Here is a 70,522-nt window from a genome sequence, read left to right on the forward strand (position 1 = left end):
TATTTTTTCTTAACTTTTATTTTCTTAATAAATTTCGTTGACACACAACGTCTCATTGTTAGAACGACATATCAGTCGCTCTAACAATATTTTAAAACATACTATCTTCAGTACAATTCACAACCGATGAGCTTCTCCATTACTTGCATTAGCAAGTAATTGCCACTAGATGGAGCTGCTATCCAGGTTTGGTCAAAATAAAAAGAGGTTTTTGTTTTGTTTTGCTTTTTGGTAATACAACCCTGATTTTATAAAGATGTGAGATAATAAAACTACTTCCCACATTGGTTGAAATGGTAAAACCACAACAAATCTATGAAATTTATCATATGTCTATGCGGTGGTTTAGCATTTGTGAACTTGTATAGATTTCAAAGGCACCTAATATCATCATGCAAATGTTTTAAAAACTTAACTTTTCTACAAACAGAGCGATTAGTAGAGCCGTTGATTTGGAGGTACTTTCTACTACATTTCCCATAAGGCATTGCTGCGCAGCCGCTTCTTGTCACTGCTGTCGCCCTCAGCCTGTGCGTGTGTGCCCACCGTGAATTGCTCCAGCATCCCTGCGCAGGCAGCAGGGAAAATATTGATGTGTCGGGGGGAAATATATAAATATATAATCAAAAAAGATGTAACCGTGGCGTCCGATTTCGCGGTCGGCTGTTTGCAATGACGGACGGAGGATATGGGAGAGAGGATTTTGTGCTGCGCCTCTTTGGAGGACGGACCGACGCGCTGAGAGAAATAATGCGGAATATTTCCTCACATAGGTGTTAACGCAGAAAATACAAGATGAAGAAGCAGTTCAATCGAATGCGACAGCTCGCCAACCAAACGGTGGGAAGGTAAGCAAAGCCTCTCAGTGCGCTATTGTCGCCGGGCCAAGTGAAATTGAAAAGAGACCCTCCTCTTTATGGCCCCGTTAGGATTTTTAATAAAATCCAGGCAAATAGGATGTAATTATTTTATGCGTGCACTTATGCAGCCTGCTTGTGGATAATTAATAACTAATTGTGAGGTGCAAAAGTAAACCCCGTGTTCAAAACAACACCAGTGTTGCTATGCGTAATGTCCAACGGTATATGCTACTGCATAGGCAGCGTGTAGGCGCATTGCCCCAGTAGCTCCAACCTGCCCACGGAAAGACATTAAAAATAGACAATCGCAGGAGCGCAGTCAGCCTCACCGACACATACCCGTTCTTAAAGCAAGGTATCAACTCTGAACCGTTGCGAAAATCATATTGAGAGGATTATGCTGCGCTTAAAGATTCTGCCTGTCACCGAACCTGTCAATAAGTGAACGTGATACCGATGGATGGGATGAGGGCTGCGACGTGATGGATGAGGGGAAAATGGAGAAAAGGCGCAATGTTGTCTTTACGCAGCAAAATCAGCTGTGAGGATGGAAACACCTAAGCATGGATCATCTGCTCTGGTAGCCGTGGGCAACACCTTTCCTAATGCTCCTTTAGAAGATCCACGTTCCATGTTATTAATTTAGCACATTAAGATCTAAAGACTGTCCATGAGAACATGTAGGTGTCTCTGAAACTCCCTCCTGTCTTCATGAATGGATGTGTTGTGACCTTTTGCACAGGTCCACTGAGCTTATCGCCTCCCTCCCCTTTCCCCTGCGCACAGGGAGAGCAGCTTGTCAAGCAGCACTAGGCCAGAAGGTGTTTTCTGCTCAGCACAAGGGGATTAGGACCAGAAGGTTGGGTCATTATTACTACAAGGTTGTTTGAGTGAAAGGCTCTCAGGAGGAGGGGTACACCTTGCAAGGCTGTTTGTGCTATCTTTATTAATCAGCCTTTGGTTTGATATTGCTTGCTGCAGTCTAATGGTTTATGTGCCACTCAGTGTGTGTTTGGTCTTAGATATAGGTGGGCAGGCTGGTTTTAGGATCTTCACATCACCAAAAAGGATATTTTTCTTCAAGAAAAACACAAATTCATTCTCTATATTTGTTTGAAAATAGTAAAGTTATATTCAACTCAAAAGGATTAACACTCCTTGAATATTAATTTTTTTTTTTACATTTTACATTTTATTGGGACTTTTTACTTTATTTTTATGCCAGTTTGGAATGCAATATTGATATTTATCCTTTAAAAAGATTCTCACACTTAAGCTTTGGATCACTGCAGTTCCTCCAGAGTTACCATCAGCCTGTTGGCTTCTTCTCTGATTGATTCCCCTCACCCAGCCTGTCACATTAGGTACACAACCTTGTCCTGGCAGGTCTGTAGCTGTTCCAAAGGCTCAAATGTTCAAACCTTCAGATATTGTCTTCCCATCTAGCCCTGTTTAAAACTTCTCCACAACTTTACACCTACACTGTCCAGTCTGATTCTTAGTTTCTAGGAGACTGTTTTCTCTCTAATGTTCTCTGTAAAGTTTTGGGGCCTTGAAACAGCAGCTGTGTTTTTACCAAGATGAAAATAAATTAATTATCTTAATTACATAAAATATGGACGCAATGGATATGTATTTATTTGCATTGTTCATATTTTAATAAGTCAAATGAAATCTAGAAAATATGTATCCTTTTTCTCCCACTTCACATTTGTTTACATTAGCTTTGGTCTATAATATAAAATCCACAAAAACTATATTTGTGACAGAATGGGGAAAAGTTCAGGGGTATTAAAGCTTTTAATACCCCTGAACTTTTAAACCAGCATAGTGAGATGTATCAATTTTCCCAGAATGTTAACATGTTGGTGTGAAGTAAGCATTTGACATAACTTTTTTTTTCTTTGGCTCAGAGATAAAAGTATCAAGGTTAATCCAAGGTATGACAAGAAACACTAGATCAATTTAAAGTCTGAGACATGTCTATTTGAAAATGAAAGCATGAGCGTACTTGAGAAAGCCCCCCAGGATGTAATAATAAACCTGTAAATGAACATGAAATGGACATTTTAATGTAGCAGTAAAGCACAAGAACCTCCTGTTCTCTTTAACATTGACAAGAACAGTAATTTATGATGAAAGCTTTGATATCTAATGCATTGAAAATTAAGTGCATCTAGAAGACAGTGTATTGAAGTCAATTTATTATTTCTGTGTATGTTTGCAGTACGTAAGTTTAACCATTATGTGTAATTTTTTTCACCATAAAGGCTGAAAGGTATGTTAGTATGTTATCCAAAAGGTTTGTGTGCATGGATGGAGTTTCCTGTTGAAGCAGGTTTAATGTTGCATATGCATGCACGGGTAATGTGCCCCTGCTCCCACGTGTGGTAGGCTGTAAGTGTGGATTCAGTGGGTGGGCAAAAATGAGCATTTGCAGATTAATCAGGCATTTTAATGTAAGCTTTCACACCTCAAATAGCCACATGATGCTAGAGCTCTGCTGTCCTTCTGCTCATTTTCTAGAAGTTTTTTGCTCTCCAGAAATGACTGGATGCTTTATATTTTAGCTTTTCTGTCATGAAGTCCAAGAGCGAAACGAGATGAACATGAATTAGCAAATCATTAGAGCAATTTAATGATTTTTATCTTCCCCTCCTCTGCTGACTCAGACTTCAGCCTTCTCCAAGCTGTGTCACGATTGCTCTGCTGGTTTGAGCTTCTGACCCTCCTGAACTCCAGCAGTCTCTGCAGAGCTGCTAGCATAGATGCACCGTTCTCACTGTCTTTCCATCCAACTCAGGGGGAAATTGTATGCTTTCTAGACAAGAATGTTAATCTCAAAATAGCTTTCAAACATTAATATTCATGGATATGTTAAGTATGTGTTTATATCAACTATTTGCTTCTAATTATTAGATCATAACACGAACAGTCTCCCCTGTCGTGGCACGTCTTTCTGCCTTTACTGTCTTCTGTCTCAGATATCACAGACAGAAAAGGTCTCCATCTAGTGGAGTGGGTTGGTGTTCAGGTGTGCTGTGTCAGCAGGCCTCTGACTCTCTAAACCTGCTGCTGCTGCTGCTTCTGCTGCAGTGGGTAAGATGCGTGTTATCATCAGTTGGACCAATTACCCCTGCAAAACACAACTTTACAGTGAAGGATGATCTGTTAGGCACGCCACACGGTTTAAATGAACATTATATTGTACTGTGAAAGAGACCAGATAGTGTCAAAGTGAAAGAAAATAACTCTTTTCATTTTGGCCTTTTTCAGTTGCTTATAAAACTGTCTATGGAAGACATTGAATTCATTATGTCCTCATGCATACAGTCAGACAGCTTTCACCCTCCATTTGTCTTGACCTATTTTGCTGCTCCCCTCTCACAGTCCTATTTAGGTCCACAACAGCATGATTTTTTTTCAACTTAGTCAAAACTAAATATTGACGCAAAATATATAAAGAGACAGTTTTTTTTCTGACATTAAAATAGACATATATTTTCATGTTTTCAGTCAAGTGGGATTACTGAGAAGAAGTATATTTTTCTGTAAAATTCCCACCGACTGTTCTTTTCAGTTCTCAATTTTAAACATTTGAAGGAAGATAGTTGTTGGATTGTGACCCTGTGTTCATGGAAACAATAAAGATAAATGTCTGCTCTATTTAAAAATACAGGGAATATGACAAGCTATTAGAAAATGTGGTTGTTTCATAAGATCAGACGCCTCTTCAGGCAGCAAACAGGCACTTTTTGGTTACTTGGTCGACTTTGTAGTCCGTCTAAGACTCTGTAGTTTAGACAAGTGTAGCAACAACATTCTTTATTGCATTATTGCTCACTAATAATTATATTTAGTCAACAAATCTACTTTCTAGACTTAGATTGGTATTAGTCCCATGGACAAAGTTAACAACCAGTCTGGTTGCTGTTTGTTTCGGGAGAGAGAGTGGAGTGGATTTGGTGTTATGTTTGGGAATGTGGTAGTGATAGTGAAGCAGCACAGGATTGTGGGATGTTTCAGTGAAGCAGAGAAGCAATGTCAGCTGTGTGGTCAAGTGGTGCAAATGTGTGGTTCATATGGTGTCTGAGAGCTGGGGATCATATTACATATGCTACAGTATCAGGCAGGTTGAAAAGCCTTAAAAGTTACACATGGCGTAGGAGAAGGCTGAAGTCTGTCAATCATAAGTATTCACATATTTACGACATTAAATGATTTTTTTTTTTTTTTTGGTTAACACAATTTTTGTGGTTTGTCACCCTGCTTATCTTTACCCTGCACCTGTATGACGTTCACCATAACACTGTGGTAATGCATTCTTTCTACTTGTGCCTTTAGGGGTAGGACTGAATAGCTCAGCACTCCACAATCCAATTATCAGAAAATGGCAGCTCTTTGTGGGCTGTAGATGTTCTTTCTCTGCCGCGTTGTCTCACTCTAGGTTTCCTTTTCTGGTCTGACACATTATGGGAATGCATTACAGAACAGCTTGTACGCTGGCTCTGAAAGATGGAAGAGTGGCATGCAGAAAATCTGAAATAGAGGCTCACAGGCAGAGAAAGAATAGCTTGAACAAATGGTACCTAAAATATGGCTCAGATTTTTTTTTCATCTGTAAACAACAGCTTGTTGGCATCTTTCTCTACAAATTGAAATAGATTCATACTGGATACCAAGACAAATATGTTAATTTACAGGTGATTTGCAGAAGGTTTCTTGTTGAGTTCTCATGGAGCAATTGTTTTTACTTTGTGTCCAGAATTGACTTCTCTAGATTTTCCAGCTGAAACCATGACTAAATGTTGGGCGTCTTGTTGTTTTATAAGACTGCAACTTTAACAAAAAATAAGAAGAAGATATTCTGTCTTACTGGCAAAGTTGTTGCTGCTAATGCATTGAGTAATTAGGTGATAACATATACAGTAAGATCCATGTTGCTAACTCTCTGTGCCTTTTAGGGACAGCATAATGGTGATGATAAAGAGCCTTTGTGAATGGGCCAGGCATTTTGGCCAACAAAAGCAAGATGATGTAATATCAGACAGAAGCCCAGTTTCTCCATTTGAATGCTGCCATTTCTCTCTAAAAAAAACAAACAAACAAACAAAAAACCTGGTCTCTGAAGCAGCCGCTGTAACAGTGGTCAACCTCTATCCTTTTTGGTGGGTTTTAGAAACCAATGGAAGCAAAACTGCATAGCATTAAAAGAATGTCCCTGTACTGTGAAGAATATGCACTAAATACTTGACCAGGTCTCTTTTGCAGAAATTACTGTGTCAAGAAGGCATGGTGTGATCTGCCACTGAAGATGTATTAAGAAAATCCAGGTTGTTTAACTGCAGCCTTGAGACTATCCACATTGTTCGCACAAGTAATGCTCATTTTCCACTTAAAAATACTCCACAGATTCTCTATGGTGGGGTTTTATTTGGCAAGAGTATCTGAAGGATGCCATGGTCATTAAGGTGTTGGTAGCACACTTTTTCCTTCCACTCAATTTTGTATTTATTATAGATGAATACAAGAGTCTGTGAACAGCCAGCTCTTTACCAATGACCTTTTTTGACTCATTGTCCTTGCTGAAGTTGTCAACGACTATAAAGACTACAGTATTCCCTATGGCTGCATGGGTCATAACATACCATTTCAGTCTTAAAAGTCTTTTTTAAATGGTCTTATGTAATGTTTAAAATTTCTGTAAGCCTTGTTTATAAAAATTAAGAGATTTAAACAACTGAAATACGTCACTTTCTGTATTGAAGCTGTATGATATTGAAGTTTCACGGTTGGAACTGAACTACTGAGATGGCCAAACTTTAGGATGTTGACATGAAGATGCACAAATTGCCAATTTGGGGCATCAGGCTAAATTTTTGACGTTCTCTCAGAGTTACATCCGGAGCCGGTTATTTTTTAAACACCACAATTATTCATAAACTGTCTTATAACATGACAGTCTGTCTTATAACTAAAAATAATATATGTGGACGAAAGTGACATTCTAGTAAGAAAGAAACTCCTAAACAGACGAGTGACTCCCTGTCAAGCATGCCCACTTCCTTCCATTCAGCAGTGCCAGTCTCCTGAAAACAGGAAGCTTTAATCCACCAATAAAATTCCTGTTTTGTTTACCTCTTTACTTCCATGCCGGGTGTTATTGTTTGTCATTTTTTTGATTTTATTTATTCTAAGAAAAAAATAGGATCGAAAAGATTTCCTCTCCTTTGTCAACACAGTGATTGCAACTTTTTTTTGGACTGGTTGCCTAGAAACCCTCATTTGGAGTTATGTGTTTTACCACATTTGCCTGCCAGCTCTCATGTTAAAATTTCAAAGCTGTGAAGACATTTGTAGAAATACAACAAGAAAATCAACAGCAACTTTTCTTTATGGTGTGTATTTTGATTTTATTCCCATTTTTGCTGTGTTTTGCTCGTTTCCTTTGGCCTCTCTAATGCATATTTGACATCATTTGCATGGGAGGTGTGTGATTTTGGAAGACACATAAATACAATGAGGTCTCAGTGCAGAGAACATTTTGAAATTATTTACCATAAGTAAAGATATTAGGGATAAGTCACTGATTGTGTTTCCAGTGAAACGTGACAAAAAGCTGCAGGCTCTCTTGCTCTTTCGCTTTCTCTCCGGACATATGTGCTTTTTCTGTATGCACTGCTTGCCTATATGCGTGTGTGGGTGCGTGTGCGTGTGTGTGTTTGTGTGTTGCCTTCTCCCACATTTATTCTTGCATACTTGACAGAACTGTGACCTAGTTTACTGGGCAACTACAGTAAGTGCGTTTCTCTGTTTTAGTAACCTTATATCACATTGGGCCCCCCTCTGCTTTCCTCATATGAGAGAAACCCAGGCGAGCCTCTAGATGCACAACAGTGCACTGATGAAAACAAATAGCATTGAATGGAGAAATATTTCGAGAGCATTTCGAAGCACAAAACATGCTGTGAGTTTGCCTGTGTAAATGCACGACTGCATGTGGATCTCTTGCCAGCGCTCCAGGCTGTGTGGTGCCCTGCTGAGGCCCAGGGCCACCATTCTGCCGCTCTACCCTCCCCAAGCAGCACGGGGCCGCGCAGCTATAGCTCCCCCATCACACTGAGCAGCTTTTTTAGCTGTAGTAGCAAGCTAATGCACACCCGCTTCACTTTTTGTTCAGAGGACACTTGGATCTCCAACAGCAGACAGTTGGCTTTCTTCTGATGCAATATGTTTGTTAGCACAGAAGTTATTTTGTTCACATTTTGTCCATGTTCCACATGGATTATGCATGCTTTCGTAACCGTGGACTGTGCTGAGGGGCAGGAGATGCAGCTGTCCAACATTAACTTGTCTCAAGATAGAAATATTTATTATATAAGTTATGTTTTATGGGGAATGTGCAACTGAAATGGTCAGCTGTGTATTTGACAGACTCTTTGTCCCAGATGCAGAGTGAGCTGCATTTCTCCCCAAAAAAAACTACTTTAGCCCAAATTTCCTTAAACCATTCAGATATTTCTTCTTAGCAACTCTGTTAATTTTGTCGCCCAAGATTGCAAGAAGTATATGGAAGTAAGTTAGAGCTCAGGAGAATGACTTAAGTCTGAATGTGAATATCTTTCCTCTAAAGTGCACGTCTTTATATTCAAAGTTGTCCGTGCACATCTTTGTGTTCCTGCTCGTTCTGAATCATCAGAAGCTTTAGGTAAAGGAATGCCTGCGCTGTGGCAGATGGTTGGCATAAACCTGGCAGCATCTTCCTCTCTCTCCATGAGTACACCACCCACATGGCTGCCAACTCTCCCACGTGTTTACTTTTCCTCCCAGGGCTCAATCTGCACACTGTTTGCAGAGAGGAAAATCAGTCCTCACCTCAGCCTTCTCCCCCAGGCTTTAGCTTGATATCAGGATCTTTAGTACCAAGCAGGCATGTCCAGTTGTCAAGTGAGGGCTGGTCCTGCTTTTCCTCTGTGTCTTCAAGGGCTGATAAAAAGAACTGTTTTGTCTTCTGAAGAGGAAATGCCATTGCCTGACAACAAACACAAAATGAGACAATTTTCTCTTTGAAGAAAGGCTCCTATCTTTTTTATTTACACTTTGATGTCAGAGATATCTACTCTTTAAATGTCACTTACTTGGTTTTCAGTGTAAAATCTTCTTGTTAGTTTCCTTAGTCCTTCAATTTGCACAGTATTTGGTTTTCCAAGAAAAGATTTTGCAGACCTTAACAAGTTAAGCTCCATTTACACCAGATATAACATAGATTCTAAGACTGAACAAGAAAAAAGACTTTTCAGTGTGTAGGCAAGCAGTTCTCTACCAACCACCAAAGTGTTTCCCTTTTTGACAATTGTATGAGGATAATACTTAAGTGGGAATTACATCCGAACCTTCATGTTCTTCACAGTCATAATAATTTTGCTATAAATAATAATACGTTTTTTGACTTCTTCATGATCAATTTCAGTCTTACAGTGGAGGGGGAAACAATGTGAGAACTGTATTTATTTCATCTTTTCAGCAGCCCAAGAGGATGCAGGTGAGGGGTTTCTATACAGACGCAGAATGCTGTTGTGTGTTTTTATCTTGGCAGATGGAGTCTGAAGAATTGATTTAGAAGGAAATACAAAGTGCTTCTTTACCTTTGAGCTGATCTCACTGAGCCTCTGTTTCCCACACTCATTTTGGTTATTATTATTCTTTTTGGTAATGAATAGCTTTTCTATTATTTCTACCATAAACCACATGAATTACTGCCGATTCATGTGGTTTATGTGGTTCACTGCCGATTCATGTGTAATGTATTTCCTCCTTTCTCACCTCTTTGCTAAATGGGATGTCATTACTTCTCATTGACATCATGACAAACAATTTGTATTTCTACTACCAACTTCTCTTAGTGTCTATAAAATTCAAATAACTTCTCTCAATATTCCAACATCCAGCCAATATACAATTTGGAGGTGTGTGTGCTTCTACTCACCTGAAAACCTTACTTGATAAACAGCACCGCATACTGATTGATATAAACAAGGGGTCTAAGCCTGAGTTTTCTGTTTTTGCCTTTGGAGACTGGGTTTTTAATTTTGGTTTCTTGGTCAGACTTATTCTGTTGCAGTCCGAGGAGTGGAAGAAGAGTCAAATGCACACAGCAGTGCTAAAAGTTGCACAGGAAATAAGCAGCATAGAATCGCACTAGCCCAGTGTGGGCATGATGATACATCACGATGTGTCTGATGCAACCATTAGAGGATAGCGCCAAAACTCTGCTGATTCCTCCAATTTTCTAGCTGATCTTTAACATCACGTTGCTGTCTTCGTCTATGTGAAAGGTGCCTAAGTAGTTCCTAGTAACTTTCACAGGCTGTCTTAGTCTAACAATGTGGCATGGAAGCAGAACTGTCTTCTTTTGTCATGACGGCAGTGATATCCAATCAATCTACAGATTTCCTAGGCATTCATGAAAGCATTTCCTGTATTTTTCACTTGTAGTTCAGAGAGTAGAGTAGTCAGCTGAGAGAAGAAGGACTAGCACTTGGTGTGACCCAGTTCTCATGGCTCCATATTCACATCTTGGTACAGAGAGTATATTAATAACTGTCATCACTGAGGCGCAGTTCTGACTAGTCATCAGGATTGTTTAAATTTACTACAATGAAAATATGTCAGCAATGAACAGCAGCTTTTCAAGTGCCGTGATGTGCATGTAGCAAACTTAATTGCTAAATGAAGAGTATTTCAGCTCCAAGTTGCTGATTTTATGTTGATGAACATTAGACGAACAAACTAATGAGGTCTTGCCCATTCTTTTGCTAAAGATAAATTCTCATTCATTATTTGCTGCTGAGATTTGCTTGGTTCAGGCACAATTGCAGGAAGGGGCTGTGGAGACAGGAAGTTGAAGGGCAGAAAGAGTATTCTTACTGGGTTCTGGGGTACACAGGTGTGGTTCAGTCAGACGCTCTGCAAGCTCTTATAAGCCTGAAGCCGTCTTTTCTCTTCTAACCAGTAATTTCTCAACAGAGTTCTCTCTCATTGGGTAGGGTAGACATCTAATTTGCTATAAAAACGTATTCTGGAACAGACTTCAACTTATTTTCCTCATTTCTCAAAATGAAATAAAAGGTTTCCATTGAAAACACCTTAACTGCTAAAGGATTGAAGTTATCAAACACAAGCTGCCTGAAAAGAGCAGAGAGCATTTATTTCTGACTTCCACTGGTTTGCTTATTCTTAAGCTAATGACCTCGCTCACTTCTCTGACTGAGTGGCTTTATCAGCCTCATCAACATTGCAGCTCTGCCCTCACTTACAGGCTTGAGTCGAGCCCCCGCCTGCTGGAGTCACAGTGGGACGCAATACACCTCAGTAGGAAGTGGCATATTGAATCAGTGGCTTTAATAAGCTGTTGTTAAGCGTTGTTGAGTCGGAGAGGCAGCCACATAAACACACGCTCTTGTACAGGTGTGGGAAAGTGGGTGACCCATTTTGCAGCACTCCCACACGGATGATGTTCAGAAGGTTAATGAGTTAATCCGTGTTGGGACATGTGAAGTCATAATGACAAAGTAGAGCCAGAAATGCTGCTCTAGAAATAAATATAATGGAATATTAAAGTCTTCGTCATGTCTGTGTACATGTAACAGTTCAGCTTTAAGTTAAAATGTGCTAAAATCAGCCTGAATGAACTAATATTCAAACTTTGTTTCAAACTTTTGTCCATACAGGGCAGAAAAAACAGAGGTGCTGAGTGACGATCTTCTACAGGTGAGCTGCAGTAAAGATGTGTTTGTGTTAGAAAAGCGTGGCTAAAAGCATAAACTGCACTGAAATCAGTAACCTCATATTAAGGACTTACTGTTCAAGCTGCTTTCATTTAATGTGAATGAGGCATAGGACAGATGCCAGTATCAAGATAGAACAACCCTGTAAAAATTACAGTTTCCAAATTGGTAAAATATTCCCTCATAGATTTTGAATGTTTTAAGGCCTTTTTAACAAACTTCAGGGAAAGCGTTGGATTAACTGGAGTTTGTGATATTTTTTACAGAGCACCAAATAATACAGCACTTTCCAACATTTTGTGCACTGCCAGTTAGCTGGCTGAAAAAAGGGAGGTACTACACTTTAACCTTAATAACATGAAAGGTTACTGCAGCTGTAAGGAAATATATGTTGAAAATAAAGGAGCTCCACCTTTAGCACTGTTTTAGTTGGAAAGTTATGAGCAGCAAGTCTGCAAAAGCTCCTATATTCAAGCCGATAACTTGACTGAACATCAAAGTAAAGTCATCTAGTTATGTAATAATCACTTGAAAACTACTAACTTTATTTCATTCTATATAATTGCTTGTGTTGTGGAGAAGAGTGGTTTGCTTTTGAGTGTTTGCACCTTTATTATTTGTTGTGAGATTTATCTCAACAGAGTGAGGAAGTGAGAAATATAAGAAAAGCTCAACTCTCACTCCAGGAGAGTGAGAGTTGAGTTTTGCTTTTTATAAAGCAAGTGGGAGTAAAGCAAACCAATGTTAGCTACTTTATTAGTCTATCTGCTGAGAGTGGAGACAGAAATCCACTGATGCTTAAGCCTGTCATAATAAGCAATTAATCAATTAATTGGATAACAATTTCAGCATTAATTACAGCATTATTCATAATGGACGTGCTGCACTACTACATGTAGCAAGAGAAATTTCTGGCACACCTCATTTAAATTTTAAACTGTAGAAGTGGCATGACATAAACATTTAGTGATTGCATCTTAGAAAGTTTTAATACCCTGATGCAGTTTTCATGATGCTGATCTGAAATGTAAACTCATGATGGATTGTTAAGCTTGCAGAGAGGTGACAGATGTGCAGCTGTGAGAACAGCGTTGGTCTTTTGCAGACATTAGCACTCAGCTGCTTAGTGCGTGTGGCCGCCTGTGTGCAGGTGGAGAAGCGTCTGGATCTGGTCAAGCAGGTGACACATAGCACTCACAAGAAACTGACCGCCTGCCTGCAGGGTCAGCAGGGCACTGACACCGAGAAGAGATCTGTTAAGTCACCTTCTGTGAGTGCCTTCCTCTGTGACGGTGATGGAAAGCTGCACGGTGACTGACGATGATGTCTTCGTAACGTTATCTCTCTCTCTGCTGTCAGAAAAAGCTTCCGCTCACAATCTTGGCACAGTGCATGGAGGAGGGAGCAGCGGTGTTGGGGGATGACTCTCTCTTGGGGTAATGCACACAGTCATCTACCAATTTAATTTCTTTCCCTCTTTCTTGATGAACATTTTCTATGTCATTGATCGTATTCTCTTGGTTGCCATGTAACAGAAAGATGCTGAAGTTGTGTGGGGACACAGAAGACAAGCTGGCCCAAGAGCTGCTGCAGTTTGAGCTCGAAATAGAAAGAGATGTGGTGGAGCCTCTTTATGTGCTTGCAGAGGTGAAAGTAATACAAATGTTCAGCCTTATCCACTTTATTTCTCGTCCCTTGCATCACAACTACTGATATTTTCATCTGTAGGTGGATATTCCCAACATCCAGAAACAGAGAAAGCACTTAGCTAAACTTGTTTTGGACATGGACTCAGCGCGAACAAGGTGAAAGGCATTTATGTTTAAATCCCAGGCTGCAATCCGCTCCTGTTAATTTAACACTCACGATAAAAAATGTGCCAGAGAAACGACATATCCAGAGCAGTAGTTCTGTTTTTTTTTTTGTTTTTTTTTTTGCCCCACCGCAGATATCAGCAGTCATCTAAGTCATCCAGCCATCCAAGCACAATGCAGCCCGGCGCCAAGTCCGAGTCCCTCAGAGAGGAGATGGAGGAAACAGCCAATAGGATGGAGATTTGTAGAGTGAGTCACCAGACAGAGCCAATCATTAATCATGTCCTCCTTGGTGTCTTTCCCTCTCTGATTTATAAATGTTGTGAACACATTAGACATAAATGGACCATGCTGCCAGGATCTTTAATTCTCTACTTTAATTTTTAGGATCAGCTGTCGGCAGATATGTACAATTTTGTGGCCAAAGAAATAGACTATGCAAACTACTTCCAGACAGTAAGTAATTCACATTTTTGAGCTCCTGATTTTTTTCCTTTTACTCAAAGTCACACACAGAAGCAAGTATGTCTTTTATTCAGATTATTAGAAAATATTTATCCACCATGATCTATTACACAATTTATCTCATTATAGCCATAATGTATTCTGCTGGGATTTTATAGGGACTAAAAAAATAGTGCATAATTATGAAGTTAAAGAAAAAAGAAATTCCTCATTGATATGTATTAACCCCTGCAAGCTAATAATATATATTTTTGCTGCAATTACAGCAGCAGGTCTTGTGAAATAGATCTCTATTATCTTCACACATATATATGGACAGACATGTTTGCCCATCCATTTTTTGCAAAATAGCTCAAGCAGATTGGATGGAGATCATCTTAGAATAAAAAATATTCAAGTCTTGGCATAGAGTCACGCAAAATCAGCATGCATTTACCTTCATCCATCTCAAATTAATTCTGATCAGATTAAGAAAAGTTTTCCCACAGCAAGATGCTGCCACCACCCTGTCATTATAGGGATGTCCAGTGTGTTCAGTGTGCTGTGAGGTGTTAACTCCTAGATAGTTTTGCATGCAGGCCAAAAAAGTTTAATTTAAATCTGATCTACTTTCTTTTGGTCTATCACGTAAAATCCCAGTAAAATTCTACAAAAATATGAAAAGTTGTTTTACATGAGAAAATATGAAAAAACAGAAAAAGAAAAAGAAAACCGTGAGAATATCTTTTTCGGAACTGTATATGCATTTTTGCGTGTTGTGATTGCCTTTTCTCTTTCGCCCCTCTCTAGCTAATAGAAACACAGGCAGAGTATCACAGGAAGTCATTAGAAATTCTTCACAGTGTCCTGCCCCAGATTAAAGCTCACCAAGGTGAGTCATCCACAGAGCGTGGAGGTGCCTCAGTAGAGCTCCGTTCTGTTTCTGCACCTAAAGCTACATAACAGCAGCATGTAAAAGAGAGCTTAATTTCTCTGAGTTGTCAAATGACTCCATAATTTAGCAATAATTATATACTGTAGTAATTAAAAGCATACTGGCTTAAACACAACGCAAGACTGAATAAATTTGCATACATTGTTCATATTTTTAGAGTTTATCTTCTGGAAAATTTTCTTTGTGAACATGGGATAGTTGCAACTTATGTTGTCTCACATCTGTGTTTTGCTTTGTGTTGCAGAGGCGTGGGTGGAGAAGCCATCATTTGGCAAGTCTCTGGAGGAGCACCTGAATATTAGTGGGAGGGAGATTGCATTTCCCATTGAGGCCTGTGTCACCATGTTGTTAGAATGTGGCATGCAAGAGGAGGTACAGCACAAACACTCCCACTCTCTCATACAAAACGTACACCTTGTGGGTGTGAATTTAGTTGTGCATGTCATGCGAATGTAATTTCCCCGTGCGTCGTCTGCAGGGCCTCTTCAGAGTGGCGCCATCTGCCTCCAAGCTGAAGAAGCTGAAAGCTTCGCTGGACTGTGGAGTTCTTGACGTCCAGGAGTATTCCTCTGATCCGCACGCCATCGCAGGTGACCATCACTCACACACATATTCAAAGTCCTTCGGGAATTTGTTGTGGATGGTTAGGAATAAAATACACATGAAAATAAGTTTTTTATGTGGAAAAAGATTTGTTCTTCAGTTTATTTCCTCATGGATTTTAGACATAAAGTGCTGAGAAAGGTAATTCTTTGCTGCCAAATTTTGTCACATAACAACCACAAATCTAAAGGTACTTTTTTGAAGCTTTCTAAATTTGACAAGAAAGTGCATGTTCAACCCCCTTTACTCTGATTCCCACTAAATAAATAAAGTCAACTGCCTTCAGGAATCTTTCCATGTTCTGTGAAGGCCTCAGAAATTTATTTGGGGAACATTAGCAAGCACAACACAGTAAATACCAACAAACACACGAGGCAGATCAGGGAAGAGTTGTAGAGAACTTAAACACATCAGCCAAAACTTTGACCATCTTACAGAGCACTGCTCAATTCAACTACTAAACATAACAGCATGACTCAACTGCAGACCTACCTACTCATGGTCATTCACAGAGATCAGTAACTTCTTCACTGCTTTGCTCTACTCTGCGCTGAAATAATCATTAAACCTCAATAAAATATACTGACATGGTTGTGGAGTGAGAAAAAAGGGAATATGAAAGCAGTCTTCAAACTTTTTAACAGCATTATAACAGGGTTGAAAGGAGCTATTTAAAGTCTCACCATAATCCTGGCCAGACAACGTTGTCTTTTAAACATATAAACATGAAAGCTGAATCTGGCAGCTGTACTAACTACAAGGCCCTGCTGGAGTAGAGGGAATATGGGGCATGGCCTCACAAGCTCTTGAAAGAGAGAAAAAAAAGAGAAGAAAACATCCCTCCACCCTCTGTGAGAGCTGACCAATTTTTTCCCTCCTTTTTCCCATTTTTTACGTCCGCAGGGGCCCTGAAATCATACCTCCGTGAACTCCCTGAGCCACTAATGACCACTGAACTTTATGATGAATGGATTCAGGCCTCCAAGTGAGTTGATTTTTTTCTCGTTAAAAAACATTTCTTGGATTATGCCGTTGGCTATGATGACTAGAAAGTAGTTCAAAGTCTTTATAAAGAATGAGGACATTTAATAAAATGTGGAACAAAAAAAAATGTTCAGAATTTTATTTTTGTCATTAATATTTCCACAGCATTCAAGATATGGACAAGAGACTGCAAGCCTTAATGGCAGTATGTGAAAAACTCCCCACAGACAACCTAAACAATTTCAGGTGAACTGTTTGTCTTTTTTTTAGCATATTGAATGGTTTTGTAAGCCAATCACAATGTCACTCATAGATTATCCTGTTCATAATATAATTGAGTATGTTTAAATCTACCCTAAAATTCTTTCTGACTTTCTAAATTTATTCCCTCCTTAAAAGTTAAAGCAGGTTTAAAAGCAGGCAGTAATATCAGTCTGTTTAAGTATTGACCACCTGAAGACAAGGACTGTCGTATTTTTTTCCTGCATGTAATAATAAAGATTGTAATGTATCTTATCAATAACATAACTGCAAACTGCTATGACTTTATTTTACAAATGAGGAAAAAAATGGTTACGAATTGGAGAAAGTATGTCACTTTGACTTTGGACTTTTTTGTCCAATCGTGCAGATATCTTATAAAATTTTTAGCCAAGCTGAGTGAATACCAGGACTCGAACAAAATGACTCCTGGTAACATGGCCATTGTCCTCGGACCCAACTTGCTGTGGACTCAAACAGAACCGTATGTATTCCTGCTGCACCATCGATTTACCAAATGTTGGGCCTGATTTGCACGTAAACAAGACGCTATCTTTCTCTTTCTAGGAACATGACGGAGATGATGACCACTGTTTCTCTGCAGATTGTTGGCATCATTGAGCCGATTATTCAGCATGCTGATTGGTTCTTCCCTGGAGGTCAGAATTACATTAATACATACAGGAGGCACCATTAAAATGAGTCTAGGAAACCCAGTTGTAGCTATGCAACTATAGTGGGTTATCAAATCACCTTGGTGAAGATTCTTCTTTATTTTATTGCCCTCTTTGCTTCTGTGTATTAGATGAGAAAACTATCAGTATTTCTAGATCAGAAACAACACATCTGAAGAAACTCTTATTTAGACAATTCACAGTGCAAACCCATTTTTTCTTTATGTTTGCAACATATTACAATCATTTCAGTACTGTATTTATAATACAAAAAGTAATCTATATCTTATGTAGCTTGGATAAATAAAAGCCTATGTATGGGTGTACTGAACTCATCTAGCACATAGATATGAAAGAGAAATGATACATGACGTGAATGAAAAAGTTGTGTAAATGTATTCATCCTTTACTGATAACTCCAAGTACAATCAGGTATAGCCAATTGCTTTCAGAAGTCAACAAATTAGTAAATAGCGCCACTGTGTAATTTAATCTGAGTATAAATACATCTGTTATGTGAAGGCCTAAAAGTTTCTTGCAGAACACTGCTGACCAATGTTCAACATTTTGAAGACCAAGGAACAAATGGAAACCATAACATGGCTACTTATCTAAACTAACAAGCCTTGCAAGGAGAAAATTATGGAGAAACAGCCAAGAGACTGATGTGGTAGAATGTGTTAACCCGACATCTATTAGTCACACAGTCTATAAATGGGGCTTTTTTTGGAAGAGTCGCTTGAAAAAATCCATTGATGACTGAGATACTGACTGAAACAACCTCCAAAAGAACAACACGCCTAAACATACCGGTACAGATGTGTTATAGTGGCCCAGTCAAAGGCCACATCAAAATCCAAAATCTTGTTTTGCAGGAATAAGGTGTGTTCACATGTACAAAGCTGGTAGAGACATAACTAAAAAGACTTGCAGCTGTAACTGCAAGAAGTGGATTTTGAGTATCAACTCAGCCGCGCCTGAATACATCCAGCTTTTTAGATCTCTTTTGGTTAAAACAATTTGAACATCACAGATCCCTTTTCCTTCTGCTTTACAATCATGTACTATTTAGTGTTAGCCTACGACAGAAAATCTCAAGAGAATGTGTTTGGATTGAAATCCTTTTAGATGGCCCTGTGTTACAGTTTGCTGATGTGTGTGCCTCTGCCGCAGAGATCGAGTTCAATCTGACAGGCTGCTATGGGAGCCCGATTCACACCAACCACAACTCCAACTACAGCTCCATGCCCTCACCGGACATGGAGCAGTCGGAACGCAAGCAGCAGCAGCACGACCAGAGCCGACGCCCACTGAGTGTTGCCACTGACAACATGATGCTGGAGTTTTACAAGAAAGACGGGTATGAGGGCAAGTGCTGCTTTTCTCCTGCCTGCCTTGCTCACTCTCTGTTTCTCTCTTTCTCCCTTTTTTTCTTATCCTCATCTCATCCATCTGAGATTAAATAGATGTGCTTAAGTGGAGAAAGACTCAGAAAACATTAAGAAAATCTACATTTTGTGCCTCATGTGTCCGAAACCTTCACATGTGACAGAGATATGAGCATCCTCGTATCTACCCACTTATCATTCTCCTACATAGAAATACGCCCCCATGTTCTCAGGATTCATCAACAATGGGGGTCTGAATTGCCTTATTATTATTGTCTCTATAGCAACAAGCTGCTGATGGAGGGCTGCTAGTTATTTCTTTTTTTTTTTTTCAGGGAAATATTTTTCTTGACTTATCTTCATGTCCTCCCACACTAAGCTCCTCCCTCACAGTCTGGATAGTGCGTCACCTGGTCTGACTCATTCACTCTGCCAGTGCATAGACAAAAATGATGAGAAATAAGAAACCAAGTTAGTAAAGCAGTAATAGATACAGAATACTGGAAGAGAGCTAGGATTAGTTTTAGCTCATTTCAAGTCATGATTATGTATGAAAATGAAATGGATTCATTTTCATACATGTTGTCGTAAACCTCTCACCTCCCGAACATCCCTTCTCCCTGACCACCGCCAAAGTGTCTCATCATCCGTCTTCTGCTCTTGTGTTGTAAACCATATCTGCATCACTTATGACCTCATATCCCTTATGCCTCTTATCTCCCCTACTAACGCAGCATTAGGAAGATACAAAGGTACTGTATCATTCCGTTGTTCCTACTTCTTTCCCTCCCTCCCTGTCCCAGCTAAATTCATTTTAATGTTGCCACCGACGTATGTGACTCTCGTGTTTCTCGCCAGTATGGGCGTCAGAGTGATGGATACCTCCTGGGTGTCTCGCAAGGGTTCTTCCACGCTGACGCGCAAGACTTCTTCCACCCCTCCTGGCATGCAAGGACCCGGCTCCCCCGCTGACACGCTCATCCCCGAGCAACCCGGCGAGCTCGCCACCTCTCCCTCTGCCACGCCGCCGCTTGGAGAAAGGGTTTGGTAAGTTGCCATAGGGACGCTGTCCCCTTGTTGCTCACGCATTCACAGCAGGTCATTCTTACTTTCACCACCATCATCACCACCATCAGCATTCTCAGATGAGAGGATGCGTCACTCATTTTTTCATTGATTTGCAACGTCTCCACGATGTTTCAGTCTAATTCTGTTCTGTTTCTCTCTCTGCATTAAGTGCTCACTTCACTTCTTTGTCATGTATTTGTGACTGTGTAACTTTTTTTTTTGTCCAAATTCTGTGGTGAATTTGGATCTGTGTAAATGGCGCTAAGCTTCAATTTTTTTGGTCCTTGCAAGCATGCTAAAATATCCTGTCTGTCAGTAATGCTTTGGCTTTTTAGCTTGTAGTTCATTAATTTTTTTCTGTTTTGACACACTGATTTCTGGGCTTTCATTATCACCTTCAAGCACACGAATAATCAACCCTGTCATTTTTTCGGCCCATGTGGCAGACGAGATAATTTGGCTTCTGGTTTGGCTTGCTTTATCCTCATTTCCCGCGGCTCTTTCAGCCATTGAAAGGGTTTTGTGTCTGTTTCACACTGCCCTGCGCTGACTGCAGGACCTGGGATGCAAACAAGTCATATATTGCGAATTCCGGTTTCCATTTCCAGCAGTGAGGAGATCCGCTTGATAATATTGTGAGCTGCGGATGAACGCTTTGGCTCACAGAGAAAGATCCTCAGAGCTCTCTGCAGTGTGCAGACACAAGGTGGTCACAGAGGAAGTGTTACACGCTGTATTATTTTCCTTTGCCAATAAAACATTCCTTTTCTGTTTTTTCTTTGCGCTTGTCTTTGTATTTGCACTTTGAACTGGGCTGGCTGTGTCCGAAGGCGGGTGCCATAACCTTTGCCTAAAATGCTTTTTTTTTTACATTTTTTTTTTTTTTACACCGTGTTTGAGCAACAGAGCAGCTAACACCAAATCATGGCAGCAGCTTTATTATTCTTTATTTCTCCACTGCGATTCCCTGTTCAACCACTAGAGCTGTTTTATTTGTGCTGTCTATTCTCTTAATGTCTACAGCTCAGAGAACGTGTCGCTCAATCGGCCAGACACCTCTTTTGCCCACCCAACCCCTGGGGAGGACCGGCCACCCCCTCCTTACCCTTCCTCCTCGTGCCACTCCATCCCCCACCACTTTTATCCCAAACCCCCACCTTGCGCTCGTCCTGTGGCACCAGGTCCCGAGTCCCAGCCCCCTGGCTCACCACCACCCCCAGTGCGCTGGTCTGGCTTCACTCCTCCCGCCCCGCCCCCTTCCTCCTCTTCTTCTTCCTCCTCCTCATCACTCGACATCAATTCAAACCCCAAACCTAGCTGTCTGCACTTCCCCAAGCACAGTCCGCCAGGTGACTTGTCACAAGCCCCTCCGCTCGACACTAACGCTTCTCCACTCTATGTCAAAACTCCCTTGCTACTAACCCGCCATGACCAGGGTCACAGCAACCCCCCTAGCCTCCCTTCGTCCGCTCCCCCACCCCCGCCGTGGGCTGCCTGTCCATGTGCCCGAGAGAGAGGACCCCCCAGGCTGACTAGGTAAATACAACACTCCTGTGGCCACTGTGGGTGCATCACAGAGCGCCAGCTGTTTTTCTCTTGTAGCTCGCTGGCTCAGATTTTGCTTTTTGCTTTTTCACCCCTCCCCTTTCAGTTGACCTCTGGTTCTTTGACGTTCAGTTTGTCTGGAAAAGTGTTTGAAGTGGGGTGTCTCTCTAACCAGAACAGTTCAAATGATATTTGATTGTTTTAAGTTTGAAGTCTACAGTGTTTTGTTTTTTTTAACCACCTCATTCAAAGCATTTTTAAACCCTTTTACTGAGCATTTGATATATATTTCAGCAAAGCTCATAGTTTGAAGCTCAACGTTGACTTTGGCCCTTTTCCTAACTTGTTTTGTTGGTTTTATTTACTTACTCAAGGAAAGGAGAATATGAGTCAACCTGACAAAACTCTGTCATCCCAATCAAACCCCTGCTTGTGACACACAACTTCTCGGTAAAACTTGAATAAAAATCTCACCAATGTCTGAGCTCGGTGGAGATCTGCTGTGGTTAGAAATTTAGCTGAAACACAAACTCAACACACAGAAAAAAGCCTAATTTCATTTATGTCAGGGGGGTTCATGTTTTAGTTCTCTCACTTGGATCAAACGCAGGCTCGTTATCAGGGCTCTGCAGAACAATGAGTAAGTAGCAACTAGCACCAGGGAGAGAACTGAAACATAAAGGATAACAGCCCTTGCGGTCTGACCTTGGACAACCGTGATTTATGACATACAAAAATATAAAAGCATAAAATGGAATTTCTTCATTGTTCTAGCATAATTTCTCCTGGAAAATTGAAAATTTCAATGATTTTATATTTATTTATTTGTTTATTTTTACCGGTGACACTGATCCAATTTGTTTAAGGCGACATTAAAATCAATGCTCTGCAGGCCAACTATCAAAAAACTGAAGCTTTAAAGTTATTTGAAATACATTTGTGAAGTAATTTTTTAAGCATTAAATTACTTAAACTAGTTTTGATATTTATTGTAATATGCCAATCTGAAAACTGATGTTTTAAATGCTACAATACGTCTTGAGAGCAACTGATATTTCAATGGTTTTATTAGGACTTTTTTATGAATATGAGACTCCACATATTTTCATCTTCTGTAAGTGCATGTCTTGTTCCTGCTAAAATTATTCACATGTCGAAGTTTGCTGTAGTGAGAACATAACATATTTATTCTTTATGTTGATATGACTTGTTGACATTTTGCTTCATAACATAATGTTCTTCAATTTAATTGTCTGATTAATAAACATTGAGAAACGTCATTTTTCAGCTTTATAAATGTAGTGGTTTGCTTTAAACATAAAATTTGATGACTATCATTTTAGCTTTTCTCTGCACAGCTCATTGTTTTTGTACGGACATCTGTCTGAAGAGCACAGCACACAGAACAGGTGAAATCATGAGGGTGGCATAAAATAAACCTACTACAGGTATAGACTGCAGTCTATACCTGTATAGACTACATCTGCATCCGCTAGATGCAGATGTTACGGACTTAAAATATTTCACAACTTCCCTGGTCAACTTTATTCCATTTGTTAGTGTGTATCCTAATCTGTGTGTTAAATCCGCAACACTCTGCAGAAAAAACTGAAACATTAATGAGACAAAACATTGAGATGCCATTGATTTCTATCTTGAAATAAAACTACAATCAAGCCAAATAAAAATAAAAAAAAATCTTTGAACTTGACTGCAATTTTAACAAACAATATGAAATGAAATGAAATGAAATGAAATGAAATGAAATGAAATGAAATGAAATTTATTCGAACATGATACAAATATAAAAATAAAATAGTGCACAGTAACAAGAAGTGCATAAGAAAGAAGAGAAAATACAGATTTTTTGTTTCAGTTAACATATCAAATGAAGACTACAAATCTGTATTTAACCTCCAATCACTGAGGGAGTTAACAATAAGACATTTTTTCTAACCACTAATTGTTTTCATAATTTGAGCTTTATGTAGGCCATTCTTGGCCCTCTGAATGTCTCTGTGTTGTAGGTTCAACACAAAGTATATGTTTCCTATTGTCCGCTTTTGTTTTTTGCTTTTATTTTTAAGTTCTTAGTCAATATGACCTCAAATCTCCACTTACTTACAGTTAGCACACTTTTGAAAAAATAAATAAATTAAATCTAAATGTAGCAATTTTTTAAAAGAAAGAGTAGTAACAATACATCTAACCAAGAAAATAAATAAAATCTTTCAATCTCAAAAAGTCAAGAAATTTGTATTTATGTCATTTTTAATAAGTCACACATGAACCTGTTTGGATCTAGAATGATTTACAGGTCTACAAAAATTTGACTACTCTGTTTATTTTAATAAAGTATTGCATGTCAATGTATTTAGTAGGTAAAAGTGAAAAGAAAAATCAGTTTCTCCTGCTTTTTCATGTCATACATAGTGTAAATATTTGGAAAATGTTGCAGCTCTGCACGATTATGACAACTATTTTTGAGGCTTTTTTGAACTTCTAAAATGATTTACTTTAAACATCCCCATAGTCTTATGACTGTCATCAAGTTTTAACTGTTTGTTGTGTTTTTGTTCCTCATATATTGTTATTTTCAGAACCCATTTTTAATTCTGGTATGAGTCTAATTTATCTGTTCCAAGTGATGGTGGTGATGGTGGTTATGGGTGTTTTGGTGTTGAAGTGATATAAAGCAGACAGTCCAGTTTCTTTCTATTCTTTTTTACTGATTTGCTGTTTTCATTCTGGTTCACATAATAATATCTGCCTACTTTTCAGTTCGCTAAAGAGTAAAGAGCTTTCCCCTGTGATTGGGCACAAAGGCATCCAGGTGGCAAGTCCAACAGTGCCCCCCAGCTGCAGCCCTCAGAGCAGCAGCCAGTCCCCCCACTCAACTGAGCACAGCCCTCACGCCCTGCGCAAAGGTTAGTACTTCTCTTGCTGTGAGCTCTCACTGGCTCTCAAAACCTTCAAAATGTTTTGCATTGATATATTCAAAGTAGTAATAAAATGCTCTCTGTGATTTTAGGTTCCAAGAAGTTGGCCCCTGTGCCTCCCAAGGTCCCTTACGCCCAGACTGGAGGGATGTCTGACCAGTCCACAGGTCAGCCATCACCTGTAAGCCTGTCCCCTACACCTCCCAGCACCCCTTCCCCGTACGGACTGACCTGTCCTCCAGGGCAAGTACCGCCGTCCTCCCCTGGGCAGACTCCACTCGGGCCAACCCACTCGCTATCATCTCCGCCCTCCCTCTCTGGGACACTCACCAAGTCGCGGCCTGCCCCTAAACCTAGGCAGAGACCGAGCCTGCCCCCTCCTCAGCCACCCCCAGCGCCCCCGCCCCTGGCTCCAGTCCCTCAGCCTCTGGAGCAGGGCCTCCTGGATGGACTGTCTCCTGGAGAGAGCATGTCTACAGGTAAATACCAGCTCCTGGAAACAACCCCCCCACCGCCACCACAGGTGGGGCTGCAGCGGCCCACTCTCAGACTCGCTGTGGCTCTGTCCAATGGAGACGGTGGACGAGTGTAGGACCCTTTAGGACTGTAGACACAGAAGACCCCTTGTCCCTTTAAATGACTCCTCCTAAACAAAAATTGGAATGAAAAAACAAAGTGGCCTCTTAGACACAGACGCCTGAGAATTATGCAATGTGAACATTAGCATTTTTGCGCTGTAGTAAGCAGATCTCCTAACCTATGTATTCATTGCTTGTGTTATGTGATGATGTTTCTGGGTAACCAGTGGAAACATCAAAACAGCATAGCTCGTCCTGCTTGTATGGAAGTTTGCCATTAGATTCATCATGTGCTCTCTGTTTATCTGTGTTGCCCAGACCCCCCACCCCCATGTGGCAGAGGTAGGTCAGAGGCTTACACAGTTCGCTCAAGACAAGTTTCTCCCTGTGAGCAGACGTGGAAACATAGCCAGAGAATCCCACATTATATTTACAGTATTATGTTCTGATGACGAGGTGTTTTGTTAATATATACCAATCTTTTTTTTTTTGTTATATTTATCATTCTCTTGTCCCCCCCTTGCTACTACTGTGTACTTTGCAGCTGTGTGAGGCCAGGGATTCAGTGTGGGCTAAGTGTGAGGGGGACTTTTAGGGTAAGCCAGACCGCCCCTCGCCCCATGCACTCCATCTCACTGCCTGGCCTCGTAGTGTGGATGCCTCTGGGGTTTCCTGCAGCCTGCCTCAAACACTTACCCCCAGCTCTCAATCAGATCTTCTATTACCCTCTTAACAGCAATATTGTATCTTTGCACTTTGTTGGTCAACCAGTGGTGCATGGCTCAAGGATTTCCCAGAGTGCACCACACTGAGCTCACATTGCAGTAACCATTGCTTACAAAGGTCCATCCTAAAGCAGCCTCCCGCTCCCTTCTTGTGCCTTTTTATTTCCGAGCACCATGGTGGCAGGCATCCCCCTGCCACTTTTTCCGGGGGTCTTCAGGTAACCTCCCACCCCCTCCTGCTCTTCTACTCGGCAGGTTCATTGCTTTTTGTAACCTCTGCTTCCTCTTACCACGCTCCACCTCATTCCTACACAGGAATGGTCATCAGTCTGTTTGGACGTGTGGCTTCCAGTAAACGGTGCAACACACTAGATTAGCGACAGTTTCTGCAAATACTGTGAGCAGAATTAATGAGATTTCCATTGTTACTTTAAGCCACTTGGTGTCTCGGTGCCATCTTTCTCCACAGAGTTCCACACACACATCTTGTTGCCTCCGTGTTTTGGCTGTTGTTCTAGACGTGTGGTGTGTCACTGTGTTGTTGGATTTATTTTTTTTTTTGCTGACAAAAAACATGTTGCTGTTCTTTGAAGTTTCAAAAAGCTGTGACATATTTTACCTTACAGTATTATCACCCATGAACCTTTGTCACATTTTGTCATTTTCTAGCCAAAAACCTTTCAGATTTATTTTATTGAGATTATGTGATTGAAATTACACAAAGCAGTGTAATTTGTGTAATTTAATACACAAATTACACTGCTTTAATAAGTGTAATTTATTAAAGCTCTTGCTTTAATAAATTATTTTGCTTAATAATTCTTTTGCAAATAAAATTCCAATATAACTCAGTCTCAATCTTAGACAACAGTAGTTTTTCAACAGATTCGCAATTGGAAAAGCTATTTTTAAATAACTACCGCATACCATTGTTCTTATGTTGCACATTTGTGCACACTGCACGGTATGTTTTTCTTATGTTAAATTTTTTTAACTTTTGTGTGAACATGGTGGTCCCACCTTACTTAGCTGATGTGATAGCTGAATTTTCCCACTGTGGGACGATAAAGGATATTTTTATTCTGCTGTCGTTACAGTCTGGGCCTAGACTGACTAAAACGTCTCCCCGTTTCAAACTAATTGAAAACCATCACTTACCTGTTGAATGTATTCCCTTTAAAAAACTCTGAGGCCTTGATATAACAATTGTGTTTTTACTGAGTTACATACAATTTATTAATTAGATGTCCTCTTCAGACAGTTTTATTAATGATTTTCAGATAAAGGTGGCAGAATATACACACAAGCCGCACTTTTCTGATTTCATGCCTAAACAACTTTGATAGACATGTATCCTCTCCACTTCAAAATGATGTGCTACTTTGTGGACGTTGCAATACAATAAAGATGGTGGTTACAATGTGACAAAAAGTGAGAAAGTTTGTGGAGTGTGAATACTTTTGGCACTGTGCAACACTAACTGTTTGCTACGGTTAACATCAAACTGGAAACATCCCTGTGTAGAATGTGAAGCACATATAATCTACTGAGTTTTTAAACCACTCATTATGAGTTCAGATAAGAAGCATTAATATTACTTCTGCTTTCTTCCATTTTTTTACTTCATTATCATCATATGCCTTCCCCTTTCCTCTTTTTGTCACTCACAATTACCATTTTCACTATTTCACTCTTCACACTTACCTTTCCCCCCCATCATGCTCACCATTAGATATCTTCAATTATGAAATCCCCTCCATCAATGTCAATCTGGACAGCCTCATCGATGAGTTCAGCGGTGCCCCCTGCAGGAGGTCCCTGGCAGTGACAGACTCTCCAGAGGGGGACGCTGTGCCTGAGGAGGAGCCCCAGAGCACCATTCTATGACCTATAACCCTGACGCATCATTTACCAGCGTCCCACTGGCTGTATATGCTTTGAACTGTCAACACCAAGGCCTGATGGAAACACTGACTGGCCTCACCTAAATGCCCACCTGAAACCAGAACATGACCCTTTCCTCACATCTGCTACAGGCTGCAAAGAAACTCATCTTTCCCAGCTGCTTATTTTACGTTTATGTGACTACAAACAAAATAAACAAACAAAAAAAAACACCAAAATGCCATAGTGGATGAACTGTTGCCTTTAAAGAGAAAAGACTGGGAAATAGATAAGTATTACATCAAAATATATTTTTTTCACTGATTTATTTTTTGCTTATTTGCTTTACTTTGTAATTTTGTTTTACGGTGCAATGCTCTACGTTTCTCGATCTTTTTGTAGTTATTTTGTTTTGCCTTATAAGAACATGCAATCAAATTACAATATGACGTTCACAGGTTGTGCAAATGAGTTGCTTTTGGGAGACTGGCATGGTTTGGAGCAAATCTCATCCTCAGGTTGAAACACAGACAGAGTGGGAGCAGGGCTCACAGGGTATTCTACTTTGCACACATCAGAAACACACTGGGCCCTTTAAGGCAGGCTTTGCATGCAGGATGGAACATTTAAGTCAGTTTTAATAACGTCCCTTCATTTTTACTCCACCTGAAAAAATAGGTGTTTACACATGTACAGGTAAAACTCACCTAAACTCACTCTACATTGTACCAGCACATAATCAGAAGAATGTTATTGTAATTTAAGCTTTTTCTACTTGCACCCGTTGTTCCGGTTGGAAGAAGCACCATGTTTTTTTTGCATGACAAACCGATGTGATTGATCTGCTTCAGATTCAGGGCTTCTGAGTGATTTAGTTTTTTTTTTTCCTAAGTGTTAATCTTAAAATTTTGTTTCCCCCTGAGAGTAAATCCTGACTCTCACGCCTGTTAGGATGCTGCAGCTTGATGATGACGGATGAAGGACTACACTGCCTTTATGTTTGTGTGATTCTCTCTCTTAACTTTGTTTCAAGTGCTTCAGGTTCAGTGACCTTTGACCCCTGAGTGTAAATACAAAGACTGTACATAGGTTTATGTATATAAAATTGAGAGGAAAATTATATGTAAAATGCATATCTGGAACATATAATAATATTAATATATGTGCTGATATTTATCGTGTAGAAAATGACATGATTAAAATTTTGATGTTATATTTTGTCCCTGCACACAATGAACAGGTGTACTGTAGATTCATGTTTGGTTTTTTTCTTCACTTTTACGCCGTTTTACTATGGTGCTGCAGCAGACATGCAGAATGTTCACTCTGCAGCAACTCATCTGAGATCTTCCATCCTGTTCTAGCTCTTAACGATCGACTCCATCTAAAAAAAAATCTATCTTCATTAAAAAACATTACTCTCGAAATACCCTAATTATTTTTTAATTTTAAACCAAGACTATTATAAAGTGCCTTCCAGAAGTATTACTACATCTTGAACTTTTTCACTGCAGCAAACTTCACTATGTTCTGTTGACCAAAACATGGGAATGCATAACAATGAAGGGGAAGATGCAGAGACATAATTTGGGGGATTTATACGCCTGTTTTGTTTTTGTTTTTTTTAGATTAGCTCAATATTAGGCAGATTGGATAGAGAGTCTGTTAACCTCAGTTTCCAAGTCTTACCAGTATTTCTTAAGTCTAGATCTTACTAATACATGAATATGTTTTTATGTAAACCATTCCGCTCTTTGTTTAGGGTTGGTATACCACTGAAAGGGGAACGTTCACTCCAGTCACCAATCTTTTGTAGCCTCTCACAGTTTTTAGCACCATTCATGTGCTCGTTATCTCTGACCAGATTCTCTACCCTGTTGATAGAAAAGCAACCCCCACAGCATGATGCTGTTTAAACCATATTTTATAGTGGGGTCTTAATTTCCTGTCACACGTAGCATTTTACATGGAGGGATTTAATGAACTCTGACCTGAGATTCTTCTTTCATACCTTGCGTTTCCTTGTGTTTTGTGGTACAGTTCAGAAAAAAACAGTTTGACAATCATGCTGCTCTCCTATGCCAGATGTGAGGAATGCATCATTCCTGTGAATAAATACTTTCACTTGAGCTGTGGATCTCTGTTGCTCCTCCAGAGCTCCCATGGGCCTCTAACCTGCTTCTCAATGCTCTCCTTGGCTGCCTTGTCATTTTTAGCGGAGGGCTATATATTGTTAGATTTGCATTTGTGCCATGTAATATTCTAATGTCGTTCGTTTAGAATAGCTGAACAACTTTATCCCTGACATTTCTTTCTGTTCCTTGATCTTCAGGCGGCTGTTTTGTCATTAATGTTCTATAACAAACCTTTGAGGCCTTCACGGAACAGCAGATAGATTTATACTGAGATTACATCACTCACAGGAGGTCTCTTTTTTTGCAAATAAAGTGACTTTGGAAGGCTGTTTGGTGCACTGGCTTTCACTTAGGTTAGAACTAGAGAAATATGAAAAAGGTTCCAAGGGTATTAATGCTACTGCAAGGCACTGGAGAATTTTTAAATTTAGCAGATGGGAGATGCAGCAGAATCACTTTTCTATGTAATACTAACCATCATGGAGCAGTGATGGTGTTAATTAAAGCACATTTACAGCGGTTACTGGTCCACCTTAGTCCAAAAAAAGCGCTCAAAATTGCCTTTTTCCAAATCTACTTTAAAGAAACCATTGCACTCATAGTAAAGCATTTTTAAGGTGAATCCAAAAACTAAGTTTAGTTTACTTACTCCCAATATGGGATCTATGGTATGCCTCAGTGTGTGTGTGTTCTCAATGGACTGACTATCTCTATAAAGATTTTGGTGATGTTGATTATCTTGATAGTTGTGGTAACTTTATGACAATAATTGCAAGTGCCCTCACTCTTTGTTACTTTTGAACAACAGGAATAATCAATGTGTGTTAGAAGTTTTTATTTTGTGTGCCGGATCCATATGTTCATGCACAGAGGCAAAATTATCTCTGAATGTGACTGGTGCAGATTTTTTAGTGGTAGACTGCTCTACAGGTTAAATGAGTGTCAGGATGGGATGAAGCTAGTTCAGGACTGTTGGCATGTGTTGTTAACAGAACATGGCAGTATTACTTCTAATGCTTTTAGGCATCACAACTGGAACTTACAGCCAAGCTGCAAGCATGCACTCAATTCATTATAGGTGTGATAATTAAGCTACAAACAAAACAAAACAACAACAACAAAAAAAACTTCTGTACTTTCCCAAAAAATGTGAGTCCTTATATTTGGTTGCTGCTGTAAATTAACTACAGCTATGTTTTTATGTGCATATTAGTTAGAGCAACTTTTTTCCACGTAATAATGCACAGTTCTGTTGTTTTATTGAGCTTTTAATGGCTGTAGGTCTATTTCCACTTTATCACCAGATATGTCACGCCAAAGCAAAGCCAAGTTTATTTGCATATTGTGTGGATTTAAATCAGGAAGGGACAAAAACAGTCATGCATGCACTTGGAAAATATTTTTAACAGACCACGTCCTTTCGTTAATCACTGTTGTGTCAAGGGATTGTGAGAGAATGTGAAATGCAATGGACGCTCTTTTGTGGGATTTTGAGCAATACAGAGGAGGAGTGTAGGTTGCCTGTGGATGTACAGCCTCCTTCTGCTTTCACAACTAATGTATAAACTAAATCTGCCGCTTGTCGAGCCCACCATGCCCAACCCTTCATTCTCTGCTTAGCATAATGAGTGGAACACAGTGTGTACTGTGAAGCCTACCTGCAATCCTTATCAGAATGTCAGAAATAAATATATATTAAACTCTACATTTTTAATAACCCCACTTGGTCATTGCTGCTTTATTTCCTTCCATCAACAAACATCACCCACTGCAGTTTGTAGGTTTGTTGTGAAGGCATGTCTTTTATATCCTGCTACTAACTTAGGAGCTAGAACATTTTGTTCACTGAGCCTTCTCATTCTGTCTTTGACCTTATTTTGATACCATTTTTATGCTCTCTCTCTCTCTCTTTCTTTCTTCTCTCATGTAGCATGTGATGCATTTTTTGGGTCAGTGTGGAAAGGGAAGCTAAATAGAAAAAAAATCTTAAACGGCAGATTATTACTAACATTACTAACATATGAGGAACAAACCTGTGATAAAGTAACAGAAGTCCGTTGAGGTGTGTAACTAGCGAAACTGGCCGAGCAGGATGGGTGGCGAATTGCAACAAGAAGATACTGGGAGTGTCTGTGATTCAGAGGATGAGTCTAACCTCTCCTAAAGCTCAACCACAAAATGCACAATGCATTGCCAATGTTTGAATTGCAAGTTTGTTAAAAATTGTCTTTTTACAAATGGTTGCAGTAGTGACTGATTGTAATCTAACTTTCAATATTTTGGTCTTGATCTGATGCAGTATATCCTGAAGGGCTCTGGTAATCTAATCAGTCAAGCAGTGTCTCTCCTTACAGTAGACAGGTACAGCTCATCTCCTTCAGGCTACCATTGGTGCATGAATTATTTCTAACAGATCCTTCAAAGGTGTCTCTCTTTACACTGTCTGTATAAGTAACTGGTTAAAGGATTCTTACTAGTTCTTGTTTCTATAATTTATAAAGATAAAAACTTCAGTAACACTCGAAGGTTATTGTTGGATTCATCATTCCCTGCTTTATGATCATAGTATGCTACAACCACAACCTTCAGTTGATATCATTGTGACTTTATAGGTCAACATAAACTAGTGCCTAATTTTGTTTTTTTTTTTAAATGATCACATGTGGACTTAATGTTCCTTTGAGTTCCCAAGCATCAGCTGCTTTGTGCCTGTCATGTGATGTCCCAGGAAAACACTCTGAAATCTGTGTTTGTAAAGTGAGATAATGTGAAAGAGTACTAGGTGTGTGAATACTTAAGCAATGCAATGTTTTTTACCTGGAAAAGTGGGAGGCTGTGGCTTTGCCAGTTTGGCCACAAACTGGAGTACTGCTGCTTGGAAACACAGCAGTCAGCAACACACCACAGCATTACCTGGGCCACTTTAACAACATTCTGAATGCCTAAGGATTGTTTGTGGAGTTGGGGTTAAAAGACTGGAAAACTGAGCAAATTGTTATTCATCATGAGCAACAATTTGATGACTAATTCATCTTGTTGTTGAGGCAAAATTTTAATTTAGACTGTTTCAAAGCAGTATGCATTCCGTGTCAATAAAAGTCTTTGTTTCATTTATCATTTTAATCGAGATAAATTAATGAATTTGTCAATACAGAGCTATAGTCCAATATGACTACAACTAAATACTTGTACACACAGTTAATATCGTGGTACATTGCTGATTAGTGAAACTCACATGCACAACAACGTTGGTTTCCAAGGAAACATTGTCCCTAAAGGTTCTTGAATAGTTTCCACTTGGATCTTTATGCTGTGCATCTTCAGCAGCACTATGCCAATAAAATCCAAGGTAAAGTCGCGGCCACCAGTGCTAGAACAGTAAAGGCTGACAGCAAACAGAGCAAGCATCGCGACGAGGTGCAAACCCTGCGTCTCTCCCTGGGCTGAGGGTGAACCACTGTCATCACAACATTGAGCGCATCCTCCTCTGCCATCGGTCGCCCCTGGGCACTTATGATGAAGATCTGACACGCATTGTGGTTGTGTCCGATTAACCTCTCCGGACGGACTCGTCGAAAGATACTCCAGCAGCAGTAGGCTATCCGGTTAACTCCCCTCAGTAAGCTGCCCCCGGAGCCGCGCCGTGCGCTGCGGAGCTGCGACTCCGTTGTAGGAAGAGGCACCTCCAGGGTCTGTTCTTCATCTGGATACTTGATCGCTGAGAGTGCCACCAGCGATTCCTTTTGCCTCTTGATGAACGTCAGATGTCGGCAGATGGGGCAGACAATTGTGTCCCTGAGGACTCCATTACTGTTAATGCTGACCAGCGTTTTGACCAAGCAGTCGTGACAGAATACATGTCCGCAGCTTAAAGTCCGCTCACTGCCCGACAGGATCTCGTAGCATACTGGACACTCCGGTGTGTCGTCTTGGCTGTCCTCTTTGTAAAGTGCCATGTAGAAGTAGTAAAACTGAAGACGGATTGTCTAACAATAAGAACCCTTAGTGAAGGAACACTGAGGTGCTCCTAGTTCATTGTTCCTCATTGATTGCGCCGTGGCTTTGGGTGGAGGCCGGTCTTGTCACCTGTGACAGCAGAAACCTGTCTAATTGGATCCAGTTCAAGTTCTTAAATGGTACATATTTTATGATCCTCGACGCACGTCTCTCACTATCAGTGGGTTTTTTTGGCTATGTGAACCATGTTTGTGCAATAATTTAATTCATTAGATTTTTCAAGTGTGTAACCAAAAACACTGAAACTTTCATTAGTCAGTGAATCCTAGTTCTGACAGGTGAGACGCAGATCATTCCTTTTATTCATTTTCGTGTGGAGCATTTTGTTTTCTGGCTGTTCTGCACCACCTTGTGGTCACTAAAAATAACTACACCTAACTATGTTCGAGAAAAAAAAAGTACTTTACATAACTGTTTACCTGCAAAATAAAATGGTCTCCACAATGACCAGATCTCACTCCAGCAGAGAAGCTTTGGGATGTGATTGTAGATTCGAATCATGGATGTACAGTGCAGCTGACAAATGTTCAGCAACCACCTATGCTGTCATGAACAATAGGGATCTTTTAAAATCTCTGAGGGATGTTCAGACACCTTGTTTGAGCTATTCCGTTAAGAATTGAGTCAAGAGAAAAATGGGCTGTAAATTGTAATTAGCAAAGAGTCTTAATTCTATTCAATTCAATAAAAAAAGCTTTATTTATCTTCAGGGGGCACATATACATAACAATACAAGAAAAAATAAGTAAATAGAAGGAAAGAGCAATACATTGCATGTGTAAGTCTTATGTAATCAAATAAATGGTGAGTGTATTGTGACCAGATGTTTACATACACTGCAAAAAGAACCTATTAATTTCACCATTTAATAAGCTTTTTGTGATTTAGGTCAGTCTGCATAATCAGTTTCTTTTCTGTGAATATGACCAGATGGCTAAAGAATGAGAAAACACCTTTTATGAGTGGAAAACAATTATGCTAACTTCAACTGGTTCAAGAAATCAGTTGACACTTTGGAACATACCGTGTGGAACTTTGAATATAAATTTGTTTCATTTAATGCACAATCTGCATCTTGAAAGTTCTCATGTGCAAACATTTGTTTACTCTTACAAAAAGACAGAAATTCCCCAAATTTGCCCACACCTCTGCCTGACGATGTCCCAGCTGTCTTCCACAGTACATAAAACATCCATGTTAGGGTTAGTCCCTCAGGGTAGGAATGTAACATGTAAACTACACTAAACCGGTTTAAATGTGAATGCACTGTTATTCTGTGCACTTTCCACGCCATGTTTTAGCTGATGGATGGATGGATGGATGGATGGATGGATGGATGGATGGATGGATGGATGGATGGATGGATGGATGGATGGATGGATGGATGGATGGATGGATGGTTGGTTGGTTATGATTGAGACGTAAAGAAGTATTTTGTTTTCCATATATCACTAGGGTCAGGTTAGTCCTGTTGTGGACGCCACCTTGTGGTTATTGACATAACTCCAACACTCCGTTGGAAAAGAAGAGAAGAGAAAAGAAAAGAAAAGAAAAAAAAAGTGTCTCTTTTAGTTTCAGACGTTACGTAACGTGAAACTACGTCACGGCGTACGTCTTGCATGAGGATTTACGTTAGTTCCGGGAGACGCGTTGGCAATTTCCTAAACACTTTCCAGTTCCCTCAGTCAGTGTCAGAGGCCCATACCGGGAGAAGGAGTGTGTCTCGTTGTGTGTTTTACCGGCTGAACGGAGTGTTGTTGAGACAGAGGACCAGACAACGGGTTGATATGAGCAGGTAAGGATTTAAGTATGATTTATTATTGTCAATTATTGGCCTGTTCGCTCAACGTTTTCCGGTGCTGTTGTTTTGTGAACGTTACGAAGATAAAAGCTCACATTTCGTCTGTGCTACTTAGCTTTTACATTTAATTTAGTTTCAGTCCGCAGCATATGGAACCTTCTGGTGTCTTCAAACACAGGACTGCTTCAGTCTAAACGTAGGGTATCAGATAGCGATATGTTTAAATTAGCGACCTCTTCTCTGCTGGACTAAATAACTTTTCTTAAATAATATACAGTCTGTAAGATTTGTTTTAGATGAATACTAGTCGTTGGTTTTACATTTCAGAAACTGTTCATGTTTGGAGGTTTTTTTTCTAATGCCCAGTTTACAAAAGATGCTAATAAGGCAGCAATCTAGCAGATGATATTAACCCTTAACCTGTATAATATCACCACCACACCTTTAAACCTTCAAGGAGTGATGGTATCCATGCGAATTGAACCAATAAGACTGAATAAACATTAATGAAAAAGAGTTGATTTAATACTGATCTAATCAGCTTCTGAGTCATCATTCTTAAAGCATAAGCACACAGGATGGTGGTGGACTTTCTCCCCACTTCTCTTTTAGTCCTTGTTTTGTCATGGCAACAAAGGACAGTGAAATTATCATCCCTCCTAATGCAGGTTCCCTCCTGTCCTTATTCTTAACCTGTTACATGATCGGGCTTGACCTCTTCTGCTGGTGTGTTATGTTACCTGTACACTCTGTGTTGACAACAAGACATTGCAGATCTGAAAAGGCTGCATCTATAGTTCTGAATGTGCCATTGAATATCCAGTTTTCTACGAGGCTTTTTGGCCTGTTACCATGGCAGCTCTTGATTGTCACATGTATTTGGGAGACACAGAATCCCCTAGACATTTTTGGTACTTTCCTTGACAGCCGATAAGTCTCCCCCTATCACATGATGCACCCAACTTGTTTTGTCAGTGGTATTTTTGGGAAAACCATCCAGCTTTCCACTGTTTTGATTTGTGAAACTGCATACTAACACATGTTGTCAGTCAGTCAGTTGCTGATGAGGCCACCTCACAGGAATGTTTCAACGGAAGAGCAGTCGCCCACCCGATAGAGTGGAGAAAATCACACATCCTTTTTAGTTTAATCTAAGCCAGAGACTAAATCTGTAGTCCCATAAACCCAACAGCAGTTGCAAATATTCTTACATTTTCCCTGAAAGATTTTATTGTTTTTTTTTTTTTATCTGCCTGGACTAAGGTAGCTGTGTGTTATAGTGCTGCTCTTGCAAACACAACAGTGGATTAAACGCATAAAACATCTGTTTAACATTAATTACTCTTTATTTGGATTTTTTCTGGGAACTGGTTGTCTAAAGTTGAAGAGCAAACTTTATAGAGGTTTAAATAAAAGTCCTCTCTTATTTAGCAAATGGGACATTATTTAGCACATTTATACTCTTAACAACACATTTTTTTCAAAAAAAACAATGAAGCATTCCTTCATGAAGAACTTGCTGGCATGATTCAAATTCACAAATACTGAACATACTGGTCATATTGTCAGATGGTCAGACTTACCTGGAATTATTTCTCATTTTAAAAATGTGTTGTTTTCATTCAGGTGGCAAATTTAAAAACTGGATTTCATTGGTTGCTCTGATTTGAGATAAGAAGGGAATGCATCCCTTATAGTTCTGAATGTGCCATTGAATATGGCATTGGTTGCTCTGATTTGAGATAAGAAGGGAATGCATCCTGCTTGTTTCAACATGCCAAAGAACACAAAAGATTAAATATTTAGTGCCAGACGAGGGTAACCTGCTTGTGTTAAAGTGTGTTTTTTCTTATTTTATTTTACCAGTCAGTATTAAGAATATGTCTCTTTTTTTCTTAGGTTGCCCTGACATGGACACAGAGATGATTCCTAAATTTTCATCAAAGGATGAGGAGGTTGATTATTGGAAAACTCAAGCCCTGAAATATAAGAAAAGGTAGGTTTTGCCCTTGTGACTTCATACTTTGTGTCATATTCTTTATATGTGTCGGTTGTAAACTGTAAGCTGATATATTTAGCGTTTGGGTTTTATGTGTGACCTTGAGCTGCATGTTTTGTTTTGTTCTCAGCGTTTTGTGTGTGTAATTATAGAATAATGTTTTTGCTCAATAAGCTCATCTTGCAGCAACATAACTGTGCTTATTTTGTAGCTGGCAGCAGTTCCCCTGTATTAGCACAAAAATAAAAGCCAACCTCAGTTGAGAAATGTTTATGGTTTTCAGCGCAGGGCGACTGGGTTGAGCCCAAAAAAGGCAAATGACTTTCTGGGGCCTTATGACATAACAAACCACAAACCTGCTGACCAATTTAAGAGGAAATGACAAAGCCTTAGCAAAAGCCACAAGCCTTTCTGGGGTCTGCAGTTGTGCTGCGTAAATCTTTTTATACTCTGCTTGGTCGTTACGTGAAGCTGAGAGCCACTCAGGCAAAGTGAAGGGTTGCATATAAAGGGTTAAAGACATGGTGATTTTCCGAGAAATTCCTGCAGTGGGTAAATGCAGGAAAAACATCAAGCCACGGAAAAACTAACTTCAAGTAGGTGGCTTGTTGCACGTGTTTCAAGCATGTGTTTTCTCAGGCGGACTTTAACACGAACTTATCAACAACTGCAGCTTGCATTGTTAATAAATAACCTTTTTGAAATGTTTAACTTCCTACATTTTGCTTTGCTACATTTGACGCTGTTATGAAATAGTAACTTCTTGTAGATTTACAAATTGAGAGTGTAGTTTTAAATCGACTGCCTGCCACTGGGACGTTAGAGAACCCATGTGCTGATGTCACAAAGCTTTCTGACATTGGCATGCGTGGAATGACCACTCAAAGAAAGTGATTCATGGATTCCAGCTCTCTCTGAGAGTATTATCTCAGTGCAAGGCAGCTGAACTCAGAGTGGCGTCGGGTACAGTGTCATGTGATAAGGAAAGAGGTTATGCAAGAATGAGTTTTTCCGTTCCAGTTTTGGTTGTTAATATAAATGTACCTTTTTCTTATATTATACAAGTAGCATGCTTATGTTAATTCAGCAATGCTGAGATGGGATTGGTGTGGTATACTTAAATCACGAGTGAAAGTTAAGCCTTTTTCAGGTCTATTTCTGTCAAAGCTCCAGGAACATGCCTGAGCTAAACTCTTCCTGCAGAACAATAGCCTGGCCGTTTTCTAGAACTAATGCCGCTGAGCTGTTCTGCCAAGCTGAATGGTCCCAGTGTTGATCCGTAATGCAGATGTGAAACAATGACAGTTGGTTTTTTTTTTTTGCCTCCCTCTTCTCTGTGTTTGTATCATTCAGTTGCCAAGATGCTCAAGAGGAGCTGCAGGAGTTCCAGGAGGGGAGCCGGGAACTGGAGGCCGAACTGGAGGCTCAGCTCAGTCAGGCTGAACACCGCCTTCGAGATCTACAAGCTGAAAACGAGAGACTGAAGAACGAGGCGTCCAACCTAAAGGTGAACCACTAGATTAGAAAATGATGACAATCTTTTAGAAATCTCACAGCTGAAGTAAAAATCTGACCATTACTACAAGGAAAAAACACAAAGAAACCCTTTCAAATCAAAGTTCTGTAACACAGACAACCACAAGTCCTTCATTATGGAAAGATTTGTCCTTTCACATCATACAAGTTGCTGTATTTGCTCAAAATATTTATCTGGTCAGATGGACACAGAAGATCATCTGACGCCTCTGACCCCACAAAAAAAAGAATGTTTGTTCACACTAACGTCTATGTAACGGTCATGCGTTATTACAATAAATTAATAAATGACTTGGCAGTCAAACAATCTGACACTGGAATGCAAATCAGGGTTTTTCACCCTCAATAAACCAAGTTGAAAACAGCCGTTATTCATTTTAAATGGATCTTATGGGAAAAGAAATGGCAAACATTTGCTACACACCGTCTTATAATTTAGTTAAATACATTTATAGGATCCAGAGAGAAACATCATTCTGCTTTTGAGAAACTCTTGTATTTTAAAACAAACATTTTATAGTCAGGACAAGATTTTTAAATATTCATCCAGAAAAAAATAATAAATAACATAAAAGTTTAAAGAAAAACAATCTGAATTTGCTAAAATAGGACCTGGCAGGTCAGGCCTTCACAAACTCTGTCATAGATGCATCTCCAGTTGGGACACCAAGCAGAGTTACTTGAGTCCTCTGATCTGCTTCCTAGGACAGAGTTTATAAAGCATGTTAAGTAATCCTGTGGCAACGCTTAATTGGATGTCGGGATAAAGCAGAAGGAAATAGGAAGGACGAGTCTCGTTCTAAATCACAGCGGGCCTGAGCGCTGAATTCCGATTGTTGCCGGCTGTAATTATGTGCATACAATAAGAAATACACCATCAACACATTGTGGTTAAACGTGTGAGCCCATGTGTCACACCTAACTCTAAAATGTAACACTGCAAATGAACAGGAGAAGGTATGAATGATGCCTTCCTGTCTTTGTGCGTCAGGGGCCACAGTAAAGGCACACAGCAATGCCTCTAATTACACGTAGCCTAGCGCATGAAGCGGGGCCGGGGGCCTCCCCTGGGAACAAAGGGGCCTTTTGACAGTGAAATAACACCAAAGAACATCTCGACTGTCTTGTGACTCGCCTCATTTCCTCTGCTGTTGTAAAATAGCAAATAGTGTTTTCAAACGTCGTGCTACTCTGCGCTTTTGTGCTCCTGGTTCTCTACATCGGCTCACTCCCGGGGCGTTTTCTTCTCTTTATTCTATCTGTTATCAGGAAAAGCTAGAGCATCAGTATGGTCAGAGTTACAAACAGATTTCCGTGCTGGAGGACGACCTGAGTCAAACCCGCAGCATCAAGGAGCAGCTACACAAATACGTACGAGAACTGGAACAAGCCAATGACGACTTGGAGAGAGCCAAAAGGTCAGAATGAGAATAATGCATTAAGATGCGTTTAGACTGTTAGATTCTCTGCAATGTTCACGAAACAAACCGTGTTTCTGATTTTAGGGCAACAATAGTGTCTCTGGAGGACTTTGAGAGCCGTTTGAACCAGGCCATCGAGAGAAATGCTTTCCTTGAGAGCGAGCTGGACGAGAAGGAGTCGCTCCTCGTGTCAGTGCAGCGGCTGAAAGACGAAGCCAGAGGTAAGGAAGAAACCTTTTTTTAAGATTGGGTTTGTACTATTTGTGGCGTTTTGGATGAGAATTTGATTAGTCACACTTCAATCTCCTGCAGATCTGCGACAGGAGCTGGCAGTACGAGAGCGGAGCACTGACAGGATGTCGGTGCCGAGCTCGCCAACATCAGATATAGACAAGACTGATTCTGCAGTCCAGGCCTCTTTATCCCTCCCTGCTACACCTGTAGGGAAGAGTATAGAGCATGCGTTCATCAGCCAAAAGGGTAAGGGTTGTTCCCACTCTTATTTCTGCATATATTTAAAAATATACATATTTTAATTAATCTTTTTACTGTAGGACTGACCAATGGCTGCAACGGCTCGGCCCTCACACCTTCTGCCAGGATCTCAGCTCTTAATATAGTTGGAGACCTTCTGAGAAAAGTTGGGGTAGGTTTTATTTATTTCATTATAAATGCATGGCTGATTTATTCCTTTTGCATTTCTCTGTGAGAGTTTAGAGACAAGATTCAAAAGTGCAAACTTGAAATTGCTTGGCTTTCTAATTTTGAAAGAAGCCAAAAATAGTAGCATCAGCACATTTCTGTCTGGCCACAGAGCAATGATGCATTATGCGCACACTTAGAAGAAAGTCAACAGAAAGGACAAATGAATTAATATTTTAAAAACCTTGAGCTTTATGCGAGCACAACTTTCATTCTTCCAGTGAGATGCTGGATATATTTACAGATGATTTATCTGTTCAAAATAGTTATATAAATTGAGTTCAATAAACATAACTGATAAATTTACTCTGTGATAAAGATTTGCTTGTTTTATGCAACATGTGTGAGGTTACAAGTTTCATCTTAAACTAGTGGATTTTCTCTCCAAATGAATTTTTTTTTTTTCCCAACCTGCAGCATCACTTATTGATTTATTGATTTAGAAATATTTTGATGAAATTTGTCTTGTCGGATGAACTGGAGTTCTGCTATTTAAAACAGCAATAAATTAAAACATCTTGCTGTATTTCTTTGATTATTTCTGCAACTGTACCGTTGTAAGGATAGGTGCAATAGGGACTCCAGCATGCTGGACAGGGTGGCTGTGTTGCTGTCACAATATTTCTGCACCAAATATTTCTGTATTTGGGGCAGAAATAATGTGGGAAAGGAGGAACAAAACGATGGCTGCAAAAAAATCAAGACATAAAATTCCACATCTCATTGTTTTAATTAGTGGTTAAGTCACAAGCTTTACCTTTAAGGCTAAATTCAGCTTTTTTTTTTCCTGTTTTGTCATTAGGCTTTGGAGACCAAACTTGCAGCTTGTAGGAACATTGCCAAAGATCAGGCAGCACGAAAAAAATACTCCACAGACGTTGGCACAATCCTCAACAGCAACCCTACAAAGTTCCCACACCCTCTGCACACGGCCTACTTTGAAACAAGGTAAGCCTCTCTTTTAGGTTTGGTTCTGCTGTGTCTTAATTCTACCTGCCAACAAAGTTCATGTCCTGTTCTCATCTGCAGCACTGGTAATGGACTGGACCCGAGCTCCATGGCAACCAACAGAGCCATCCCTCCTCCAGGCATGCTGCCTTTAAGTGTGTGAGGACCCAACATGCCATTCAAACCTCTGCTCAAAGCCCATCCAACACAACATGGCTACAAATAGGACTCATGAGCTGCTCTGTGTGTGTTTATGTGTGTGACTGAGTGAAAGAGCACTGACTGGGTGAGAGTATGCATGACTGAATTTGACAGATGCACGACAGAAGTTAAATAAACTTGCCTCCAGGTTGCAGCTCGGAGTGCAGCTGGGTAGGTGCATAGCCACGTTCCTACCTGATCCCTGCATGTGCCTACAGCAGAGCTCTCCACTGCTTGTTTGCTCCCTTCATGTCATTGTTCACGCTGCAGCTCTAACTCAACGGCTCTAACGAACTTCTACTTGACAAAAAGGCCCTCAACCGACCACAGCTTCTTTTTGATTATTTTTCTTCATGTATTTTCTCCTGAATTGCACAGTTGAACTTATTTATATTTAGAATGTTTAATATTTAAAAAAAGAAAGGGAAATGCGTATTCCAGACGGTTTATCTTGTATGCTTTGAAATGCTTATTTCTTTTTTGCTGCTCTTTTTTTTTTTTTTTTTTTTGTATGTCTATTTATGGTTGCAGAAGTGTGGGTCGGCCCCACGCTGCAAAGACAGACCGAAGTGAATGTTGATTGTCCAAAGACATGTAGCGCAGTCGTTGCCATGTTTTCTGTTGGGTGAAGCATCCTTCTGCCCCCCTGAGTTGTTTGTCTACTTGTACTTTTAAGAAAACAGTTTTGTCTTTATTATGTTATGACATGAATTTGGCCCTAAAACTCTCCCCACTTGTAAAGGATTCCTCAAAGCCAAACAAAATATTGAAAAATCTTTGACGTTTTCAGTTTTACTGAAGCATATCTAAATTCAATGGAGGGTTTTGCGCAGTGCAGCACAGATTCTGTTTTTCACTAATATTAATTTGGTATTAACTTTTTTTCTTTTTTTTTTTTTGGTCTTGGCAGCTTTGTTATTGACTCTGTATCTATTTTTCTTCTTGCAGCTCACATTTTTAAACCTTTTGTAGCCTGAAGTATAATTTAAAGGTTAGTTGTTTGTATTTATGAGATGTCAGTTTACAGTAGAGCCTGTTACTGAAGCGACATCAACGAGTTTGTACAGTGGTATTTATAGATGGCGAAAATTTGCTTACCTGTACATAGAGACATTTGGCATTAAAGTCCTATTTATTTCAGATTCTGTATGGCATGTGTTGAGATAACAAGTTTTACTTTTTTACAATGGTTACAGCCATTGTAATATGCTATTAAGTTGTCAATTGTTAAAGTAAATAAAGATTGAGATAATATGTTTATGGTGTTGGTGAAATGAAAGCATGTTGGGTTTTTTTGTTTTGATTTTTAAAAGAAACCTATTATGGTCAAAAACTTATAACACCTTTTGATTATGTAAAAACATGTTTAAAAAGTTGCTTGTTTAAAATAATTTATTGAAAGTTATACAGTTGATGCTCATTTTAAGATGTTTGGTGGGACAGTTAAAAACTGGATCATTCATTTGCTATGGTTTGTAAAGCTTCACATTGTTCCTCAGGTCAAGAATAAATCAACGGGCTGCTTTAATATTCCACCACAATTTAAAATGAGGCATAAATTATTCAGATACATAAATTAGTTTCAGTCTTTACTCATTTTGAAAGATAAAAAAAATAAAAAAATCAGAGACCCAATTTCTTCTCCACTTCCTTCTTTAATATGTATTTCTGGATCTAGAGAAAGAAAAAAAGTTTAGCTTTACAACTCAAGCATAAATTATGTATTATATAACTTAAATTTGTAAATACTGGCATTAAAAAGGCTCTCCTACCTTTCCAGAGGCAGTTAGTGGGTAACTGTCTACAAACACCACATAGTGTGGAATCTTAAACAGAGAAATCTAAAAAGAAAAATATTACATACATGACTCTGTGCTACTTTTTGAATAATTAAAGATCATTTTGGTCTGTTTGCATGTACAGAATATCCATCTATTCCTACCTTTCCTGTGCAGAAGTCTCTTATCTCCTCTACAGTGGCGGTCTGGCCCTCCCTCAGCCTGACGCAGGCACACACCTGCTCACCCAGCCGCTCATCTTTCACTCCAACCACCTGGGAAGTCGAGCAGCACTGTAGTTGTCTTGTAAAAATAAAATATTTGGTACAAACCCCTCACCCTCAGGGTTTTTAAGTCTCACCTGCACCTCCTGAACTTTTGGATGCTTGTGGAGAAATTGCTCCACCTCAGCGGGGTAAATGTTCTCCCCTCCGCGAATGACCATGTCCTTCATACGTCCCTCGATGCAGCAGTAGCCCAGACTGTTCAGGCTGGCTGTGTCACTGGATGGAAGAAGTAAGTCACTCATAACTTTAAATTTATTACAAAAAAAAATCTCTGATTTTAAAAACTCATCTCACCCAGTCCTATACCAGCGATCCTCAGAGATGACCTCTCTGGTTTTCTGAGGATCCCCACAGTACCCGAGCATCACACAGTAACCTCTGGTCATCAGCTCCCCTGAGGCCCCCAAAGGGACAATCTGGCCTGATTTGGGGTCCACTATCTTGGCCTTGAAACACATTTTAGCACCTTGTCAGAGTGTGAAAAAGCTCAGGATTTGAGCTGCTGCACTGTTTCTTTGTACCAAAGAAAGCATACCTCAGTGTGAGGCATGATGCACCCGACAGTGTTCATCTTCAGATCATCGTTGTCTTGTGGGAACCCCAGGAACGTAACAGGGCTGTTTTCAGTAGTTCCATATGCAATCTGTAGAAATATTAACTTAATCTTCTCTCAGGAGCTCTTTGACTGACATGCATTAAAAATGAAATGCTCACCGTTATTTCTTTCATGTTCATGTTTGATATGAGCCGCCTCAGGATCTCAGGGGGGCATGGAGCGCCTCCCATGACCCCTAAAGCAAAGACAATACTTCACTCCAAATTGACTAAAACCAATTAATCTTTACTTTTTAAGTCTCTTACCAGCTTCAACTGATGACAGGTCATACTTGTGTAAATCACGACTGAGCAAGTCAGCGTACATTGTGGGAGTGCCATAGACAAAATTGCACCTAGAGAGGAGGAAGATATGAGCAATCATATCAGCAATCGTTGAGAGTTCTTGTTACTGGACGCACTATGGACTCTGAGGATCATACTTTTCATTCTGGATGGCCTCCAAATTGGCAGAGCTGTTGTAAGCAGAAGAAGGGAACACGAGCGTGATGCCGTGGACTGCCATGCTCATCCCTCCAATCACAGAGCCGAAGCAGTGGTACAGAGGCACAGGCACACACACTCGCACCTGAGGCTGATTGTGAATAATAAACACACTGTTATTCAAATCAAAATGTGTGTTTTTCCATATATATATATATATATATATATATATATATATATATATATATATATATATATACACGCCAGATAAGTGTGTACTCACTCTGCGATCGTAGCCCATACGGAGGCCCAAATAATATGCATTATTTACAATATTGTTGTGTGAAAGAGTGGCTCCCTTTGGTTTCCCAGTGGTACCCTAGTGCCAGTGAAGTAAGAGAAACATGCATCTAGGTCAATATGTCTCGATATGATTTCACTACGCTGCATGTGAAAGGTCTCGTAATGAAGGTTACTGAAGTGAACTGGATGTTGATGGCATCATCAAAGGACAGCTGGCTCTGCAGGTCCGACAGCTGCTTGTAGTGCGAACTCTCCGCTGCCTGCATCACATCGTCCACATGGAGCATCCCTGGCTGCCTGTTGTCTGTCACAATGATCATACGCAGATCTGGCACCCTGGAAGATCCCGAAACAGATTCTCTGAGCTGCTGACAGAATTAACATGATTATACATTTTAAATAACTAGATGTCCAACATGCGACTCTGGGGCCGTTTAAATAATTTAGTGTGGCCTACCACATCAATTCAGAAATGATAAGAATTTGGCTCAGTGGGAAAGTGAATCGGACTCAATGCAATATGCTGGGTTTTCTTTCAATAACTAACTGAACACACTGTAGGAATCCATAGAATCAATAGGACTGCATATATGATTGTACTGAAATTATTATTTTTGTAATGTGCCTTAAGACAACTTTTGTTGTGAATTAGCATTATATAAATAAACTGAATTGATTTGATTTGATTTGAACTGATGAATGATCCATATCTTTATGTTGTTGCTAGAAATGGTTGAAAACAACCTGAAAAAAATTATATTAAGGCAACTTTGCAAGACTCTTTTCTTTATGTTTCAAATTCATAAGGATTTTCCAAGTTCTATTCAAAAATTTTGCAGCTTAATTTAATTAAAATATTGCTTTTTAAGCTAACTGTTAGGCAAAATAAAAAACCCATTGTTTTTAACTTGGAAAAATGCAAACCAATTTGTGACCCAAAATACTTTCAACTTTACAAGTTTGTAAAAAGTTTGGACATTGCAGATCCTGTTCATCCCTAAAGATCAACAGTGGAAGGACAATAACGAACCTGGAGCTTTTGATCGAACTCGGTGGCATCGACTCCATTCCTGGACAAATCTCCCGCAGCATCGTGCAAAAGTTCTGGCTTTTAAAGCTGGCTGGACACAATACTGCTTTACACTGGACCTACATACAGCATATCTAGGTTGTAATATTGTTTAGAAATTATTTGTTTAATAATTCACTCTGCATGTCTTTCTTTTCTTTACCTTTTGCAGTGTAAACGCCAATTCGTCGACTTGATAGGCTGGGTTCAGTGACACCTGTAGACACAGCAACAGGGTTTGTCAGGGTGGAAAATTTAAACAGCAAACAACTGCAATACATTAGAAACGAAGAATGAGGGCACAAGTTTGAATCTGTTGCGTTTTCTTTTTTATTCCGCATTGGTCTGAATTATACAGTCCAATAAAGCCTTTTGTAGATATCAGACAGCTTCTGGCATATTTTAGGCTGGATATTTAACCAAGTAGAGATCATTTAGGTTTTATTCCACTGTCTGTCTTTCTCCTGCAAACATCATTTTAGTCATCTTGTTCTGAGTGTTTTTCATCCGCTCATCATCTTCCTCTCTCTCATACACAGACAGCACTCAAAAGATTGCTGCAACTACATTAGATACCCTCCAGTAAAATTAGATTCTGTTGGTGTTAGGGTTAGGGTGAGGGGAAAAGCCAACCTTCCAAATGGAAGGCTGGAAGAGCACTCTCCACCCTGTCCTTTCAGTTGTGTGTCCAAAATAAAATGAAAATCTTTTCTTTAAAAAAAAACTCTATTTAGCTTTTAGGCACCCCCTTTCTTTCTTTTCTACCTTCTACTAATTGGAATTATTTTTGTCGTCTTTTTCTTGCTTTCTCTTGTGTTTGTTTCTTAGCTTCATTTCGCGACGTTTCAACATTTCTTTGTCTTCTTCAGGCGTTTGTTTCTTTTTCTGTCTCTTTGTTTCTTTGTCTCTTTCTTTGTTTCTTCGTTTTCTTACTTGAATTTCGTTAAGCACCCTCTTATTCTTTTCCTTCTTTCCTTTAAATAAAATAAACATCCAACCAACTAAAAATCACCAAACTTGGGTTAAAAACTCCATAAACTTAGGGTAAAAAGGGTGGGTTAGGGTTAGGGTTAGATTCTGTTGGGGTTAGGGTTATGTGTTAAATAGAATTATTTAATATTAATGTAACTTGGTCCAAATCATTAAAAACAAACAAAAAAATAAATAAACAATGCAACTAGATGTATGTTTATGGTTACCAGACCTTGTGGTTAGGTATAGATTGCTATGTGAGTTTTATTTATATTTAATTTGACCAAATATCAGTGTAGATGTATCTCCATGTTTGAGTTTGCATGTGGAATTTTGTTCCTGCGTTCTTTGGAGAAAATCCACAATAAATTCAAAGTTGTACATAATATTTTTTTAATTACTTGAATGTGTTCAGAGTTGTCACTTCATCCAGATGAACTAAGACTTATAATGACTCAATCAAATTAATTAACCACTGTCAGGACTTCTAAATATCTGAATGAAATTGCATTTGATGGGAAAATGATAACATGGTAAACCTCCAGCAGCACAACTCTCCCCCTAAGTCACTGAAAGGTTCAACGTCCATCTGACTTGTAAATACAGACAGGTTCTACACTGACCAGGATAATTCCAGCCTTTGCTGAGGCAAACTGGAAAAGGATCCATTCGTATATGTTGGGAGCCCAAATCCCTAGTCGATCACCTTTCTTCAAGCCCAGAGCAAGCAAGCCAGCAGCAGCCGTGTCCACCTTGTCAGGAAGAAATAGTAGAAAGTGGGTTGATGCATGCAAGATTCTGAAAACCTAATCAAACTGGATTAAATCTGAAACCCACATCTGTCTGAAACTCAGCAAAGGTTTTTCTGATGCCGTCCTGTAGAAACACCACGGCTTCGCGGTCAGGAGAGCGTCGGACCGTAGCTTCCAGGCTCTGACTTACAGTCAGGGGAAGTAAGGAATAGGAAGACGTGCCGTGGACGTAGCTGGTGGTCAGGGATGGTTTGTGAGGTGGACTGTCTACATGGAGAGACCTGGCAAAGATCAAATTCACAAATGTGTGCCTTGTCATTTCAGGGTTTTGACTTAATGCAGCTTTAAAGATTTTTAAGCAAACGAAACTTGGGGAAATTTGCAGAAAACTAATTTCTCAATTTGCATGACAACAAAAATCTGCTTTTAATTATCTAAGCTGATGGGCATAAATCCTAAGTTTTCTGTTTGGAAATGCAACATTTCTGACACATTCTGGCATGACAGAACTTAAACATCACTCAATGATCTGATATGCTGTTAAACCCAAAACACTATTTACTTTTTTTCTTTAAGCGGAACTTACCGGAGCAGAACCGCCCCTCCTGGTTTCCACTTCCTGTAGTCTTTGAGTCCTTCCAAACATCGGAAACTGTAAGCGCAGCAGACCCTGAGCAGCGGGGAAGCAGACATGGCGCTCAAGCACTGCAGCCAGCTGGATGTGAATGCAGTCAGGGTCCGTCTGAGCAGCAGAGTGTTCTCTGCAACGCTGCTGGTTCTTTCTGGTTTGATTTGATTACAGCATGTGTAATAATTAACTCATATTCAGCGTCGCTAGATAAGTACACACTTGAAAAGACAATAAACTCCATTTTTCAAAATACATTGATTTCACATACCAGCATTTTTCAACCAGATTTTTATTAATCAAAATAATTTTGCAACAACAAATAAATATTATAGTGTGCAGTGCTACCAGCTTAACCCTTTAGGAGAAAATTAAAAAGTTACCAAACTCTGAAAGAAAATAGTCCCATATTGAAATATCCACATCATTTTTGAAGTATGATGGTTCTTAGAACTCTTGGAGTTTGAGAAAAGAATAGGCCTAAAAAATGTGGTGAACTGATATGTTGGTCCAAATATTTTCTTTTAATAAACAGCAAATATTTACTATGAGCTAAGAAGGAGCTAAAACAACAGTTGTAACAATCTCTAGAGCAGGGGTGGGCAACTCCTGGTCCTGGAGGGCCGGTCTCCTGCAACTTTCAGATGCAGCTCTACTTCAACACACCTGAGTCCAATAATGAGATTATTAACAGGACTGACTGCACTTAGGAGGTGATTCAGCTGTTGGATTCAGGTGTGGACCTGAATGGCCGGTGTCCTGCAACTCTTATGTAAGAGTTGCAGGACACCGGCCCTCCAGGACCAGGAGTGCCCACCCCTGCTCTAGAGTCTTTCTAGTTTTATCTGGTTTAGGAATGTGTTTATGTTTGTTTGTAAGTTGGTGCATAGCCCAGTAGATGGTGACTTTTCAGACACGGGGTGTTCAGTGTAAAAGACATTTCTTGTTGGCTGTTTGTTAGAAAAATTGAGCAGTTTGTTTAATTAGGTTCTGAAACATGAATCTGAAACAAGCCATGTTTCACAGCGAGCTGTCAGCTCACTGGCCTTTGCTCAGAGAATCATGTTTAACAACTTCGAGATAAGAAGTGACGGTATTTCTGCAATGTTAATTCCTAAAAATTAACAAGCTGACATTTTAAGTGCATGCTCCTACGTACAATGTGCATCTATCTGCTGGACCAACTGTGTCCATCACATGACCAATGAGTCCAACATGCAAGTTGTTCTACTGAGGGAGGAAGCCACACGTACACAGGGGAGATCATACAAATTGTGCACACGAGGCCCCCGGCTGGAATTTGAACCAAGGACTTTGTTGCTGCAAAGCAATAGTGCTGAAAACTGCTATATCATGCAGCACATGAAGGGCCAAATTGTTAATGTTCTACTTTATATCAATAAAAAGTTTATCAATGTAATAATGTAACGATGTAGACATAAAACAAAAGTTACATTTTTGAAAGAACAAAAATGTATTGCCTTTAAACAGGTAATACATTTTTGTATCTCCTGTATTTGTATTACCTGCTTTTGTATTTCTAATGGTCAAGCCAAAGCCTGATTAAACTACACTGAAATGATGTTACCTTGTAATCTTTTGGTTTAGCTTTAACTTTCAGAGGCTGCAGGGAGAGCTGGAGCTTTTCCTCTGACTGGAGCTTTTCTGAAAGATCTGATGTGAAATTTACAGCTGATGAATTTGACAATTTTATTTTTGCAGCACCTTATGTGGCACTGAAGATTTCAAAAACTGTTTCAATAATTCTTTTTAGTGGCATAGTGCTGGTTCTGAAGTAAAGTATGTGCTATACACCACTTAATGTTTCCTTTTATTTTAGTGCAGTCCCTTTAAGACTCTGTCCAAAAACATGAGCATGATATTTGTGATAGCATGTTAAACAATAATTGAATTGATTTAGCAAGTGTAGCAACAAAGACTTGGAATGTGAGACTGGTTTATATTTACAACTGTAAATGTAAACCAGTCAGTACTTTGATACTTGGCACACATTTCTAGTCAGCGAACCCTCTTTGCACACTTTCTTTTAATCCTTCAAATCAAACCCTTCCTGAATCTGACATGAGATATTTCAGAGGAGACTTTCAGTTTTCTGTACCAGGAGCACAGAAGCAAACGTATCCTCTTTATTTAGTTTCCTGTGTAACTATGGTTACCCTCCCTCGTACTTAAATTGATGTTTTACTCTAACTCAAAGTTTACACAGAAACATTAGACAACACCTAGTCATTCATCAGTCCTTGGGCCGCTTGTCTGCAGAACAAATTATCTACCAACCCGTCATTATGCTGTGTCAGTCTTATTCAGACTTTGTTATGACTACAGCGTAAATCTACATTTCACCAAGAATGGAAATGTGAGCAGTCTCTCTGGGACTGGTGCAAAGGCTTTATATATAACGGCCGTTTCCTGCACACGCACTGGACTGTCATTATGGCTTAGGCCGTGGGTTAATACTGTACATAACTCCATTCATCAGTGGAGAGTTGACCTCAAGCTGTAAGGAAACATATCTGGAACTCACTCAGCATTGTTATTAATTTTCTGTAAGGTCACGGCAAAACTCAGTAAATACCTGAGCCAGTGCTTAATGCATCCTGCAGAGGGCGGCAGAGCTACGGGAAAGAGACAAGCTCGTTGCGGTTTAGCTGCTCTTGTTTTTGTCTCGCTCTGGTCGATTGAAATGAAAAAAAAAAAAAAAAAAAAGGTTTCGCAAACCTCTGGAAAACAGTAAATTGCTGTAATTTCTCTCGGATTTTAAACTTTTTCCCCTCTTTCTAACAGGAAAATCATAAACATATGTTTATGTTTCTCCTAAAAAACATAAACCTAGTTTTTTTTTATGTTTGAAAACATAAAAATAAAAATAATAGAATAAAATACAAGTTTCAACCCAACAAGAACAAAATAAATTAAGAGCCACATTTTCAAGATGAAGGCGTCTTCAAATTGCTTCATACTCCCAACTTAATTTATAAGTTGTGCACCTTATAAATTAGGTACACAACTTACAAAACTGTCATCATAAAAAGAACTTTGGTATGCACTTCATAGATCCTGCATGTGTTGCACACTTTAATGATTAGACAGTGTGTTTTTCGCAGGTTCTTTATTTTCTTTACACTGTTAACACAGACAAGAGCGACAGTGAGCGCCTCCGCTGACCAGCCGTTACTGCACTAAATTTGCCGTTGGCTCGCTGAGTCAATAAATATTTACAATATAGGTCAAAATGCTCATTCAAAACTTACACATAAACATTTAGTTACTTTACTCTAGCACACTTCCCCTCAACAAGACAATTTATGTAAATAGCAGCGCTAATTGATATTTACCTGTTAACACAGACAAGAGCGACAGTGAGCGCCTCCGCTGACCAGCCGTTACTGCACTAAATTGCCGTTGGCTCGCTGAGTCAGGAGTGCTCACCGTGCTCCATGTGCCAACTGGTGGCGAACTGCTGTAACTGCATCCCAGCTCAAGCAGGGGAAGTGCAGCCCAAAGGCACAGTCAAAAGAAGTCTTTAAATAAAGTAAAGTAAAAAAGGGAGGGGGGTGTAATACTTCTAATGTCCATTCTGTCACACTCTCCCCTCCAAAATGTAATGTCGTCCCGACATTCGGGTACCCTAGCGTTACAGCAAATAAATCAGCAAACATGTTTTAATGCTTTACAATTATGCAGAGTACTTCTAGGAAGGAGTCAGAATGAATGTTCAAAGAGATGCTATGCTGTGTCCAGTCCGACAATATGACATATATCTCCTATTAACGTCACATTGCTGCAGTCGACGTCATTGTGCACGATGACAATCCACCACTTGATCCGCCAGTAGCGTAAATATCTGCAATCTCTTCTGAGAGTAAGGTACTTTAACTTAAAAGTAAACTCTACCTTTAAAAACATGCTGAAATTGATACCATGGGTACTCATCTATCATTCTACCTAAGATACATCAAAAAGTAGTTAATCATGCAAATCATTCTAACTTATTCACATTAGAGAAAAGGCTGTCCCAAATTATGGTAATTGAATCGTAACATAGGTTTTCTTGTTCGAAAAAGATACCTTCCCACCCTGTGGGGTGATATGTCAGTCTCTTCGTGGTCACTGGCAGCTGACTGGTGAGACTCATCTCCACTGTTCATGTTCTCTGGATGAAAGTCATCTTCTAGTGTTGCATCCATGTCCTCACCAAGAGTTGGTTGCTGCCCTGGTCCACCACCATCAGCTATGCAGTCCCTTTGCATGTCCTCGTTGATTGGGTGGAACTCTGGTGCCTCCGCTCTCAGCTGACTCTCGATGAGATGATCTGACTCCATTTTGTGATGCTGTAGAGGTGGATGAATGATGGCTTCCCAGTCGTCTTCATCATCAGAGCTGTCTGCATGTCTCTGCGTCTCTTTCTCTTTTCGGGGTCTTTTAGGTTGAGTGGTTACTTTTGGTTCTGTCGTTGAAAGGAAATCGCATGGAAGCAGCAGATTTCTGTGGATGGTCCTGATTCGCCCTTTTCCACTTTCTGGGTGAATTTCATAGACAGGACTGTCCTGATGTTTCCTTTCTTTAACAAGGTACACTTTATCTTCCCAGAATGCTCTCAATTTTCCTGGTCCTCCCTTCTCATTCAGATTCCTAACAAGCACTCGGCAACCTGGATACAACTCCCCTCCATGCAGTTTCCTATCATAGTGAGCCTTCCTCTCATCGCTTGCTTACTGGCTGTCCTGGATGCCAACTGATAGGCTTCACTCATCCTTGTCCTCCATTTTTCTGCATAATCCCGGTGGGAAGAGCTTTGGTTCTTTTCACTGAGACCAAACATAAGATCAATGGGGAGCCGGGCTGACGACCAAATAAGAGGAAAGCGGAGACATAGCCAGTAGCTTCACTGCGTGTGCAATTGTATGCATGAACCACTTTTGGTAGAGAAGATTTCCAATCTTTTTTTTCAATTTCTGGCAGACTCCTCAGCATGGCAAGTAGTGTCCTGTTGAACCTTTCAACCTGACCATTACCCTGCGGATGGTATGGCGTTGTTCTTGACCCCTTGACTCCACTGTACTTTTCGAGTGATGCAAATAGTTTGTTTTCAAACTCTTTACCCTGGTCATGATGCAGCTTTGTGGGAAAACCAAACTTCAAAATAAAATCCCCAAATATTTTCTCTGCAGCTGTTTTGGCAGCTTTGTTTTTTGCAAGGATAAGCCTGGGCAAACCGTGTGAAATGATCCATCACTACAAGGATGTATTCATACCCACCACTGCATTTCTCCAGATGTAAGAAATCAATGGAGACTAACTCAAATGGGTATGTAGTGATGATGTTGGTAAGAGGGGCTCGAGCTGGTTTATTGGCCGCTTTCGTTTCAAACAACTGCATACACGGGTGACATAGTGTTCAACATCACCTTGCATGTTAGGCCAATAGAAACGATCTCTGATGAGATGCAACACCCTCTCAACTCCAAGATGACCCATCTCCTCATGAAGCTCCTTAAAAACAAGTGCATGATATTTCTGTGGTAGAAGGAGTTGTGAGCGACTGGCTGTCTTGGTGGAGTAGTCCATCTTCATCCATATATAATCTGTGTTTTTGTCTCATCAGAGCAACAGCCAACCTGTTGCCCTTGTGCCAGCCATGCTTTGGTTTTTTCTGTGCAGTAATACATCTCAATACTTCACTAATCACTGGATCATCTTGTTGAGCTTGTCTAAGAGCTGCTCTACTGATGTCCTTTACTGATGTGTTAGCTGCATCACATTCCTCTGTGACCAGACTGTTGATGGTTGCTGGGCATAGCCATGGCTCAGAGTCTTGAAACTGAAGAGCAACTGCTTGAATAACACTGTTCATCACCTCTGGGTGTACTACCTGTGTGCAGGTTTGCATGTACTCCTCCATGCTGAGTGACATTCGGGAGAGACCATCTGCATCTCCATTTACTTTACCTGGGCGATACTTTATTGAGAACTGGAAATCAGCCAGTTCAGCAACCCATCGATGAGTGGTTGCATTCAGTTTAGCTGTGGAAAGCACATATGTAAGAGGGTTATTGTCAGTGTAAACTGTAAATGGTGGTGCATAATAGAGATAATCTCTAAACCTCTCACAGATGGCCCACTTCAGAGCCAGGAACTCCAGTTTTCCTGAATGAAGGTGATAGTTTTTTCTGGGGTGTTAGCGTTCTGGATCCATATGCTATGACTGCTAGAGTTCCCTGTTGTCTCTGGTAAAGTACAGCACCAAGCCCTTCTTGTGAAGCATCACAATGTAGAATGAACGGTTGTTCAAAGTCCGGATAACCCAATACTGGTGGCTTCACTAGAAAATCTAATAACTGGCCAAGCACTTCTTGATGTTTTGCTGACCATATAATTGGGTGTGATGATGGTAATTGTCCACTGTTCTGATTTTGTTTCCCTACTTCTCGCTTTTTGTGTTTTCCTTTTCCCTTTTTCTCAGGGCTTAAGGAGAGAAGATCATATAGAGGCTTAGCTATGCCGGAGAAGTTTGGGATGTAACTGCGATAGTAGGAGACAAATCCCAATAATTTTCTCAGTTCTCCCACTGTGGAGGGTTTTCTCTCTCAAAGCCTGTACAGGAGCAATATCTGCAGGATCCACTGTATATCCATCTTTTGTGACCAACTTTCCAAGAAATCTCACTTGGTTCTTAAAGATGTCACATTTCCTTGGTGTCAGCTTGACTCCTGCTTCCTGATAACGCTGCAATACACTTCTAAGATGATTCAAGTGGTCTTCAAATGTTTTAGAGTGCACCAAATTATCATCCAGGTAAGGCAAACACACCTCATCACGTAGTCCAGTCAGGCACTCCTCCATGGACCTCTGAAACTCTGCTGGTGCTGATGATAATCCAAATGGTATTCTCACCCATTCATACAGACCCCACGGTGTGATAAATGCAGTGAGCGGGCGACTTGATTCTTCCAGAAAGCCCTGGTGATAGGCTTTTCCCTGATCAAGGACAGAAAACCAAGAACTTCCAATCAGGCTATTTAGCATGTCCTGTATGCGGGGAATGGGATGACGATCTGGCAGAGACTTCTTATTCAACTCTCTGTAATCACAGCACAGTCTGAGGCTACCATCCCTTTTACGGACACAGACTATTGGGCTAGAATAATTTGACCTAGACTTTGTGATCCATCCTCTATTTAACAAATCTTCAAGATATTCTTTTACCTCATTGTGCAGTGGTTTTGGAACAGATATATATGTTCTTGTCACTGGTGTGGGATCTTGCAGTCGGATTTTGAGCTGCAGTGAGGGGATGGTTCCAACATCATAATCATCATGAGAGAAGGCTTTACACTCATCTCGGAGTAGTTGTTTCACCAACTGCTGTTGTGCTGGGGAAAGGTGGCTGATGGGAACTGGTGGATCCCAAAGATCTTCACTTTCAGCCCTATTTTGGTTCTCCTTTTTTTCTCCTTTGCTCTCTGATCCTGTTGAAGTTCCTTTTCACAATTGAAATTTGGTGTCTCTATTTCATTTATTTTTGTTGATTCTGTTGGTGCCACATACATTGCTTTTACTGCTTGGATTTGACCTACTTTGCTTTTGGAGGGTAAAATAATGTCATGAGCAGTATCATTGTTCACTGGGATTCTGAAGCAGGACCAGGAACTCTGATGTAGGCACACTATTCCTTCTTTAACCCTTAGTCCTTCTGGTAGCTGCGACTGTGACAGAGGTTCAAACAGGACTCCTTGCTGACCTGCAAGTGGACCAGCTCGTGTACTGCACTTCACCATCTTCGTCTGGCCAGCTGGGATGATGAAGTTTTCTCTCGATGCTTTAACAGTACTTATGCCCTGTTCCTCCTTCATATTTCTCATGACTTTTAGAAATACCTCTGCCTTCTTACTTTCAATGGAAAATGCTGTACTAACAGCTTCTGTGATGATGGTGGGAGGATCTAGACCCCCTTTTAATAGGTACTCAATCACATTGTAACCAATGATTGGTTCTTCTCCCACTGCATCCTCTTCAGCAACTAGAACTGGCACCCAGAGCTCTAGTTGTGTTTGACTCACTGATGGTAATTTAAATTTGACCTCAACCCAGCCAATAAAAGGGATTGGTGTCTTATTCACTGCTCTTCCATCCAATATTCCAGGTCCAATAATCTCAGTGAGACTTCTGATAGTAACATGAGGGAGATTCTGCTTTCTCCATTTTTCACTCATGAGGCAGACCTGTGATCCAGTATCCCATAGAGCTCTGGTTTCCACTCCATCCAGCAGACAGATAATGGTACACTTCTTTCCAATCAAGTTAAGCAGTTTGTCTCTTTGTGATGGAGCGAGGAGGTTGATACCAACACTCTCATTCAACTCAGGTGCTGCATGTCTCACTCCTTCCATACACTTAAGTTCCGAATGATGTGTGATGTCAGTGGTCAGCTTGTGTCCATTTCCTGTTTGGTCATTTTCCTTTTATCATATTCTGTTGCTGGTACAGATGTCACACTGCTCACAGACATATCTGTTTCTCCGGCCTGTCTGATGTGTTTTTAACAAATCTACACCCACGTGATAGATGCCCACCTTGTCCACATTTGAAGCAATGGTCACAAAACTCTCCTCTATTGTTTTCCTGGCAATGTTTACATCCACGCCTCCGACTTGGTTTTGATTTGGAAATAGATAAATGAGAGTCATTAACCAGTCTCCTGATGTCTTGCATCTCACTTTGAAGTTGTCGGATGGCATCTAGGAGCTCAGTTTCTGTGTGAGAAGCAGATGATTGTACTTTTCCAGTTCTATTTTTTTTTCCGATGGAAGATGGCTGTTCTTGCTCCCAAACTGCTCCAACTGTTGTTTTGGGAACTGCCTGTGCTTCTGCTCTAACCTCCCTCACTTTCAGATCTTTATTATTCCTTCTGAACTTCTGTTGCCTTCCCATTCAATACTAGCTGCCTCATTAGTCTTTGCTATCAGTACATCATCTGCAACTGTCAGATCATCCAGGAAGTTCTTGAGCTGGTGTTTAACATTATCATTAATAAGTCCTGTTCCTACTGCTCTCAGAAACTTCTTTTGAATCAGTTCTGGGCCGTAATCTTCCTCAGAGCCAGGTTCTCTAGATGTCATGAGCAATCTTTCTTTAACTCTATTGCTCTAAACAAGAAATTTTGTGGTGACTCATTACTGTCCTGTGTGATGTTAATTAACCGATGGTACAGGTCAGTGGAGCTGTCTTCTTTGTAATGACCCTTTAGTATTGTTCGCAGCTGTGCAATAGTGAGGTCTGTTTTGATCTCTAGCATGTCGCGGAGGGGTAGACCTGGGCTAATAGCCCTGACCACAGCCTCTATGATCTCCACTTCACTGTGATTTCTTTTTAGGCCCATTTCAATCTGATGGATCAGGTTTGAATAGGACAGTTTGTCTCTCTGACCTCTTTCTCCAATTTGGCCATTAATTTTAAATTCTCTTCTTATTGTAACTTCTGGTGGATGTGCTACAATGGGGTTGGTAGGTTGTTTTTCACTTTGTTTTCCAATTTTGCCATTTCTCCTGTAATTTCTTTGTTGCAGCCTGAAACTTAACTGTAATGCTGCATATTGTTCTTGCAAACTTATAAGAGCAGCATTATCCTGATTCACAGCATCATCGACCATCTGTGACATCTCATTTTCGCTCACTTCTTTAGCTTTTGATATTAATCTGCTGAGGAATTCACAAGCCACATCCTCTTCCTCACAATCTATAGCTGTATCTACAGCTGTATTTATTAGACTGATCAGCTTGTGCTTCCTGGTTTGGTTTTCTGCTGAGACTTTTCCATATAAACACACCTCTTGTAGCTGGTCCACTTTCAACTGCACTAGGGCCTTACTTAGCTGGTCCTGCAGTTGCTCCAACTCCATCGCTGGTGTGCCACGATCTCTTTCTCTTTACTGAAGCACCGCTGATCCCCTCACGGGCCACCAATTTTGTTGCACACTTTAATGATTAGACAGTGTTTTTTGAGGTTCTTTATTTTCTTTACACTGTTAACACAGACAAGAGCGACAGTGAACGCCTCCGCTGACCAGCCGTTACTGCACTAAATTTGCCGTTGGCTCGCTGAGTCAATAAATATTTACAATATAGGTCAAAATGCTCATTCAAAACTTACACATAAACATTTAGTTACTTTACTCTAGCACACTTCCCCTCAACAAGACAATTTATGTAAATAGCAGCGCTAATTGATATTTACCTGTTAACACAGACAAGAGCGACAGTGAGCGCCTCCGCTGACCAGCCGTTACTGCACTAAATTGCCGTTGGCTCGCTGAGTCAGGAGTGCTCACCGTGCTCCATGTGCCAACTGGTGGCGAACTGCTGTAACTGCATCCCAGCTCAAGCAGGGGAAGTGCAGCCCAAAGGCACAGTCAAAAGAAGTCTTTAAATAAAGTAAAGTAAAAAAGGGAGGGGGGTGTAATACTTCTAATGTCCATTCTGTCACACATGCCTCATGTGTTATTTATTTGTAGGATGAAGTAAGTAGAACATTATTTACTTAAAATTGAGGACATACAAAGTTTTACTGCACATATAAAGGATTTATGTCTCAACGAAAAGCAGTTCCTCTGAGTTTCCTCTGATTTTTATGCTCCAATAAAATTGGAAAAAACTACAACAGGCTTTTAGTTACATTGGGATATAAATCAAATAAATGCTTGTTTGTTTAGAAATACAAAGGTTTATGCCACTGATTTGTATTTACCCTCCAGACTGAATCTTTTTTCAGCCATTAAAAATCTATAATCTATGTCATCTTTTGTGTTTTGGTTACTCATTTAGATGGATGCTCATACTCTCTGCTATCACCACCTGCTTACTGAGGTAATGCTGCACAGTCAGTAAACAGATGCTTTTCTCTTGGCTTCTTTAGACAGATGTTTTACCAGATGACATTGATTGATCAACTTAATTTGACTGCAGGCACTCTTCTTTTTCTTGAACTGAATATAATTTGATTTGAATCTGTGATTAAAATGAATTGAAGTGGGTTTGAATTTAATTTGACCCAACGGGATTCTCAATAGTTATACATGAATTTAAAAAAAATTGTCTTATAACAGGCATGAAAGCCTGTAGAGACGCCGAGCTGGACTGTTTCTCACACCAGTAAACAAATCCTCCTGGTAGTTTGCTTAATGCTAACACAAAGCAGAAACTGTTGTAACAAGCTTTTTAAAATCATATAATATTATTTTATTCATAAAATTAAACTGCAGTCTCAGCAGGACCTTTAAAGGTCTAAATATGAATAAAGGATCTATTAAAAGGTTGCTTTCAGCAGGTTTTCTATTTATTCCCATGCAATATCTAAATACAAATTCCACAACAGAAAGAGCACAAAGAATTTAAACACATGCAGATATAATAATGTGGGAAAAAAAATATGCCTAATCTCATTAGCCACACATCTGAAGCCTTTAGTTAATGAAATACAACTACTTTGGTACGATTGCACAGAAATATGAAATATATTGTGGATATATTTACATACACACTCAGCTAACAAACACATAAACCATAAGTGAAACAAATCCCCCTCTTATAATTTCATGAGAACAATTCACATTTGAATCAGTGCTTTTCTGCTGGTGCCAGACAAAATGTTAATGGCTCAGTCTCCATGATGAACACAAACATTTTCATCCTAGAGACGGTGTTGAAGTTTGAGAAGAACCCCTGCCTTTCCAATGACCTCATGTTCTGATATCATTACGTTTTTACTGTCATCATACTTTGGGTGGCATCTGTATGCCTTTCATGGCCCTCCCTCACTGATTCCCTATTTCAGGCAAGTTAAGCATTCCACAGCAGAGCAGTGATAATCCACCTAAAGCTTCACAATATGTCACCAGGGAACACTTGTCTCTCTTCAGTCTGTAACGGAGTGAAACTTCCATGACTGTAGTTCCGCCTGTGGATCCCATTCCGATGAGATCTCTCGAAGAACTATTTTTCATTACGTTTTGTCTTCCGGCTTATGAGAATCAAAACAAAACTCGCTCGAGGTTTTAGTCATTCACTGTTCTCAGTAATCAGGTCAACCTTTGACCCTCTGCAACACGAGTGGCTCGCGAGCAACCCGACAGGTTCCTCACCCTCTAATCGAGGCTCACTTGCTGTCACCTGTGCTTTTTAAGCTGCTATGCATGCATGCATGTGCACATGCAAGCGTGTGACCCCCTGCAACTCTACTTTCCCCTGCCTCAGCCATTCTTTCCCCCGATGAGCATTCAGCTGTTGCCAACACTTGTCCACTTGATAACTGTTGCCATAGCTCAGGAACTCTGCACACCGTTTAACAAGCAGTAATGGTTTTAATGAAAACCTCATGGGCCTGAAAGTTGTGAGTGATAGATAATGCGGAGTTCTGAATTTGGTTTTAAGCTAAAATTGCACAGTTGTACTTCAAAAAAGTAGTCCTACTCCTTAAGCTTTTTGTTACATCCTAAGTTACAACCATAAATGTCGTATCTTATTTGGACTTTAGGCGATGAGCTATCACAAAATAAAGCAGTGCAGAATTGTGGCTTGCAGAAAAAAAAAACATCATCCATGGTCTTTAGAAATAGTCTGAAAAGTGTGGCATGCTTTTGTATTTAGCACCAAAACGACTTGCAACTTTATCTGCTGTCAGATGGTTGCTGTGTTTCTGTCAGTTTTGCCCTTTATGTTTTTTTTTTGTTTGTTTTGTTTTCAGTGTCTGTGTGAACATAATTCTTTTAAATTTGACCGTTGTCTCTTAGTTAGACGGTGACTTGGTTTCATTCATTGTCCTGGCTGAAAGTGTGCCTCCAAGTCTGAAGAGTGCTGTACATTTGTTCACAAATTGATACCCCTTTACTCTGATAGCCCTAAATAAATTATATTGTTACTAATTCTCATCATAGGTCACAAAATGTCTTCGAGAAAGACATTTGTGTGTAATTTCATCTCAGTATGATTACAACTATTCTTTGAACGCTTTTTACGACGTGAACAAAAACCATCATAAGAGCGAGGTAAATATACCAGACAGTTCAGGGTGAAGACATTTTAAGCAAGGTTTCATTATGAAATGTGCCGAGATCTGAAAAGGTCAAAGTAGAAAATAGAAAATTAGATGAACCCTTGGTTGCAGTTTGGAAGTTATGCAGAGGATGCAGCAAACATAGAAGATGAAACCATAACTGAGTTTGCAAAGTTTTATGTCTCGCAGAAGAAATTAAACTGTCTAGACGTGCAAAGATGGTGGAGACACACCCTGCACTTGCTGCTGTAATTCCAATGAAAGGTGGTTTTATAAAGTATCAAATAACAAAATTCCTCTGTAATACATCAGAGATTACCGTTGTAACATTGTAACCATTGTGTCAAAATGATTGTGAAACAATTTAAGGGTTAGAAATAGTTATGCAACTCACTCTATTGGGAAATTTTCTGAACTGACAAATGATCTTATGTTCCATCCAGAGATCCAGATAGTTTACAAGTGTATTTATTTTAACACAATGAAAACAGAATAAATGTTTTTTGTTCTTTTGCATCTCACTCCTTTCTCTACAAGTCCATCCATCATTCTCTGTTTAAATGCAAACAGCTCACATCCGCTTCTGCATTGAAATCTAAAGATTCACTTCCTACCTACCTGTTAAAAAAAACTATTATTCCCCTCATCTGAACATCCATCAAACATCACATGTCCAATAATACGATCTATCACGCTCTTTGCTCGCCTTTGCCATTGGCTGATGGTCTGCCTCAGCTCACATTGCCCAAAGATGCGTGTTTCCTTTAGGGGCCTGAGGGCATGGCCTTGTCTACTCCAACTTCTAAGGGCTAAATTTAGACAGGAACCATTTTTTTCTCCTCTCATCCAAAGGCTGCAACCCAGGTCAGAGGTCAGAGAGGGTTGGCCCAGTTGCCAAGGAAGAGTCAAGCAGCAAGGCAAAGCCACTGGTTCTCATTGGACTGTGCAAACAGCAGATTTGCCTTTCTGAACCGTGCAACTGACAGGCCTGAGAGCAATGGGGCCTGTGCAGATTGCATTGTCTCAATGAGACAAGCAGCAAAGTGTTGATAAATGACAGATTGTATGGAGCACAAAACAACACGCTCATTCAGTGCCAAGATTATGTCTAGATAAGGCTGAGGTTAGGGTGGTACGTTCTTTGCTGAGGTTTCGGTACATGCATGTAATCTAGTCCTAGTCCATGCTGTTTATAAAATAAAAAACTTCAAATCTGATCCCTTCAGCCAATTAACATAGTGCTGTTTTGTGTTGTTTTAAGACTATAACAGTTAGCAGAGTTTCATAGTTCTGGTGACATCATGAGAAAGTTTTATGTCTGTTGACAGGACTCGCTGTTGCCATGGGGCTGCTGAAAAAGAGCTCCCAGTAAATGAAGGCTGTTGGGGGGGAAGGGGTACGCAGGCAAGTAAATAAAAGTGCCATTTGCTAGATGTTTGCTGGCCGTCCTCTGAGCCAAAGTCTCTCTCTGTTATTGGGCTGCTGAATATGAAGCTCCTTGCAGCAGGACCCCCCACTCCGAAGGACGCTGGTGTGTTTGCTGAATGAACGAGAGAAACCCCAGAGGCGCCTCTGGGTTCCATGTGAGCGGAGAGCGGCAGCACACATTCATTCATTCATTCATTCATTCATTCAGAAGTGAGGAGGGAGGCAGTGTTTTAGGTTCAGACTGCAGCACCAGTTCACCATTCACAAAGTAATTAGATGTAATATAGACGTCAGACCAGGCATCAGAAAAATATCTCTGGATTGGAAAAACTTCTTCTTGAAGCGCATTCACACACTACTTTAACACACATTCTTAGATTTCTAAGCTCTTCTGACTGTTAGCTAAAATATTTTTGCTAGTGTGCCTAAATTGGACATTTCTAAAAAGGAGTAAGAGGAATACATTAAAAAAAATACATCAAGTCTTTTTTCACACTTCACTTTGAATTTGAAGGATTATATTGTGTTAAGATCATGAGTTACTGTTCTGTTAATTATGCTAATCCATCTAATAAACTATGTGGTGAGTTGAGAAATGTTTTTTATTCCTTGGTTCCTGTGTATGATTTGGATTTTTTTTTTTTTTTAAAGGAAAAGCTGAATCTGTTTAGCAGAAGATTCAGAACCTGATTAGTGCCCTCACTCTTAGTCTTGCAAGGAGGTTTTTCTCTTCATAGAATGAGTTTTATTGAATTATCTGATTTAACATCTGATCTTTTCAAGATATTAAAAGATATGAAGAAATTATGTGAGATCTATTATCAGAAAGCCCCCTTCCAAAACAAAGTTAACCAGTGTTTATATTTCAATCCACAACAAACGTCTGAAAGATTTATGAAGGAATTAGATATTATCATCACTTTACTTTTAATAATGTAAGTTGTTTTTCTATGCATGAACAAAACAAATAGAACACCTTAAAGGACTGCTCTTCTGCCTACCCTGAGAAAACCAAAATGTGACATTTTAAACAATCTGAAGCATGTTGGAAGTGCATTTTAAAAATGTTGCACTTGCAGTGCATCAGATGTCGGCGATGCAGCTGCACACTGATTTGCCTCTCGGTGTGGGTGGTGGCGATCTGGCTGCCGGGGTGGTGTGTTTATGTGTGCTGGGGTTAGGGCCACGTGCACGCTGCATGCATACACACTGACACACTCACGCAGAGAAACCACAGAGACTCTATTGATTCTGGCTGATCAAGACAGCAGCATTTGGGTGGTGGCTGCACATCCCATGTGTGTGAAGTCAACACATTCCCAACATTCCTGCATTTCCCAAAGAAGCCAGTCCAGGCCTTTTCTCTCTGCTGGGATTTTCCTGACCCTTAAGTCAGCTGGCCCTCTCTCTCTCTCTCTCTCTCTCTCTCTCTCTTTCTGTCTCTGGGTCTCTAGAGGTTTTATGTCTGTCCTTCTGTTTTTAAATCAACTTCATGAAAAGTCCTATATAAATAAACTTTAAGTTTACTCTATATTATATCACAAATGTTTAATTAGATGAATATTCTGGTTACCAGAGAGCAACGGGATGTGTGACTTTCAATAAACAGTCTGCAGATATTCTTCAATATTTCATAAAGTAGATAATTGAAAAATGTCTCCTCAGTACCAAGGGAATTAACCAGTGAGGTCAAATTTATTGTTGACTTTTCAAAATTAGTTTCACACACACTCTTCAGAGCAAAGTAGGTTCATTCTTGATGTATTTCAACCACAAATAAGATTTTTTAGAGTTGGATTTTGAGAGTTGGAGTCTGTCGATTTAAAACTATAGTTCAGAAAAACTGACTGCTACTCTATCTCAGACATGAAGAGTCATTGGCTGCAAAATGTCTGTTCATGACCAGTGCATTGAGCATAAAGACACGACACCTATTCCATGAGGAAAACAAGCTTAAGTGCTAAGAGTAAGACTCTGAATGACTGAAGCATTTCTGGTGAAGGAAAATAGCAACGATTCTGCTGATAGCACTGTAATATACTTCCTAATATACATGACATAATGGTACCAGCACCATGGCTAATGCAGTTAATGAGTACGTAAACAGAATTTAATTACCTCAATTATTACTCTGTAACAACTGAAAAATCTGAAAAATTACCAAAAATAAACCTATTTTGTACAACCTTCAATGCACTGAATGTGTGAACAGCAGCTGTAGAGAAAGACTTTAAAAAGTGAAAAAGATGAGACAGTGAATTGCTTCTTGCATCTGTTGCCAAAATCTAAGGTAGAATTCAGAGGATGTCAAGATGCCCACTGACTCTTTTCTTCATCCTACACCTTGTTTCACAAAGCGCAAATTCCCAAAGCCACAAAAAGGTTTCTCAAAGAAGAGGACTGTAACCATAGAAACTCTGTTTGCATTTCCCAGTGAGCAATTTGAGGACGTCTGGCAGTCAGCTGGAATTCAGACAGTCAATTCAGCGCCATGCACCGTTCTGTCTGGAGAAGCAATTGTCTGCATTGGGCAGCTCACTGAACGAAATTCTAGGTGCATTTCCGTTCAAGTGAAAGGGCAGATAGAAAGAACTGCGGCCTCGCCTTTTTAACGCTACAAAGAGCTGCTGTAGCCACATCGCTTCCTCGAATGTGTTTTATCTGGAGCTGTAAGAAAGGCTTCAGGTTGCGGTTTACATGTCAATCAAAATTAGGAGTGCGGTTTGAGAGTCCTACTTTGTGCTGCGTGCCCGGTCACAGGGCTGCATTCAGGTCGGTCTTCAGACCTCACACTCCTAGTGGGCTGCTCTGCTCGAACAAAGAGGCCTTTCACATTGACCTTGACACACGGCCACCCCGTCACCACAGGAACCGACGCAGAGGAATCCACCCCGACTCTCTGATATCAATCTCTCTTTACCTTTTGGATAAATGGTTCCATCCAGGCTGGAGTGAGGCTAATGCACATCATATGGCTCTGGTTTTGTCCAGAACATGTGTGCCCATGAAACCACTTTTGTGAATGCATTGTTTTTTGAGACAAAAAAAAAAAAAAAAAAAAAAAACACATTGGGCAATAAAAAACAATTTATTCTTGTCAGCAAAACATGTCTTTTCTTTTTTTTTGGTTCATCTTTTTTCACAACTGCAGAGCCTGAAAAAAATGAGCTCAGGCATTAAATTGCAAATATTTTTTAAACAAAATAAGAGGCTTTGAATTTACACGTTCTTAAGAAAACAAATACAGATCTGTACATCAAACTTTTTTTATACAAAGCACATCGTTTCAAAATGTACAATCTTATTTCACATTTTATACATAAAAACAAATAGGACTTTGCTACATTTAAAACTCTGCGGCTCCTCGTACTCGAGAAGGCGCTCTGAACACTTCTCTGTCGTGTCCAGCTTCCGCGACGTGCCGCTTTGCAACACGTTCTATCTCTGTACTCCCAAGAATCACAGGACAACCAAGAGAAGTCTGGGACATTCCCATCAGTCTCTTCTTTTTCCTTGGCTTGAATTTTCAGTATAGCTCTTCTCCAAAGTCAAAAACACTTGCAATGTTTCCAAATGTGGGCAGCTAAATCAGTCAGTATCCACATGGCACGGGTTGGTCCCCTGCAGCTGCGCCTCGTGATACAACCGCAGGAAGTCTTTGTAGCGAGGAGCGCAACCCATCCAGGCCTCCCCAAACCTCACTGTCCCAGTGAAAAGGAACTCGCCCTCTCCAGACTTCACCCCACACTGCAGGGGCATCTTTATGTTGCCTGTCCAGCTCCGTACCCTCACGCCCCCGGACACAAAGACGTGGGTCTTCTGTCTGTAAAGGCGGCTGATTTCCACGGAGACCGATGCGTGGTCCTCCTCCAGACCCACCGTCTTAATGGTGCCTCGTGCCACTGCAGGAAGGCAGAGGAAATACGTCAAGAAACTGGCTTTATTGCTGATCTGTGACTGGCCTGACTAAAAAACCCAAATATTTGACCATTAACAAAGCTACCAGGTCACCACTCTTTAGTGTGGGTGCAGTTACTGAGGAGAAAAAGACTCAAATACCACTGAAGTGTTTAAATGTTCATTTAGAACAAAAGAGACCAAGAAAATTAGCAAATAAGCCGAACGGAGTTCAGAAAAAGTTGCTCTTCTGAGGATTCAACCCCTGTCCAACGTCATTAAAAACGTAAAAATATTGAAAAAACAGAAATAAGACAATGGTCTGCATTCTATAGACTATATACTTAAAGTTATATTTTAAAAAAGTTATTATTTAATAGTTACGTTACAAACTAACCATTAAAATTAGTAGGGGAGTTTAAAAGAACTTAACTGTCCGTTTAAAAAAAGGCAAATATCCTTTTTTGCAGTTTGTCATCTTTCACACATGTTGTGGTAACACAATTCACTGATTAAAGCAGAAAAGTTGGGAACAAATTCTACATGCAAGAAAAATCTGAATCTGCCCAAATCATTAAGAGCAGATCAAAACTTCAGAAAAACTAATTAAAAATTGCCTGCAAAGCTTAGATTGGTGCAGCCATACTTATAAATCAGACGTAGAACTTACCAAAGTCATTAGTGCAGACTGCTAGGAGCATTTCGGCATCCGAGCAGGGCTGACAGGGCGCTAAGTGGATAAAGAAACAGGGTAGGTAAGTTCATGTTCAGCAGAGCGCTCCAAAAGAAACAGAGAAATTATTTCTTTAGCATTTCCTTTCAGGGTGCGGGCCAAGACAAATACATGAATGATTTTAAAAAAAATTAATAAATCAGCAAATTCTAACTGCACAACTAAAGAAACGTCATTCATCATCACAATATTAATATGTGCAATATCGCAATTAACATACTTCAACTGTTTTGCAAGCAAATTCTCCAGGGAAGTAATACAGGGATTTTTCATGTCCACATTTGATATATATATATATATATATATATATATATATATATATATATATATATATTTAGCAGAGTTACTAAAACTCAGAGTAGAAGGAGCTTGAAATGTTTTTTTTGTTGTTTTTTTATAGAAGGGTAGGTAAATCATATCCGATATCATCATGGTAATATGTAGCAACAGTATAACAATCACAGATTTTCCAGATATTGTGCAGCCTTACTGCTTATAGTTTATACATAAAAAAAACCTGAATTATGCACGCCTGTCTGTATGTTTAATGATCACAGGGCCTGTTCTGTTAGTGACCCCCGTCCCCAACGCTGCGTGACAAACACAGACCAGACCAAACAAATAAGCAGTGCAGTAAGATGGGGCGTGTCCTGCATCATAACTACTTAATAACTTTGAAAGTTAAAAACAGCTTAGAAACATCTGTTTTGTAAATGCCTCGCATTACAAAAGGTCCACAGAGAGGAAAGACCTGCTTGAAACAAAACTGTCTGCAGGTGAAAGTCTTCTGCTACATCCAGAAGGTTTTATATCAGGAGAAAAAACACTAAATGGATCTAAAGCTCAGTTGTTTCAGGTGGTTTTTAGTGGCAGGGTGGTAAACTGAGTGAGGAGGAAGCTGGTGTTAGCAGACAGAATGGTGGAGCCTGTCAGTCCAGAAAATAAGGAGGACGACTGACTGTGTCAACTCAGGTGGATCTTCTCAGCTGGAAATCACCCAGCTTCACATAAATATTCAGCAAGTTAGAAAGTATTGCTTTAATAAAAAAAATTTAATAAAACGTAGAAAAAATACTCTAAAAAGTTTATTCTAGTCTGCTTTTCTTGAAGTAACGACTGGAGGAGTGAACAGCAATAATGTCAGCTGGAGCAGAAACTCAAGGCGCCACCATGTCACCGGAGAGGTCAAACGGCCACAAGCCTTGATGGCTCGCTAACAGCTGGACAGACGGTGGACTTCAAGAGAGCAGACCTCGCCCAGCGCCTCGGAGTGGAGCACACGCTCACTTTGAAGTGAGTCCCGAGAACTGCCGTGGCATCAGGCGCAGCCGCCAGCCGGGGCCCAGGACCGGGGTGTGTTTGCTTTCCTGCAGAGCAGAGCCGAGCCGAGCGGAGCGCACATGTGAAACATGAAACACAACCACAGGAATGGGCCAAGAGCCGAGTCAGCGTCTCCTTCTGGCCCGTTCGCTCTGATCAGAACCACTTCATAGGAGCAGAGAGCGGAGGAGGATGGGAGGGGTGCAAAAGCACATTAGAGTCCCTGCAACATCTGGGACCAGATGCATTCCACGGTAATGGAGCAAAACTTGCTAATACCACTCAGAAGCGACAAAAACCACTTCAAATAGACAGGGAGGAGACAGGGGAGATACATGGAGGGGAATGGAAAGAAAAGAAAAATATTAAAATGATAAATAGGCATGAAGGAAGCAGAGGTAGGAAATGGTCAACAGCAAGGGAGGGAGAGAAAGACAAGACAGTAGAGGCCAAACAAGTCGATATGGTCCTCAAAGTTTCCTCCCAACATCTGGTTGGAGATGCATTCCAGCATGTTGGTGAGCAACCCAATCCCAGCACAGCGGGTCAGAGGGAGGAAGACGAGAGAAGAGAGGGGGAAGAAATACAGCAAAGATGATGAGAAGAAGCAAAGGAGCCATCAATCTGCCCACTCAGGCCTCGCATGACACGAGACCACTGTCTTTGTGAATCACCCCAGCGCTATCTCATGCCACATTATAGCCCAGATCCCGCTGCAGCGGAGAGCCAAGCGCACTAATGTGGTCAAACCCACTGCAGAGCGTCCCCTCCGCCTCTTAACCCTACACCGTGCCAAGCGGTGACGCAGGATTTGGAAACGTGAAGCTGGAGAGCCGTAAAAACACATGTGTCTCCGACGCTGCTCATGTTTTGCTTTAGGTGGAAAAAACAACAGTTGCGCAGCTTGAAACTGTGCAGATCTGGCAGGTACGCAGCATGAAAATATATGGCTGTTTTTCATTGGAAGGCCTGTGTTTGGC

General features: G+C 40.2%; 5 protein-coding genes across 9 annotated transcripts in view; 2 read left to right on the forward strand and 3 right to left on the reverse strand.

Moving 5' to 3' along the window:
• Positions 1-528: 528 nt before the first annotated feature.
• Positions 529-30,762, forward strand: arhgap44a (Rho GTPase activating protein 44a). Of its 5 annotated transcripts, none has more exons than XM_044100124.1 (23): positions 529-848; positions 11,591-11,630; positions 12,798-12,917; positions 13,007-13,083; positions 13,183-13,294; positions 13,376-13,452; positions 13,596-13,710; positions 13,849-13,917; positions 14,716-14,797; positions 15,105-15,232; positions 15,339-15,450; positions 16,367-16,448; positions 16,613-16,693; positions 17,079-17,192; positions 17,276-17,367; positions 18,556-18,742; positions 19,505-19,522; positions 19,629-19,817; positions 20,862-21,374; positions 24,165-24,310; positions 24,415-24,801; positions 25,445-25,496; positions 27,404-30,762. In XM_044100124.1, exons 1-22 carry the CDS (start codon positions 796-798, stop codon positions 25,450-25,452), a joined length of 2,802 nt encoding a protein of 933 aa, XP_043956059.1. In that variant the 5' UTR covers positions 529-795; the 3' UTR covers positions 25,453-25,496; positions 27,404-30,762. The 5 variants fall into 5 exon arrangements, with proteins under 5 accessions (XP_043956059.1, XP_043956058.1, XP_043956056.1 ...); XM_044100123.1 differs by having other exon boundaries at positions 27,358-27,491; XM_044100121.1 differs by lacking the exon at positions 25,445-25,496 and having other exon boundaries at positions 27,358-30,762.
• A 597-nt stretch (positions 30,763-31,359) lies between these two features.
• LOC122821852 (RING finger protein 222) lies at positions 31,360-34,816 on the reverse strand. The gene has a single exon (XM_044100126.1). The coding sequence runs from the start codon at positions 33,598-33,600 to the stop codon at positions 32,974-32,976; it is 627 nt and encodes a 208-aa protein (XP_043956061.1). The 5' UTR covers positions 33,601-34,816; the 3' UTR covers positions 31,360-32,973.
• A 462-nt stretch (positions 34,817-35,278) lies between these two features.
• On the forward strand, positions 35,279-43,525 carry ndel1b (nudE neurodevelopment protein 1-like 1b). The gene is made up of 9 exons (XM_044100043.1): positions 35,279-35,456; positions 37,362-37,458; positions 38,815-38,968; positions 40,267-40,415; positions 40,503-40,639; positions 40,731-40,898; positions 40,973-41,064; positions 41,923-42,068; positions 42,150-43,525. Exons 2-9 carry the CDS (start codon positions 37,373-37,375, stop codon positions 42,229-42,231), a joined length of 1,014 nt encoding a protein of 337 aa, XP_043955978.1. The 5' UTR covers positions 35,279-35,456; positions 37,362-37,372; the 3' UTR covers positions 42,232-43,525.
• Positions 43,526-43,845: 320 nt separating this feature from the next.
• Positions 43,846-53,439, reverse strand: LOC122821995 (medium-chain acyl-CoA ligase ACSF2, mitochondrial-like). The gene is made up of 18 exons (XM_044100306.1): positions 53,186-53,439; positions 52,453-52,619; positions 49,055-49,250; positions 48,554-48,749; positions 48,340-48,468; positions 46,908-46,961; positions 46,706-46,824; positions 45,849-46,011; positions 45,656-45,751; positions 45,372-45,523; positions 45,196-45,284; positions 45,049-45,125; positions 44,870-44,977; positions 44,629-44,780; positions 44,409-44,550; positions 44,212-44,322; positions 44,042-44,110; positions 43,846-43,943 (listed from the first exon to the last, which is right to left on the reverse strand). The coding sequence occupies exons 1-18, from the start codon at positions 53,437-53,439 to the stop codon at positions 43,893-43,895; spliced, it is 2,325 nt and encodes a 774-aa protein (XP_043956241.1). The 3' UTR covers positions 43,846-43,892.
• Positions 53,440-66,661: 13,222 nt separating this feature from the next.
• The window catches only part of metrnla (meteorin like, glial cell differentiation regulator a), a 7,047-nt gene continuing 3,186 nt past the window's right edge, over positions 66,662-70,522 (reverse strand). Inside the window, exons 3-4 of the mRNA XM_044099366.1 lie at positions 68,160-68,219; positions 66,662-67,494 (exon numbers count right to left, since the gene is read on the reverse strand). Of these exons, the coding sequence (XP_043955301.1) occupies positions 67,181-67,494; positions 68,160-68,219 (374 nt within the window). The 3' untranslated portion in view covers positions 66,662-67,180. The remainder of the gene's footprint in view (positions 67,495-68,159; positions 68,220-70,522) is intronic.

This window comes from Gambusia affinis, linkage group LG19 (assembly GCF_019740435.1).
Source record: "Gambusia affinis linkage group LG19, SWU_Gaff_1.0, whole genome shotgun sequence".
NCBI lineage: Eukaryota > Metazoa > Chordata > Actinopteri > Cyprinodontiformes > Poeciliidae > Gambusia > Gambusia affinis.

Bases quoted from the DNA above. Each gene is read 5' to 3' on its own strand.
- LOC122821852 (XM_044100126.1), bottom strand. From the start codon at position 33,600: ATGGCACTTTACAAAGAGGACAGCCAAGACGACACACCGGAGTGTCCA.
- ndel1b (XM_044100043.1), top strand. From the start codon at position 37,373: ATGGACACAGAGATGATTCCTAAATTTTCATCAAAGGATGAGGAGGTT. The intron at 40,640-40,730 runs GTAAGGAAGAAA...AATCTCCTGCAG, and splicing joins GCTGAAAGACGAAGCCAGAG to ATCTGCGACAGGAGCTGGCA. The intron at 42,069-42,149 runs GTAAGCCTCTCT...TCTCATCTGCAG, and splicing joins ACGGCCTACTTTGAAACAAG to CACTGGTAATGGACTGGACC.
- LOC122821995 (XM_044100306.1), bottom strand. From the start codon at position 53,439: ATGGAGTCAGATCATCTCATCGAGAGTCAGCTGAGAGCGGAGGCACCA. The intron at 52,620-53,185 runs GTATCTTTTTCG...TTGACTGTGCCT, and splicing joins TCACCCCACAGGGTGGGAAG to TTGGGCTGCACTTCCCCTGC. The intron at 45,126-45,195 runs GTAAGAGACTTA...TCTTTGCTTTAG, and splicing joins CCTGTCATCAGTTGAAGCTG to GGGTCATGGGAGGCGCTCCA.
- arhgap44a (XM_044100121.1), top strand. From the start codon at position 796: ATGAAGAAGCAGTTCAATCGAATGCGACAGCTCGCCAACCAAACGGTG. The intron at 15,233-15,338 runs GTACAGCACAAA...CGTCGTCTGCAG, and splicing joins AATGTGGCATGCAAGAGGAG to GGCCTCTTCAGAGTGGCGCC. The intron at 16,694-17,078 runs GTGAACTGTTTG...CCAATCGTGCAG, and splicing joins GACAACCTAAACAATTTCAG to ATATCTTATAAAATTTTTAG.